Source organism: Pleuronectes platessa, chromosome 4, assembly GCF_947347685.1.
Source record: "Pleuronectes platessa chromosome 4, fPlePla1.1, whole genome shotgun sequence".
Classification (NCBI taxonomy): Eukaryota; Metazoa; Chordata; class Actinopteri; order Pleuronectiformes; family Pleuronectidae; genus Pleuronectes; species Pleuronectes platessa.
Window position 1 is genome coordinate 3,386,319 of NC_070629.1, and position 72,089 is coordinate 3,458,407.

The 72,089-nt window shown below is 40.1% G+C and overlaps 2 protein-coding genes across 4 annotated transcripts; both read right to left on the reverse strand.

Annotated features, from left to right (window-relative positions):
* Positions 1–17,837: 17,837 nt before the first annotated feature.
* Positions 17,838–44,572, reverse strand: LOC128439055 (protein crumbs homolog 1). Its single transcript, XM_053421878.1, has 13 exons — positions 44,339–44,572; positions 37,253–37,948; positions 36,606–36,801; positions 34,207–34,346; positions 33,293–33,478; positions 33,090–33,203; positions 28,785–29,738; positions 27,423–27,961; positions 26,295–26,460; positions 24,427–25,288; positions 23,563–23,679; positions 23,224–23,350; positions 17,838–22,419 (listed from the first exon to the last, which is right to left on the reverse strand). Exons 1-13 carry the CDS (start codon positions 44,406–44,408, stop codon positions 22,198–22,200), a joined length of 4,389 nt encoding a protein of 1,462 aa, XP_053277853.1. The 5' UTR covers positions 44,409–44,572; the 3' UTR covers positions 17,838–22,197.
* A 10,499-nt stretch (positions 44,573–55,071) lies between these two features.
* LOC128438837 (folylpolyglutamate synthase, mitochondrial) lies at positions 55,072–68,238 on the reverse strand. 3 transcript variants are annotated; one of them, XM_053421571.1, is made up of 15 exons: positions 67,996–68,238; positions 67,724–67,828; positions 67,276–67,329; positions 67,135–67,199; positions 66,307–66,421; positions 64,362–64,439; positions 64,127–64,188; positions 63,898–64,000; positions 63,279–63,356; positions 62,773–62,929; positions 61,169–61,249; positions 60,147–60,294; positions 58,434–58,509; positions 58,299–58,362; positions 55,072–56,497 (listed from the first exon to the last, which is right to left on the reverse strand). In XM_053421571.1, the coding sequence occupies exons 1-15, from the start codon at positions 68,038–68,040 to the stop codon at positions 56,295–56,297; spliced, it is 1,434 nt and encodes a 477-aa protein (XP_053277546.1). In that variant the 5' UTR covers positions 68,041–68,238; the 3' UTR covers positions 55,072–56,294. The 3 variants fall into 3 exon arrangements, with proteins under 3 accessions (XP_053277546.1, XP_053277543.1, XP_053277547.1); XM_053421568.1 differs by having other exon boundaries at positions 55,072–56,526; XM_053421572.1 differs by having other exon boundaries at positions 56,383–58,004.
* Positions 68,239–72,089: the final 3,851 nt, after the last annotated feature.

Consider the following 72,089-nt stretch of genomic DNA (forward strand, 5'->3'; position numbering starts at 1 on the left):
AGAAGTCATGTTTTATGTGGTAAGTCTATTTCTGCTGCTGACCACTACATTATCAGACATTATATGAAATTCCCTAAATACCAAAGAGTGTGATTGTATCTCTGTTTTATTCTAAAATCAGTATCAGGACCTCTGCATCTAGCAGACAAAACACAATTGATGTTCAATGTTTGTTGGTTGATAAAACCAGTGATTACCAACCATCAGAAACATGTGTGTTGAATTTCCAGAATTAGTACTTCTGGCTTGGAAAGTTTTTTCATTGCAGACTTGCTTGTGAAGGATCAAGTCTTTATCACAGCTCACCGGTCATGGTCACTGGGACCAGGGGCCTCACATAATGCTTTGTTTATGATACACCCTGCAAGCGAAGCTCCTTGTTGTGGTGTGAAGACAAGTGGCTGGAGAATGTGTAGGCAAGCAGAGGAAATCAGAGGGAGTCAGCAGTAACAAGTTTTTCCAAATTCGACTTAAAATAGTGAAAAGTGTGTGAGCAGTTTTATTTCGGCTCATTGATTTAAAGCTGTGTAAGTAAGATGTAAAAAGTAACTATGTGTATAACATATGTTCTATGTGTAAGATTTCATTTTATGATTTCATCTAATACGTCTCGAACAGACAATTCCAATTATCTATAATACGCAAAGTAGGCTACAACGTTTATCGTGCTTATCAAAACTTGTTAAGATGCTAACATGCTAAATAAAATGAAACAATATACCCTGTAAAGCATTTTAGCATGGATTACAATAAAACACTGCTTTGCCTATAAGTACCCTACAGTACCACAGAGCTGCTAATCTGTCTGTCAATAGTGATATTCCAAACCAGTCTGAAAACTGGTCTGTCAATGTCAAAATTATTCTTCAACAATGAAATGCATAAAGGACGCGGGGAGCTGCTCAAAGTTGTAATCTGCAGAGCCTCTCATAAATTTTGACTGAAAACCCTGCCAATGCTAAACTTGCATGGATTGATCGTTTTGTTTACTATATTTCACCTCGTAAAATTATTTTAGATCATATTTTTACACCCTGTGGGTGTATCGTGAACAACATCGCAAGCAGTGAAAATATACAAATATTAGTGTAGCTTTAATTCCTCAAGTAACTGTTCACACTGTATATTTCCATTGAACATGGCAGCTACCGAGTGTTGTAACTGAAAGTGTGTTTAAATAAAGAACAGTACATGAGGAAATGTTCCATATGGTGAATAACAGCTAATGGAAAAGGGAAAGTCAGGCTTGATTGACAGGCTGATCTGCAGTGGCCCTTACATCTTCAGCTTCATTAAACAAGCTTTCATTTCTCTCTCCTTTCCTTTTTAGACAGACTCACTTCCTCAGAAACACTGATTTGAAACCATTGCAAATTGAAACTTTCACTTTTGACAAACTGTGTACAGTACAGTGTACTGTGTGCTACTGAATAGCTGTTTTATGTGCTTTTTTTTAAACTACATCTGCAGAGCATTGTGACCTTACCATACCACAGATCACAGTCAGTTTCTCAGTGACTGTGATCGGCTCAGTCTCATACCGCTCAAACGTGCGGTATGGTGTCCCCCAGGGTTCAATCCATGGTCCCATTCTATTTTCCCTCTATATACTCCCCTTTGGCAAAATCATCCACAAACATAATGTCCCCTTCACTGCTTTGCTGATGACACAGAGGTCTACATTACAAAGAGTACTAATGACCAATCAAACATTCCAACCCTCTTGAAGTGCCTTGCTGAAACAAAACACTGGATAGCAAACAACTTTCTTCAACTAAACCTCTCCAACCTCTCTAAATACATTGTAATTGTGTTTGATCCCACGTCCAGCACCGATGACATCACAGCAAACCTTGGTGAACTAGCACCATTTAATAATTCCTGAGGTAGAAATCTGGGTGTGGTCTTTGAACCTGAGAACATGGACTGCAAGTGAGGAAAGAGGATGTGCACTTGATGTTGAAGGAGATGGATCCCTGAGGAGTGTCATTAAGGCAAGCAGGATGTCATATCCAAAGAGTTACTTCTCAAAAGGACCAAACTCAATCCGGCACCTGGACTTATTGACCCTATCCACACTGTCCATGTTTTCTGTATCAAGTATACATCCACCGGTACCCGTGAAACTGCACAGAGTACTGCTGCGGTCAAGCCAGCCTCCACTGTGAAACAAGTGGTCAAGCTAGCCTCCATTCATTTTGCGGTGCACATTTTCTGCAAGCATTATGTTATGAGTATAATCAATTTCAACATGATTTAATCAATCGCATAACCAATGCCTCTAAAATGGCCTCATACGACTCATCTGTTTTGCGTTGTTTGTAGGAAAGTTTAATTCACTAAAATGTCATCGAGTTTTTAAATAGTTTTAGTTTGGAGCTTCCAATCAGCAATCAGAAACCAGCAAACAAAAACATATCACTTTTAGCAGCAGAGAAGTATCTTGTTTTCATGACATCCCTCCACTGGTGGAGCTGTAATTAGACCAACATCCTATGAGGAGAACTCCCACACAAATGCACAAATGCCCATTTCTCCACTTGAGGGTAATTTCAAGGCTGCAAGCACTGCTGATGGGTCACTCTGACTAGTCTCTCTGAAATAGTATTCCTATTGTACAAAAGATGTCATCTCACTAAATATATTAATTTTATCTGACAGAGGAAAGAAATGTGAAACTTTAAATGTCTCAGTAATGCCAACACTTGACTCAGTTGTAGGTACTTCCAGTAGGTACTTCCAGTCCCACATTTTTTTTATGTTTTCAGATTAATTGATTGATTCCTTGTCACACTTTTATAGAATAGCTCTAATTTCAATCAGAAATTAAATCAAAGAATATGCTTACGTGCTTCTTCTCCTTTTATGCACCTTTATCCAGTGAAGCTCCGTTCACATTGGCCCTGTTAATCCCTTCATTAACTTAGGCCTCAGGTGATACCCTCACAAGTGGACAGCTCTAAGTATATCAGTTCACATCTGACAGTAGAATGCATCTGCATATTTCTCTCGAGTGACCACTTATGATCGGAGCTCCTGCTCGCCTCTTCCTCTCTTTCTCTCTCTCTCTCACACGCACACTCTCTCACGCACACACATTGACTATGGATCCATCTTTGTCAAAATGCGTACAGATAACAAGTAACTGTGTTAAAATGCCTATCAAAGCAGAGGTAACGGCAAAGAAAACAATGGAGTTGGACAAGTTGGACTGTCCCAGACAAATACCCTGTCCCATTTCACCCCTAAGCACTACCACTTGGCCCTAACCCTTGGTTTTGTGAGTGTTTTCCCATTTCGACTTGTGATGTATGGGTAGTGGCCATCAAGCCCTTCAAACAACCCTTCAAATGTCGATTATTTTGGAACCCCCTAAAAATGAATGAGTAGACGGATATTCCTGAATGCTTTACGGTCGGACAAAGCAAATCAATATGGCGACCCCTGCGGGTAAAATGCTGGTAAATCTTGCATAAAAACATAACTTTCTATTTTTATTCAGCAGAATATCTTATTTTAATCCAGTAGCAAATGAAAAACATAATTGAATCACTGTGACAAGCGTTTTAGGAAAATCACCTCGTCAAAGCAACCATGTTAACAATCTGATCGAGAATAAAAAGTAACGTACATTACTTCTGAGTCCCAAAGTTTGATAAAAATGTCTTTGTTTATTATATCAACGTTTTCATTACGGGAATGAACTACCGTTATGTTAAAATAACATAAAAACGTTGACTTACTGTGTTTTGATCAAACGATCAATCTGTTCCGTCCTGCAGTTGTCAGATGTGTCATTATTATGATGTTGGTGGATAACGGTTGTTAGAAACGTTAGTATTGTTTGTTGTTTATGATATGGTATAGACTTAAGGGCAGATTTTTTAGCCCCCTCCCTTATGGCTCAGTTTGAGGGGGACACTCCAAGCGAAGGGCACTTCATAACTAGGGGTCGGGCCAAGGGAGATGAAGTGGGACAGGGCCACTGTTTTAAGTCTCAAACCACATTGAACTCAGGACAGAGTAAATTCTATTATTTTTAACTCGTGGTTGGCAAATAGTTGGTTTCAAAACTGAGTGTCACAATGAAGTGTCTCTAAATCAAATCTCTAAGTGTAAATAACATTAACTATTTAATTAGTAATCTCAATCAATCAATCAATCAAATTTTATTTGTATAGCCCATATTCACTAATTACAATTCGTCTCATAGGGCTTTAACATGGTGAGACATCCTCTGTCCTTAACCCTCAGCAAGAGTAAGGAAAACTACTAAAAACCCTTTTAACAGGGTAAAAATACGTAGAAACCTCAGAGAGAGCCACATGTGAGGGATCCCTCTCCCAGGACGGACAGACGTGCAATAGATGTCAGGTGCAGGAAAAAATCATCAAGATTAAAGTTTTTTAGCAGCATTGATGAGGGTAAACATTTTGAAGGATAACTTCAATACGATATGTCAAGTAGTCAAGCTGCAATCATAGTCCATGGTCAGCATCCAGCAAGATAATGATCCATCATCCTGGTCGGATCCACTATAGTCCACAGTCATTGTCCACTGCCGCTTATTAAGATCCATCATCAAGCGCCACCTCGGCCGTGGTCCACCACCATTATCTCACTCCAACGCGACAAAGGATCCGTCATTCCCACTACGATGAGCCAGCACGATATAGAATCCGCCATACTGGATCCACCATTGCGACCTCTGATGCACGATCCACAAATTGTAATCCATGGTGCGGCCACAGCGGGCCCGGATCTGCGGGCGATAAAGCAAGGGACTCGGGGGAAGGGGTCAAGTCAGTAACATGTATCAGGATCGTTGCACAATCGGATACACACAGAGTGAAGCAGAGAAGTAGAGCCTCCTTGACTCACGACAACCACTCTCAACTGTGAGTGACCTTGAGTGCCATGAATGGCACATATAAATAAAACGTATTATTATTGCTATTGTAGGAGTCGAGGGAATCACGGAGTCCGGAGATCTTCTTGTTTTGTGCGCCTCTCGGCTTGCGTTTATTTTGACCAAACAATTCACTCACAGATAACTCCCGGGCGCCACCAAAACATCCGCTTTTAACCACACCCAGTGCACTTGTTACCTTGGTAACCCCACAGCTCCTTACCGGGTGTGTAAGTGTGCAAACCACATTAGTGTAAACCGTCTTTGTTGAATTCTGCATTATCACCGGTCCCCTACACTATTATTATTATCTTCTTTGGAGACTCAAGACAGTCCAATGCCAAACCAACTTCTCTCCAGCATTCAAGGCCTAATTTTCAAGTCAGCCCAACGGCAATCTCTGTTCATTGGTGGACCACTCTTCAATCAGAGTGCAGGGAGGCTCTTATATGACACTCCAAATCCACAGTCCTATGAAAGTTAATATGGGGGTAACACTTGTATAGTTGACAAATTATAGATGAGAGAGATAATGTCTAACACTACAAGTGTTGAGAAAAACTAACTCTGGTTAGTGAAGTAGTGTTGAATTTGAACTCCAAAAACAGTCAATAATTACACTTAAGTGAGGTACGGTACTAACTCTCCAAACAGTTTTAAATTAACACTTTTTGGTGTGGACCCATATAGACACTTCAAAAGAGATCAAATCAACTCTGACTGAGTTAATTTGGGTACGCTGATTTTGCTCCGGTGGAGAAACTGCAGACGTGTAAGGAAGACTGGAAGCTGTAGCTGAAAAATGAGCTTCTGTTAAGTACTGAATATTTACTCTGAATACTCTCTCTTCGATTGTTACATGTTTTCACATTGTCATCACAAAGACAATTACACAATTAAATCCATTTAAAAAATCTAAATCTAGAAACACAACAATGTCATTGTAAGTGTACTAAAAGTGAAGGGGTCTGAATGCTGCAGCCTCTTTGTGAGCGTAGCGCTGACGTCCCTGCCCTCACCACTGTCTCCCCCTCCCTCACTGGCTCTGAGCCACTTGGCTGCACTGTCAGCTCCACTTGGCTAATTAGCTCTGTTGTTCTCCTCCTCCCCAGATTCCCTCTGTTTCAAGTACAGACAAACAGCACCAGGCTTTCATGTTCACTTTCTCATCTCCTCCACAATGTGCAGCTGTGAACAAAGCCTGAGTGAATCTCACCCCCTGCACCCCAGCTAAAATTGTTGACCCGTCTGCTGGGTGTGTACGGTCCACCAGAGAGAAACTTGTCATTAGCATCTGAGTAGACGGAACACATTTCACTACAGTAGAGACTGGTTATGTTGACTTTAGCTTAATAAAAGATTAAACTGGAAACTAATTGGTCACTTTGTAAATCACCTCAAAAAAAGTTACAACTATGCACTAAGTGCTGCCAACTGTAAAAGTATTAAAACAACCCACTGCTGTGTGTGTATCTCCTGCTAATCCACCTGTTAATGTGTATAGATCAACAAAGGTATTGAGCATCAACCACATGGATCAGTGTGAAGTCATCAACTCTGTAAAATCCAAGCCATTATGATGCCACCACCGGGTATCATAGTTATAATGTATCATGGACGAAGAAGTTTAACATGTTTTATCACATTTGTAAAAAACAAATAATTTAGGATATAACGGACGTCTTAGTTATACTTCATCAATCAATCAATCAATCAAGTGTTTATTGTCACATGCACCATGTGACAATAAACACTTTGAAATCCAACTGTTCTTTGGAGTCTGTTATATACTTTCAATATATTTATACTGTATACTATTCAATGTATAAATTCCCCTCTGACATGTAGAGGGGTAAAAGTAAAATGTATATAAAATGAAAATATTGGATTAAATTAAAGATGGAATTGTTCTTGTATATAAGGTATTTCAGTAAATGTTTTCTTTAAGGTTTATTCCTCATCGCTGAATGACAATATAACAGTACATTAACACCAGGACAATGATGACATTTTATTTTATATTGTGCTTTTTCTTTGTGTCAAAATCTTGCATAATAACGGTCATTGAAGTATTTTTGTGCATAAGCAAAACAAGCAAATACTGCACCAGGCCCAGTTCAGGCCTGATGCACTGATTTTAACTTTCAAAAGTGTTAAATGCTTATGTCGGGCTGTGTGTTTTCTTTGGTACAACATTTCATTCAGGCCTCAGAAAAACCATTCTCACAATGATGTGAGAATTGTGCCATTTCTGTAACTACTGTAAACTTTCTAATACTTCTATACGTTCCAGTTAGAATACTTCCTTCGAAGTCTGCATAGCTTTCTCAAAAATCAACCTATGAGTGGGATTTTGTTTATGTCATGAAAGGTTAATTTTGGTTCATTTCAGACTTCTTTTTTTCTTTATTTCTGTGAGTTATGATACCAATGCATTTACTTAATCAGTTAAACAAATTTTGGAACATGACAATATAACATCAACACAAGTTACACAAGTCAAAACAAAATTAAATATCAGACAATGGGTTTAAAATTAGTGCAAGTTGTACTAAACCAGATTTATCCCTCAATGTCAACATCTTTTTTATATTGAAAATGAGTGAAGTGCTTGTTTAACTTAATTTGTTTATTTACTTGACTGGGACATTACTCATGAACCCATAACAGCATAACAAAATACTTAAATTTTCATCTTAGTTTTTACAATGCAGCCTGAAATAAAATGAGATGACCTATCTTATATGATTACAAATATATGGATAATTGATGGGCATAATATAAACCATCCAAACTAACTGTTTCAATGATTCAAACACACTACACCTGATAAAACAAGCAAATAACCCATGATACAAATTTGACAATACAATGCAATTCTCAGATACAATTCAAAAAACCGTAGGTGTGCACGTAAACTAAATCACATAAGAGAAAGTGAAGAAAAATAACACTTTATTACAAGTTTGGTTTAAGCTTGCATTTGAAGGTTAAATGTTAGATAATTACTATTATTTCTTAAACCAGAGATGTTTGGGGACATTTGAGGTGGAAGGCAGCTGTACATGGAAACATGTCTGTTTACATCGGGAGTCCTGTTTGGGGTTTAGGCAGCAACTTGCTTGTGGTCTATCTTCAGGAAAAATGGTGGATCTGGTTTATCTTCTTTTTCCAAAAAGTCTGACTGTACTTGTATTTTTGGCACATTATCAGATGAACCTGTAGGGGTGTTACGCAAATTAAATGCTTCAATTCAAGCAAATGTAGGACTTTCACAAGTGGGTCAACTGGATTCTCTATGACATAATGTTTTGTTTAGAGTGGTCTGTATTACCACTACTGGAAAGTAGTATAATAAGAACAGCAGCATGTCCGTGGTGTCCACATTTGTCTGCAGGAGTACAGTATAATCGAGTGTTTGTGTGTGTGTGTGTGTGTGTGTGTGTGTGTGTGTGTGTGTGTGTGTATGTGTGTGAACCAGAAGAAACTGTGCATGCGTGTAGTTTAGTATGTGCATGCTTGCATACATGCATGTCTGAGCATCTTGTGAGTTGTGTGAGTATGTGTGGTGAGTGGATGTGGATGTGGATGTGGTGTGCATATCTATTCCTGGGCCAGGGGATCCTCTCCTGCAGGTCTAATTACTTTAATGAGCGATGTCTCCCTCTCTATCAGCCCTACCCAAGGGTGCACATTAACATTCCCCCCACATAGTCATACACACCAACACACACAATTAAACACAAATTCATCAGCAGAGTAAATACTCTTTCTTGCCTCTGTGTGAAACTTACTCCGGGCTCAAAACTCTAACTTCCGTGAGAATGCATTCCCCGCTCACCCCCACCTGTGCGGCGAGCGGTTCAGTCCAGACTCGACTTGACTCCTGTGGTACTTAAAGTCTGTCTGCCTTCATTTCCATTAGACATTTAAAGGTGAGAAGACACCAGGCTTTTTTTTTACAGATCAGACAATATGCAATTGAGTCATTATTCGGCTGTGCTGTATGACTCTCACCCACTCATCCAATTTAGAATTCAAGAAAGTGGCTGACAGCTGGATATCTAATGATGTTTCTGTTGTGACCCGCAACTATTACGTGTGTATTTGTGGGTTTTCATGTGTGTGTGTGTGTGTGTGTGTGTGTGTGTGTGTGTGTGTGTGTGTTGTGTGACTGTGTATTAAGCTTCAGAGAGCAGTCTAGCGTTGCCGAGAGACAGTGCAGGCACCACTAAGGGCCACAGCTTTATTCATGAGAGGGAAATGGAAGCTGGGAGGGTTAGTTATTTAAACTGATCTGATCAGCAAAGCCCAAGGATGTGAGATAAACACTCTGGAACTTGGACGCTCTCCCTCTGCTTGTCAGTCTCCAGCCAAAGTCGGAGCTGCAGCTTGTGTCTGCCCTCTAGTGGCCATAATTGGAAAATGCAACACGGAGAAGCGCTGCGGCCTCGAAATAAAAACCATTGCTCCATTTCCCAGAACAAATGTTGGTGCTTTCAATACAAAGTCCCTGTTGAAGTCCCTTTTGGAATCAGCTTGATCATGTAAAATAATCATGGTATGGATGAAGCGATTTCTTTCAAATTTATTACCATATTTAGTTTTGTCTCAACAACTTTTACTGTTAAATCATGCACAATTTATTACAAAAAAAATTTAAAAAGTCAACAATGAATCTAATGGTCAGTATAATCGCAGACAAAACAGTCCTATATAACAGGGGAAATGTTCCTGTGAAAAAGCAGAAAGAAAAGATGGTTGGCTTATGACAGCAAACAATGTAAAACAAAATGAAAGGGAAGTGAACATTTTGGTTTTCGGACCGCTGTCGAGCAAACTTGCAGAAGTTTTAACTCTCGAGTTTGAATCTAAAAACTCAAAAAATCTGTTTAGTCATGGTTAGCACAATATTGTGAAAACAGCTGTATGGTGTTCTCTTTGTCTCCTTATGAACTCTGTCTAGAGGAAATATCCCTGATGATCAGGTTTATATCAGCCTGGGTTCATTATTGACTACAGTTGAATTGCAGAAAAACAGAGAAGAAAGTTTGAGGGGATAAAGACATTAACTGGGAGGGTCAAGTTAAGATGCTATTGGTTGTAATATGGGAAGTATCAAGAATCAATGGAAGTGCAAAAAAAATGGGCACTATGCATTAATAGATTAATGTGATAACAGTAAAAAAGTGTCAATACATCAGTCACATTTTATTTTGATTAATTTCTGCCCATTAAATCATTGTGAAATCCTCTGCCCTTAACACTCAACACAGGTTAGAGAAAATGCCCACGAAAAAAAGACATAGCAAATTCAGTAATTACATTACAGCCTGTAATCCAGCACCACCCGCTCACTACGTTTGATATTTGGGGGGGATGGCTTGTTTGCCGTTTTAATGGGAGTTTGATGAAGGGTTGATGCATGAATGACTGCTACTTTTTCTGGCACAGGGATTCTAAAAAACTAGAAGATACTCAGTGGAGCCCATACCTCTGCCAAGGCCCAAGTTATTTCAACCTTTACCAAATCGCACAAACTTGGTCAGACATCAGTCTCCTGAATATTGTTTTCATCATGATACATACAATATTCCCAGGAATAAATGCCCACACAACACTGGTATCAGCTGGTAAATTTACTGGGATGGTAGGGGAGAGCGGGATAATGTGAGACACTCCCTGTATCTAGGCAATGGAACACATTTTAGGTCATGTGACCATTATGTTTTCAAGCCCCTCCCATTCCCCCCTTGCCATGAAGGGAAGGTTGGTGCTGGTGCTGTGGAAAGTATGTTTTTTCATAAAAATGTGTTTTTTGCATGTAAAAGTAAATTTTCTTGCTTTGAACTTAATCAACTGTTGTGTCAAAACAAATTGATTAAGGTAGAAAAACTTATATCATAAAAGTTGATGAACTTCCAACATATAAAACCATGTGATGGATGCTAGCTGAAGATTAGCCTGAATTGCTAGGAGATGTTGTTTTTTCTAAAATGGTGGCTGTGGGGTAAAGTGAGACAAATGCTGTGGGGTAAAGTGAGACATGAAGCACAAGTTAAGTTTAGTCTTAAACATATTTAAGTGTAATATTACATTACATATGTTTTATTTTTAATGTCATAAACATTGTAGAAAAGCCATCATGCCAAGAAACTACACCAGGAAGACAACCTGGGGCCAAACACCCCTCCCAGGGATGGAGAGTGTAGCCGCTGAGGTCATGCAAGGAAATATTGACAAGACAACCCTCAAAAGATTCATAAAGAAAAAAGAGAAAGGGGAAGTAAAATCAGTAGCCTGGGGTGCAGTAGCTGAGGCAAAGAGAATATTCACAGATGAGATGGAGGAGGAGCTTGCCAAACACTTGAAACCAGTAGCTGACCAGTTCTATGGCCTTGCTCCAGTTAAGTGCCGTGAACTGGCATTTGAATACGCAGAGAAAAACAATATCCCTGTCCCTGCCAACTTTACCCCTAAGCCGGGGTAAAGTGAGACACAAGACCACTTTTTAAAAAACAATCGTATTTTCACTGCCCTTTGTCCTGAAGACATTCTGATCATTGCCATTGCTATGAAACATCCTGAATTAATGGGAAATGTGTTAATTTTACTGATATTTCATTTTAGATCGCCTAGAGGGGAGCAAATGTACAAAATGTCTCACATTATCCCGCTCTCCCCTAGTCATGGTGACTGCTTATTGTTTTTATAATATGAAATCTTTACAGAAGAGGTTGGCTGACTAAGTGGGATTTCAAAATATGTTAATACAATATTTCTTAATCCAAAACACAGTCAGAGTGGAGACTAGTTACACTATTGTCACAGTTCAGTTTTTCTTGATGTAAACATTATTAGTAATTTGCTTTGGCGATTCTGCATGCAAATAATTTTAATCTCTGATGAAGAGGTATCCTCTTACTGATCAGCATCAGGACCGAAAATTATTCTAAAATGATTCAGCCCAGTAACAACATCTGCAACACACAGTAAACAAGTTAAGCTCGCAGTGCTTGAAGCTAGTGAACGCTAAGTGTAACTTTGTGCCATGGATTCCTTTTTATTTTTCTTCTTTAATGAGATTTCTGCAGCAGTAAAGAAAGCCCTTTATAGCCCTAAAAATGAATTAGCCAACAGACAGTAAGAGCAATAACAGATAGCAGAATATCAAGTGTTCCCTGGCTTCATCAGGCAGAGTTGAGACAGGAGAGTTTACAGAGAAAGCCCACCTGGCTAAATGAATAGGCAATGTTGTCAGGGTTTAGAAGAGCCAGTCAGCTGTGAGGCTGCCGTATAATACAGCGTCTGTCAGCGCTGACAAGTCTCAAAAACTCACACCTCTAATCTCAACCCCCCTTGTGCTCCCCCTCAACCACAGCGCACAGAAAAAATGACAACCTGCGCAAATATTAAACATCTTCCAAGGCTATTGCAACATCTTCTTTTCTGGAAGACTGTTTAAGCCCCCTCCCCCTCTGCAGCTCGTTCCCTCTCTCTCCCTATCTCTCTCCCATCTTGTCTTGTCCTTGTCTCCTCAGAAGCCCTGGCAGTCGGATCATCTCTGTCTCTTAGTGTCAATTAAAAGTGAAATATCTGCATTTGTCAACATATCATTTGTGCTGGGTTCGTGATGCACTGCTGATTTGTAGGCCGCTTCCTGAAACTGGGGAGGCAATGCCGAGGCGGCAGTCTCCCTCATTAGACCTGGAGCTGGCACCATGATGGCTGACAACACCGGGAGGCTCCCCCTCCCCCTGCCGACATGATACTAACCCAGGAACAGGCCTCGTCTGTCAGTTCTGTCACTTGCCAGCCAGCCATCCAGTCAGGGAGAGCACAGGGCAGATGGGTGGAGAAGGAGATGTGCAAAGGGTGGTGGGAGGGTGCACCGTATGCTCTCTGGGCAAAGGAGGGAGAGACTATAATGAAGTTTATTTGTATGGCACAATGTCAATACATATCATAGTGTCTGACGGAAATGTGGCCTAAGGCTGATATTTTAGTGAGGTAACAGCAAGTTATTCTTATTATGATTTCAAATCCTAGGTACTGCTTTAAATTCCAAGTTATACAGAGGTAACCTCATCTCATGAAATATATCAAATTTATAACAATAAAGAGACAATTAAGGTATGTAAATAGATGGTAAACACCATCTTTAATAATAATACTAAATCAAAGTCTGTAGCCCTACCAGTAACTACTAAATGCTGCAACTTACACTACAGAATATATAGAAATGTGCTTTTCTTTGGGAGAAAATATGTGTAGCTTGTCCTGAACAAGCTGTAAGAGGTCAGGCAATTGGCCATTGGCCACTTTGCTGATGTATTTAGAAAGCTATTCAGATTTGTCAATGTTGACAATTACTTATATTATTACTTATATGCAAACAAAAGTTAGTCATGGATTTTCACAGGGCTCTGTACTGGGAATGATACGCTTCCCTTTCTATATGCTTCCCGTAGGCACCATCATCACATATTGTTCCAATGTTATGAAGATAACACGCAACTCTACTTAGCTATGAAGTCTGATGAATCAAATCAGTTGAGCTGTTTAAGAACACTAACGTACGATTAGTAACATCATCACTAACGTCGGGTACATTTTACCCGATATAATATACCCGATAACCAATACTTCTCATCAAAATATATTCATGTACAACAATACATGGCGATTTGAAGTACTCTTTTATTTTCCCTGATAGAATATCTCATAAATCTCCCACGCCTCTCAGACAGCAGCAACCCAATGAAAATCCCTTGACCACACTCACTCGGGTAAAAATCACCCGGGGTTGACACATGCACAACACAGCTGGAGTTTCTCTACACAGACTCATCCACAACAGCAACAAATCCTCTGCATGCTTCAGGCGATAGGTGGAGCAGCAAACAGAGGCTGGAAGGGACGTTTTAACTGTGGAGATCATGTGATTTTCTTGACAACACACATAAACAGTCTTCAGCTCTACTCACCACAAACTCTCTTTTTGTCACCGCTTTTTCAACCGGAGATATTTGTTTTCTTTTTTTCAAATTTCATGTTTAATTTAGCATCTGTCGTGTGTTACATCCCTCCAAACTTGCTGGCAGTGAATCCGGCCAGGGATCCCCTGCTATGTTCTCACATCGGATTCCCCTGGATTTCTACAGACTTTATATGAGGGGGCCAGGCAGGGAAAGTCTGCAGAATCTAAAAAGCGTCTCACTCAGACATTTGTGTTAAAACATGCACCTCCTCCGGAGAAAATGGAACTGCGGAGTTCAGTGCATGTGTGGAAGCAGCTTTAGATTAACTTCAGAGATGCCTTGACTTGGATGTCCTATAATTTTTTTAATTATATGACCAGATAGTTACCTTGCCCCTTAGGTCTACCGAAAGGAATCTTGGAGTCGATAAAGTGCAGAGGTGCACGATAGATCTCTAGGATGTGCTGGGATGCATCATCTGTGATGTTCTTGGGGTCATTGGGGGTTTGGGGTCCTTCAACATTGGACCCCCTCACCCAGGTGACCATACCGGGGTTGATCAAGTCCCTGATCGCATACCATCAGCAACCATCCACAGGCTCGCCCTCTCTATCCAAATCCGCCAAGTGGCTTTCTCTGCAGCTTCAGTGATGGTACGTATGGCCCTCCTCTTTGCAGCTCCAGTCACTCCAAGCCCTGCCAGAGCTTTGCAGTTTGAACGCCCAGAAAAACCCCGGCAGCCTACTTCATTCGGCTCAGAGAGACCCCGCCAGCCTTGGCTTCTGCACTGCAGGAATATGTTGGATTCTGAAAATATATTTAATTTTTTTTATTTTAAATTCAGCCCTGTCTTATTGTAATTTTATATTAATAAACTGCAACAGTAAATACATTTTGTATGAAACATTATCTTTGTGATATCATCAAATGCAACAGAGCTGCTGGGTGTTTGTTGGGATGAATGGAAGGGTTACAATGTGTACAACTGTCACATGAAAGACCAGCATGAACCCGAAGTCTTTGGCAACTATGTCTGTGGGGGTGGCTGGGAGAGCACCTTCACCTGCACCAGAGGATCCGTCAGTGCAGAGCTGTTAGCTGTTCAAAAGCCAGCAGCGGAGATGCTTGGAGAGACACATGCAGGGAGACACACGAGACACATGTGCGAAGCGCACAGGGACAGGGGAGACAGAGACGGAGTTGCTAAGCTGGACACCATCAGGAATTGCTGGCACTTAAGTTTGGTTTGGACTTCATTTTTTCTCACGTGTGATAAGCAATAAAAGAAATGCCAAAAGTGAATGGTTCGTCTCTGGATGCTCCGAGTATCTTGCCTGAGCACTTGTGCTACAGAAAGAGAACTGGTCCTGCTGCTAAATATTGGTCAGAGGCCACCTGATTTATTTGCCGAGATTTTTCTTCTTCTGTTCTGCCATCTTCTCTTAATTTCATTGATGGTTCTTTTTGTTTTACCCAGAGTATTAATTTTCTCACAGATACTCTCCCATATCACGTTTCTTTGCTGTAGCTCAACAGCATGTTTGTTTATCTCTTCCACTCAGACCTCCAATTCCATGGCATTCAATTTCGCTTTGCGCTTGCAGGTCACTCTGCACTCTTTTAGTAGATCTCCTGCAATACATCCACAATCCAAACGTGCAATCTATTTTAATGCACACAAAATTTAGCACTCTTTATTTGGGATCTTAGTAGATCAGGCCCTATCTGAAAATGTTTTTGAATTACATTTACTTCAAGCTGTATTTGCTCTTGCTGCTTAGTTTATAAATATTATTCCAGATAAACAAGGTTGATAATTAGTGCACCCAAGTGATCAAGAAGAAGAGCGACTCTTCCTGAATAGGAACCATGGCATTGCATACCATAGCCGATTTGACTTTTTACCTCAAATGAGAAACATACAAAGTCGAATTTCGAGTCTCTTGCCCATCAGACACAAATGATGCCTCATTCGCGTAAATTGCTCGAGCACTGACCATTAAATTCAACTGACTCAGATCCTGGCATCAACCCGAGCTAACAGGTGTCCTAACCAACCACTCGTCAGCCTCCGGTAGCCCTCGAAAGAAAGTCATGTGGATGCCACTCCTGCATGGAGAAGAAATTGGCCATGTTGCATACGGGTCTTGTAGAGGCAAACACAATGATAGTAACTTCTCCAGTGTTTCCACAACATGTACATTGCAACAGTTTAGTTTGTTTGTTTGTTGTTTTTGGTAGGGCAGTGGTTTTTCTCTCTGCTTTTCCAGAGAGCAAATATTTGCAGGTTGCCTATTTTTACGTTATTTATGCAAACAAACACAAATGATCCCAAGGCAGTAAGAGTTTTTTAGTTCGGTATGAATACAGCATTAGACTAGGAATCTATATGGGTACGATTTTATTTGAGACCTTTATTTGGATGACGTATTTTTCATAGATATTTCAGGGCATTTCAACTTTACTAAAGGCCACAGGTCTTTATGACCTGACTGCTTCATTTTTAAGGACACAGCTAGAATTATCAGACTCTATATCCTTTGACACAATTCCTGAGCCTCTCCTAACTTGCTTTGCTGTAGCAAAACAATCTCAGTGTTTCATGGCAGCATTCCTGGCTCCCCCACTCACAGGGAGGAGGAGGACGGAGAGGAGAACGCTTTTCCTCCTTTGCCTGACATCATTAGGAAGGGAAGCACTGACCAAGTCAGAAGCCACCATGGGTGGGAGTCACTCAGAGACACAAAGGAATGCACCATTATAGCTTCAAAGAGAGGGATGAGGAGGGTTGGGGGTTAAAAGTTCAGCTAATCTATTTTTTTTTGTTTTCTTGTCTTTGAAGGGGGATATGTTTCTGCAGCAATGGTGAAGCAACATAATTTAGTTTGGCAAGTGTGTTCGCCAAAATTCTATTGAATTATTTCCTCCATCCTCTCTGTGTGGTGAAAGAAAAGGAGCTGTTGGACACAGCGTCTTTAAAGGACAAATTGTTCATCTAATTGACCATCTGATCCCAGATATAATACGTATTTGTCAGTCACATTGTTGGTATTTACAAACTGGTCAGGATGTTTGACGTAGCCGCCGTATTTATAAAACTAAGACAAATGTGTAATTAAAGTAACATCTGTAACACTTGTCTTTCATTGATTTTTATCTTTTTAAGATGTTCCTAACCCTTTTATGAAAAAAGATCCTCATTTAAATGTTTAGATGTTATTTTATTTGACCGTTTGGAATCTGGAATCATAACATAGGTTTGAAAATTTGAATTATCGCCAGGCGATAGAGGCAGTATCAGTTGATACATTTTCTTTCCAGATTCATATGAGGTCACTGTAACCTTTGACCCCTGATATCTAATAACTGGTGTCGTGGACCACGCAGTCTAGGCACAACGAAAACGTTGGGTTTAGTTTCCCAAAATTGTAAACAATATATGTACATCACGGTAGTTATGTATTAGATATGTGAAATTAATACTTCAGATGTGTGGCTCTGTCCTTCACAACTGGTAAAAATGTGAAGACATTTATGAAAGGCAGAATGAAGGTTCAAGTGACCAAAATCTGATTAATTAATCCATGAGTCGAACTGAACGTTTTCAAGAAAAGGATTCTCTTCAGGTGTTCTAAGATAATGTGTTCACAAGGCAAATAATGACGTCATCCTTGATTCCAAATAAATATTTGTGCTAGAGGTAATATCCTTCCCGATGGGTGTTCTTGAAATATAAGGTTCAGAATCAACAATCAATCTAATCTTTGAGTCCGAGTAGAGGTTTCTACCAAATTTGAAGAAATTGAAAAAAAAAACTGACTGTTTTGAGGAAGTGAAAATATCAATCTTTTGTATTTTATTTTTTCTAAAATACTTACAACAGGTTTATTATCTATTAATTTGAATTTCCAATTAAAGCATCATTTCCCACATTAAACACATTAAAGAGAAATTATCCACTTTTAATGAGAAGTATACATCTTATTTTACAGACGAATAAAAAATTCCTGGTCATATATACAGGCTCCTCAGAACAAATGAAGAATTCTATTCCAAAATGAGACATCAAGTTTAAAAAAATGTGGAAAATAGCTGTAAATACTGCTAATAACTTTCAGCTCCAAAAAGTTGTTAAATATAAGACACTATGATTCATATATGAATGTTAGTGTGTTACAGAATAAAAGTCGTAGCTCTAGTATCACTTACAATGTGGAATTAGAAAACTCCAGCAATGATTACTCTGAGGTTTAATGGAATACTTTGGACTAGAACTCCTCATGTACTGATCAGTGCAGTTTGCTGTACATGGTACAGCTTCAGTAAAAAAAACTCCAGTGTAAAATCACTACATCACACATAGCCGGGATACATCAGTTGTATAGTTACAGTATCATGTAACACTGTATGCCTGTTTAACACCATCATGAGTTGAGTACAATTTGGATATTTGAGCAGAATAACACTTTTTACAATGCGATTTATATCAGTGGCCTACAGCACCGTCAACACAAAGACTAGAATCAGTCTGATATTGGGTTCTGCAGATGCAGGTGAACGTGAAGGCCGATACTGTCTCATCATGTACACACCTGCATGGAGACTGACGCATATTATCTCTCACTGTCCCTTGACCTTTTGGAATTACATGCATAGTGAACTAAAGCGTGGTGGCCATCTCTTTAACAGGACTTCCCTCAGTTATATTAACACTGCTCTGAGTTACATTGTGTTAAAACTCCAATTAAAGCAACAGTATTTATTTATTTTTTACCTTAATAGCGTTAAATGCATTTCGGAATCAGACTAGAAATGCTGAACTGCAGATAATTTCATAGCAAAACTTTAAAATACCCAAAAAATTATTACAGATGAAGTTTGTTTATTTGTTACAGGGACAGCACCTCTGGTTCAGGAAGCTGGAGACCATAAAGAAAATACACCAGCCAACCATGATTTAGTTCAGTTAGCAGGACGCAGTCGAAGCTGCGGTCATGCACAAGAAAACCACTTAGCTGCTCGGGCTAAGAATTAGGAGACCACAAATTCTCAGCAAAGATGACATTGTTTTTCTTGATTCCACTTGTGTGTAGTTGTTATTTATTTGCAGTTCTCTAATCAATAGCAAGCTAGTTACATTATAACCCTACCTTTTAGCAGATGGCTGCAAACCTTTATTTGAATATTGTGAAAGATGTGAGGAGTTTAATTTACGGTAGCCTAGCTTCATTCACATATCAAAGACATGTTTCCTTGCTGATGGAACTATCATGGAAATAGACATTACCCTTTATCAAACCAGCAGGTAAACATGGAGGACATTTTTGAGTTTCCATTGACTGTGGGAAGCAGGAGACATTAGAAAGCGTTTCTCTAATATGACAAATAGTCCTGTTCCTCTGCCACCAGAAAATAAATACAATTCACATTGACTTTTTCAGAGTTTACAATAAACGATTAAGAATCCACTTATATAATGGTGCATTTACATTCCATTCTCAGATCTTTTAAAAACATTTATAACGTACAGCCATGCTGCCTTCTGTAATAGGTAAAACTGAAACTGGGTGTGGGAGTGGATCATGGCCTGTAGTAGATTTGGCATCATTTATATGATTTCAAACTCTATACACCTTCATGGCTAGAGGTATGGACACTGTAACATTCCAACCATATCTAACTCCTGAATATCACATTCCAAAACCAATGCGTGATTTGCTCCTAGCCAAGAGAGCCTTTTAGTTAAGTCTCACTTATGTTGGCTGATAAGGTCTGGCTCACAGTCATCCAGTCACATGTAGGGCTCAAGACTCTGTGTCGGTCAGTCTTCTTCTTCCACACCAAACAGTGGAAACCAATTCTTTAAGGACCTGCCGTGGAATAATCTTTCTCCATTGGAACTGAGAGGCCTCTGCAATAAAACAGCTTAAAAAAAGTACACTGCAGTTTGTGGACAGTGTTGTCTGCATTATTTTGCCCTTATACGGAGTCTAATCTTTGCCACATGCAACATCAGGACAGTAGCACTTTCCAGCAGAGGAAATAAAGTCAATACAAACGTTGGGTAATAAATAAGTCAATGGTGCAAACCCCACAGTAAATATGACAGATCATGATCGATATTCTAATTCATGTTCAGGTGTCATTTGTTTGTGACTTTCCTTTAACAAAATGTTTCTCAACTTTTACCATGAACATTCAACTGGTACAATGTATCCGTCTGACTTCATGTCACATCAACATCTTAACTGTAAAAGCTTTCAGGTTAGCTGGTACAGTAGCAGTTAGCAGCCCTGGTGAGTTCAAAGTGGAAGGCAGGTGATTGGTGGGATTTTCTGGACTAACAGTTGCATAAGACTTGAAGGGCTAACTTTGAGAATTCATAGACTAAACAAATGAAGAAATTATTTAAGTTACTATTGAGGTCAAAGGCAGTCGGATCAGTATCAGTACATTGGTTCAACGCTAGAAAGTAGGTAGCAGTTCCATGAGAATGTAGATTTTACTTGAGTCGTTTCCAAGTGTGAGATGAGGAGATGAATATCATCTCAAGTCTGTGTGTTAAGAAGAGAGCTAGAGTCAGTATAAGGTTAGCCATACTTAGCATAAAGAATGGGAGCAGGGGGAACTACTACCCAAGTTCATATTTAAGAAAATATGTCTGCAAGCACCTGTTTACAAGGTATACCTAATCTGTTTAATCATCAGATATGTAAAGAAAATAAATCCTCTGGTTTTAAGGAGTGTCACACCACACAGAATCAAATGTGGTGTGTCAACCTCGCTGTGCAGTGAGCACAGTTACTGGATCAATCTGTGTGTCATGAAACAGTTCCTTACGAGGAGCTTTTAATTTGAACTTTCTGTTTGTGTGGATTGCAGATCTAGGTGAGCTATGGTACATGTACTTTTTCATTCTTAACAGTGGCAGGTAAGGTGATCCTCTAAGATAGCCTAACTAAACTTACACGTCTTATCTCACACCTAGAGTAAATTCCAAAAATATTGGAGAATTCTTTAAAAATTACTTGAGGTCTTCATTTCTTACATTTGAAACTTGAAATGATTCATGCCCATAAATACTGATGTGACCACCTTTCACAACAACAATATTTCTACAATTAAATACTGTTTCCATTGAAGATAATAAACATAATAAAATACAGTGGCTTGAACTTGAGCTACTCATTCTACACAACACAAGACAAAGACGCTCACAGCATACTTTCACACTAACAAACATGGGTACAGTGGTTAACCTGTTAGCCATACAGTGCACACAGACAATATAATACAACAATTATTAACACAACAGTTCTTGATGCCTGCAGAATCAGCAGTGATGTCCATCTGCACATTCAGGAAGGTCCATTACTTTTTGCATTTGTTCATTCACAGTGACGACTGCAGCAGCTCAGACAAGGAGGGACAGAGGCTTGGAGGAGTGAAAGCTTCCCATGGAAGAATCAGTGATCGAGACAACAGTGTACATTTCAAACACTTACGATCCAGCAAAGAAAAACACTGTTTTCAGAAAAAAGAGTGGCGAAGCCAACATGGCATCAGAGTAGAACAAATGCAGTGTAAACATGACCAGGGGGATCTGACAAGATAGAGCCAGAATTTAAATAGATTCCTTAACATGAACTACTTGTATATGGAGGTAATACTATTACAAGAAGTGAGTTTGTGAAGAAATCCTCTCCTGATAATAATTTGCAATAGATTTTCGTGCAGTTTAAAATGTTATTGACGGAATTGTTTCAGGTGTATTTTCCGCACTCTACACATTCCTCTCTCCCCTGTCATGTAAAACAGAGTCAGATGTGGAATCTGCAGAGGAAGGTTTTCAGCTCCAAAAAGGTTTTGCTTTGCATGAACAGTTTCAGTGATTTTCCGTCTGAGTGAATACATTGCTCAGTACCCACAGGTTTCGGGCTTTCCTTTAGTTCATATGATCCTCATTGGCCTTTGGTCCCTTGCAAACCAAGTTTGAGTTTTTATCACAGTTACAAGGGGAGATCCAGGGCCATTGCATGCTTTGACCACACTCCCAGTAACAGGACAGCTTCAGATGTGAGGCGACTGTCCATCTCTCACATCTGGTCTTTATTTGTTCACCTCTCAGGCTTCAAAATCAGTAGTTTTCCCAGGCAGATTATCAGTCATTGATTTATCCTCTATCTTTTTCTTGTATAGGGCAGGAGAGCTCAGCAGTGTCACAATGCAAGACACATGTTCTCTAGGCCCTGTACATAGATAGAGTACATCCACTGGATGTGAAGTTGTGAGGCAGAGCTGTAGGACTCAGATGAGCCGCTCCTCTGGAGGAACTTTGAGGACGCTGCCCATCTCCAGCCTGGCACCAGCTACTTCCTGTGAGCTCGGGCTGTATGTGCCCTCCGACTGACGCTTCTTCCGGGCCGTCATAATGAGGAAAAATACCACAAGGATGGCCACTAACATACATAGCGTGATCAGAGGGATGGTCACAGCAAGCCAGGGAACTCGTTCCATATACTCCTCTTTCTGCAAAACCACAAGCCATAAAGTAAAGTGTCAAAATAATCAAGTCTGAATTGTAAATGGGTTTTCCGTCCAAATGAAGCGCAACAGAACATTATTCCTATAGGTGATTTATCTCGTCAGGCTTTGAGAGAATGTAGGAAGCATTTAAACTTATCAAAGATTTTTGAAAAATTAAAAAGTTTTTAAAAAGAGGAAATGTGTCAAACTTAAAAGCTAATATAAATGCTAACTATTCGGCTGAACAACATACTCTAGATTCCTCAAGAACATCATATTTGTAAATTCAAAGCACTTTCACTTTATTTAATATATTTTGCATCTGAATGTGCATATTTTTCAAATTGTTCACATTTTGTTTAACATAGATATTGTTAGGTTCATTTGTTGGCTATTCTGTTGAACACTCTACATTTGAAGTTATTCATACTTGTCAATCCTGTTGTCCATTTTCTAGATCTCTACGCTCTTGTTTAAAAACACTGGATGCTGGGAAACCTGATCGCTGAATCTTCAAAGCACATACCACATGGGCATACACGCTACATGCCAAAATAAATATACTTTAGAATCACTGGACCAGGGCAATACATTATAAGATTAACATAAATGTATTCGCTTTGCCTTTGTTTAGAACAACACTTTATCATGTATGTCTGTGTAACAATTTTTTTCCAGATTATGGAACCTGTGCCAGCGACAAGAGGCCTGAATCGGAGCCATGCATCTCAAACCTTCTGCTCAGATCCAGGCTCTAATTGAGCACGTGATGTGAAAGTTAATTACCTCAGTGTCAGAGTGACTTACATTGCTCTCACACCGTGTGCCGCTGAAGCCTAGCACACACACACACTGGAAGTGGTTGAGTCTGTCCAGACAGGTGGCACCGTTGAGACAAGGGTTGGACTCACACTCGTCTATTTCTGTCTCGCACCTGAAACACATCAGCAGGGTTTTAACACAATGCTGACTGACAGAGCAGCTGCTCACGCTCACACACACACAGACACACACACACACACCTACACACACACACACAAACACAGCCTCATTCTTTCTTGACCTTTACACTTTGGATGTGGTTCAGATAGACTTTCTCCTCAGCTGCAGGAGTGTACTGAGGATTGTGCAGTGTGCTGCTCTCACCTGGCTCCAGTGTATCCAGGCTTGCAGGTGCAGTTTCCGCCAGAGCTGCCTCCTATACAAACCCCTCCATTAAGACAGTCTGTGTATGCATCACATGCCATTGGGGGGAAACGCCACCTAATGGATACACAAACATACTCCCTTTTACAATATGCACTCTGTTGACAGTTCATTAGGTAGCTAAAACGAATGCAGTCTTATAAAACACTCCTGTAATAAGAACCTGCTTAGTGAAGACTGTAATTTTAACATTGTGTTGTTACTGTCTCTGGGAAGTGTTGACTCAACTAAATCATTGGTGTTATACTGTATAAGAGTTTTTATCATTTTGCTCCCACACCTTTCTGAATAATGCAGAGTTGTTCCAAAGCAACATAAACTACAGCCTCCAAAATAAGGATAATGATTATCAGTACATCTCTCAAACAAAGTGAACATTACAACCATTTTATGAAGGAGGATTCATTGTACAATGAAGCTCAATTGTAAAGTAAAAAAATAAAGTAAACAAAAAGTTTAGTTTTGTAAATTGTTTGTTAGCTCTTAGGTCAGACATGGCAATACTTTGACATGTAAATCAGAGGGTAGTTCAATTAATATCTCCAATATTACTACTCTACAAGTTCATACTAAAACTATTTTGCTTTTAGAGTATCCCTGTGACTGCAGAATAATGTAACAATGGAATTACTTGGAGGAAAACACTCATGCATGCTAGCAAAAGGGAGGGTTAAGGGCTTAAGAAGGTAAAGGCAATGATTGATGGGAAACAGAACTGAGAGGAAAATAAAGGTTTTCAGACTTTTAAACAAACATTAAACGTCTAAAAGTTTCAACAGAGAAAATATTAAGGTGTGTACTCACTGGCAGCGCTTGCCGACATAGCCAGGAGGACAAAAACACGTGTGAGTTCCCACTGTTTCCCCGCAGGTTCCTCCATTCATACAACTGAACTCCAGACAGTTATCCACCTCCTCCTGACAGTATTTTCCTGTGTATCCAGGCTCACAGTCACACTGGTAGTCAGCCAGGAGGTCTTTGCATGTACCATAGACACAGGGACCTGAAGAGCATTCGTTTATCTCTATCTCGCAAAGCTCCCCCTCCCATCCAGCTCTGCAGCTGCAGTTGAACTCAAAAAATTGGTCCTGGCACTCACCCTGGTTGAGGCAGGGTTGGGAATCACAAATTGGTGCACCTTGGCATCCTATGATTGGCTCATGGCCTCCCAGTCTGGAGAAGCGGCTCACCTGAGGGGCGTCTGGTACATTAATGAGCGGCAGATAGACTCCACCCACTCTCACCTCCCCTAAGCATCCAGTGTATTTCTCTGCCAGCCAGATTTCAGTATCGTTGAGGAAGTTGAGGGTACCACCAACACCAAAGCTGGCCCCCACTCTTTGCCCATCCATGGTTAGGCGCCAGCGGGACATTGATTGTGTGGGGTCGACCATGGTCAGTTGGATACGGTGCCACACCCCATCTGCGATGACCCTGTCACTTGTGAATGCCAGAAGCTCTGTACTCTCCCCGCTGTCCAGCTTGACCAGCAGAGAGGAGTTGAGTAGACCCAGGCAGAAGACCTCGGCTCCGCTGGTGGTTCGCAACAAGATCCCGTTCTCGTCTCGCGTTCTTATGTCCATGGTGATGTTGGTTACAGGGCTCAGTAGGGAGCTGTTGGCAACATATCGGAGAGAGTTGTCCTGGAAAAGTGCTTCAGTTAAACCTGTTGGAGGAGAATACCATGTTAGCACCGTAGTGTTACATGTGTTCTATACTTCCTGCTGCGCTGGTGTTGTAAAGTGTAGGTCTTTCTCATACTATCCATCTATTAAAGTCGATCAAATTGATCAAATTGAATCCACTATTAAAGCTTCTCAAAACTGACATTTTTCTCATATAGTATCAGTATGATGATATTAATGCAATCGTTTGAATTGTATATTAAAGTATGCATCAAGCTTTGATTGGGTTTTTTTTAGCTGCTCCACCATGAAACGCAGACATTTCTTGTCAGTATGCTGTTTTACATTAAAGTCAAATCACTGTACTGATTTGAAGAAGTCTGGCTGACTGAGTTTAATTGGAAAGTCAGTCTTTCCAACTTAAGTTGTAAAGTTTTAAGGACATGAACATTTCCCATGCATAGGTCAAATTAATTTCTAAACTATAAAGTTGGAATCTGTCAAATTTAGCAAATTTAACCCTAACCCTAACCCGACCATTCTTTTTTGATTCTGACCAGGCATCGATGAAGAGCAAAATAGCACCATCAATCATCACAACTCTAAATGAAAACCATTCTCAAAAGACATACGTAGAGGCCCAAATATCCCACAATGCATCCCACAACATGGGTTTTTAAAATCCAAGATAGGGGCATTTGAGAAACAGTCTAAGGCAATGTTTAAAAAAAACCTTGCTTAATCTCGCCTAAAGTGTTCAAAAACTACAACTAGCACCATCAGGAGTTCAAATCTCACTGTAGCAAACTCATCATGATGCTTTTCATGATACTTGCAAACTGCAGGACATTTTTCACTTTGATCTTTGCAGGTATTTTCACTTGCGGTCAGGTTGTCAGGTTGTCTGTAGCATTTATTGAGAAATGGCCCTTCGGAAACTTAGTTGACCACTAAGATTAAAGCTAAACAAATAAACTTGACCTGGCCTGACTTGACTTGCCCTGCCTTGATGAATGCAGTGATAATCACTACCAAAGGATTACTTACACTCATAACCATCCTGTAGGTCCACACAGTCCACTCCATCAAAACAAGGGTTGTCGACGCACCATAGACGTGTCTCACACAGCCGGCCGGAGTAGTTAATGGAACAGTCACAAATGAAGTCATTCCAGGTGATGTGACACTGTCCACCATTAGAACAGGGCTCATCCTGTGCAAACACAAACGCAGGGGGATGGATTACAAGATCACTTGTAAAATCTCTCACCTGATGTGACCACAGGGGTTAAAACTGCAGAGAGGACTGAGTGATAACTTACACACCAGAGGCATTCAAAACCAGGTGTGTTAATAGGGTTTGGATGATAAAGTAGAGCCAAAAAATCAGTCAAACAGTGCAAGGAACTAAAACAATTAGCATGAGCTCCTTGTTAGAGCCTTGCATTGGTTAAACATGGGGATTTTCATTATAAATGCTAATTAGCCAGACCATTTTGTTGACATGTATCCATGCCATAGTGGCTGTAGTGATAATAATCTTTTGTGTTGATTGGTCATTGACTCAGATAGACATAAATTAAATTTGGCACGGATTTCTAAGGGTTATTGAAATTCCCTGTATTTACATCTACTGCCACCAGCAGCTAACATGGAACCAAATTCTCATTTGCCTGACTTGTACTTTTGCAGAAATGCTAACATATCATGTTGGCATCCAGTGGTTGTAGATTGAGTCTGACTTTGTTTACTTATGTTATTTCAAAAGAAGAAAGTTTGTTATGTCCTGATTGATCTAGACAACAACATGATCTGTTAAGTCAGACCTTGGTAAAAAACAGAAATCATACATACTACAAACTGCATGATTTCCAAGAGTAGTTAGAGTAGTTGTATTATTTGTGGAAGTATAGGTAGTCGTAGCAGGAGCAGAAATAAATTTGATATTAGAAATAGCACATGTAGTTGTGCTGAGCAGTAATTCTGGTGGGGTAAGTAGTTTTCTGGGTTACTGATCCCTGATGTTAGGAATTACTGTGTGACCCCTGTTTGATATAAAACATTACAAAACTTTCTGATAGTGAGGGCTGTCATATATGTATATAAACATATAGAATTGTTTGTCTGCTCTTTGGTTAAAGTTCTGATCAAGTATCTTCTGTATTTCCCTTTTACCTTGCATGTGTCATCACTTTTACATCCTCGCAGCACATTCTCTGTGCTTGCCTGGTAAACCTCCAGGCTGTCTGGATGATCCTCAATGGTCAGATACTTGTGGTCCAGCCGAATGTCCTGCAGGCAGCCCTTGAAGTTTCCACCCCAATTGTTTATGCTCTTGTCCAAAGGGAGCCCGCCAACATACGCTACATCTCCTGCCTCCACACTCACATTCCCTAAGGCACGATGATTCCCCGCTTTGGGGAAGACCACATGGCCATAGCGTACCTTGATAGTGACCAAATTATTGTTGCCATCAGTGACAAACTTTGCCTCTGACAGCAATGTGGTATAAGGACTGTAGATAGCAACAGTGCCTTCCTTCAGATAGATCGTCAGGTAGGACTTTCCTTCTCGGCTGAGCTGCAGGAGGAGGCCATTGTGTTTGAGGGAGCGCATTAAAAAGGAAATGGTGAAGTTGTCTCCATGGGTTTCTGAGATATTGAAGGTTGAGTAGCTGGTGATGTTCTCATGGCCGAAGGTCCATGCAGGGTACTCTAAGATGGGAGTTGGAAGCAGAAAGATGTCACACTTACATCTCACCGAAAAACACCGGTAAATACCTGCATCAGCAATATTTGACTTTTAAAGTTTTTTTATGATATCTACAGCCCTGATGATTTTCAGGAGGAGGATGTACCTCCAGGGGCTCTTACCTCAGCAGTGTAAATTCTTAACAGAAATAAAAGACACAGTGAAGGGTCTCACTTAAAAGATAAACTTGCTTAATGGGCAGTGTGGTCAACTGCTTTTGAAGCTAGACCTATACTGATAATGATTATGACCAACTCTGCTGTTCGCCTCAGATCTATTTTAGTTCAGCTTATTTCAAATAATTGTTTTGTTTTGACAGCCTTCAACATAACTATCATGATTCAAGTCTCGCTCTCTCTGTTATGTTTTTAACAACAGCAGGCAGATGTTATCAGTCAGACGTCTGGCCGCTATCTGCTCAGCAGCAAAAATCTTGGACAAAGACAAAGTTAGCAACTGGCTGGTTATCACTGTGGAGCATTTAGCAGCTAAAGAAAGGTCTCACGAGTTGTTGCCATCCAAACCAGACTACGTGGAACTTTGTATCATGTAGATAGGGGTTGGCAATAGATTGAAATAATTATTTATGCTGCTGTTTGTTTGCTGGATGAGTACATTTTTAACATCAGAAACTTTATGAAGTGATAATATGTCATATAAAGCCAAAGTAGCCATGAAATGAATTAATGACTGCATTATTTAGACCATATTATCATAACTTTTTCAGTAACCCACTAGTAAAGTTGCAGTAAAAGTATTATTTTGCAAACTTGTTACTACTCTCACCTTCCTCACAGCTTTCTCCGTAGTAGGGCCGGTGACACTGACATCTGGCACGAACCCACATGTCCACACACTGCCCATGTTCCATGCATGGGTCTTCATGACACCAGTCTTTTTTGGTGCATCCCAATTCCAGGCCTTGGTTCTCCTCTCTGATGAGGTCCTGAGGCAGAAGCAGCTTATGGTCAACATGAAGGTCTTCCATACAGCCAATGAACCCCCTCCCACTGGAAGTATGGCGTAAGTATTCCTGTGGTGCCCCTCCTACATACAGCTGCTGAAAGGAGCTGGGCTGGAGGAAGATCAGATGGTTGTGGCCCTCATTCTTCACCTGGCACCCTTCCTCACAGCCAAGTCCTTTCACAGTCAGGACCAGCCTCTCATCCATGGTCACAGAGACCTGGTACCATTCCCCATCATTGACAGGGCCAGGGTAAATGGCCTGCATTACCTTCCCTGACTTGACCCTAGCCTGGAGGGAGCCACTAATAATTTCCAATGATAAAAAGCGCTCCTTAATGCCCCGGTAGTACAGCACCATGTCAGGCAGAGTACTCTTGAATCTGAGCTGCATGTGGATCCCATGGTCATTGCCATGAACCTCACGCCTAGTCTTGTTTGCAGGAATAGGCAGCTGCATGTGAATGTAGCCCTCCGAGTTGAAGGAGAAGGTAGTTGAGGTGTTGCAGCGTTCTCCAGTCCAGCCGGATGGACACTTGCAGGTGTAGCTGTGCTCTCCATCATCTGTCAGCATCGGGTCACAACCTGCTTTGTGTTGACACTGGTGATGTTGGCAGCCGACCAGGCGGACGTCACAGTTTCGCCCACCCAAGGGTTCCTGGTCAGGCTCTGGCATCGGGCAGTGACACCTATAGGAGTTGGCAGCATCTTCACACGTGGCGCCATTCTGGCAGGGATTGCTATCACACTCGTTGATGTCGACCTCACAGTATACACCTGCAGCATGGAGAGACACTCACTTTTAACAACAGAGATGTACCTTTTCACTTAATTACACAACCTTCAAAACTCCAGTCACATTTAAAAACTTGAAATTCAATCAAGCAACAAGGGTACAGCACTAGGAGAGTGAGAGCTCGATGTGCACACATGTAGAGGAACAAACAGATGTGCTTGGGGAATAGCATCAATATTTCCATCAGTGTCATCAGCCGATGAGGAAATGACTGGAGGAAATAGATATTAATAGCAACAATTAGAGATGAACAGTCCTCCTTAATGCAATTAAGTATATATCATATTAATCCTATCAGCTAGACACTGAAATATTGCCCTATATGCTCCCCACACACACACACACACACACACACACACACACACACACATACACACACACACAGAAACACACAAAAACACACATGCAAACAGGTCTATCCTTCTGATTTCTATAGTCAAAGCCGTCTTATCACACCGCATCTAACATTAAGCCCTGGCAGCAGCAGTCAGCTTGCATTAACATAGTCCTTTAAAATACTCTACACTCAAGGAACCCTAAAGCTGTTCGTCCTCTCCCGTGCCAAGACTCCATGCTTCCTAGCACGCAACCTTCTTCTCTGTTAATGTAGTATTCAAAAGTGCTGTACCATACTGTACCTGTCAGCCCCCAGGGCCCACAGCAGCAGCACAACAGCAGCAGGAGCATCAACCTGCTGCCCCCCATGATCCACTGATGAGTCAACAGCCAACACATTCTTCACACTGCTGGGTGGCAGAAATGACACAACCAAGTCCTCTTTCTCTCACACACAAACTCTACTTCTCTCTCTCTAGCTTACAAAGCAGAAGTGTCACTCCTCCTCTCTGTACCAGGCAGAAAGGCAGGAGTGATTAAACTGCAGCCCTGCCCAGTTTTTCTTTTCCTCCCTTTCGTTCTGCCTCCTCCATCCCCCTTGAATCCCTCCCTCCCTCACACCCACTTCTCCTCTCCTGTCTGCAGCCCAGCCCAAGGAGAGTGGTAAGCTTCCAGGCTCCAGCTGGCTCCTGTCAGTGTTTGACAAGAGGAATGCAGTGCTGCGTTCCCCTCTGTGCTCCATGTGCTGGCCTGTGGATGCCCACTAGTGGCAGGAGGTGCTGATAAAACCACCCCACAGGTGCTGCTGCAGATTCAGGGTTAGACCTGAGCATGGCTGCATCAATACATGGAGCTAATATTGATAATTTTTATTTATTGGCAATAGCAATGAAATACTATTGAAAGACCATTGCAAGCAATGTATTTAGATTCAGCTCTAGTATATGCTTTGGTATAGAGACAAATAAAGAGGATTGTAGCATTTCCTAAATGTATATTGAAATTTTGAGGGAGAAACCTGATTTTTTTTTTTTTTCGAATTCCATGTTAACAAAAATCAAACCTTATCAAAATTACAAATCAAGATTAAATAATAAAGGGAATCCCTATTCCCTATTTCCCTTTTTTTCAGTGTTTTTGTTGTTACTTCACATTTAGTTTTCAGGATTTCGCATGAAATTTATTTGTAAAAAAAATCTTTTATTAATACTTTTACACAAATCTCATTATTTGCTTTAATTTCATACTTCTTTATTTATCCTTTCATATTTATCCATTATTTCTACCTTCATTCACATAATGCAAGATTCACCTCAGAAACAAACTTCTTCCATATTGGTATTATGCGTACAATATTCCTTCACAGTATGTGGTGATATGAATATTTTTTAATTTAGCCTTTTAAAAAAAGGCATTAGCAGTATCAGAGAATGTAAATTAGCATAATAAAGAGAGAAACAGAAAACAGGGACATAAACCTTTTTAATAATCAGATATCTTCTTCTGTCATCTTTGATTGACAGAATTAGCTGTTACCATGAGCTTTGCCTGTTACTGACAATGTGATCTGCAAACCTAATGAGGCTACAATGTGGTATGAGTTGTTCACTCATCCCACAGATTTGTTAATATGACTGAACTAATGACTGTAACCATATCCAAGTTATTTTCAATACGAAATGTCCTATTTCAGCTCCAACCATTATAAAACTGTTAACATGGCCATGGCACAATGAAGAGGGCACACACGGTCGTCTCTAGTGGATCAACAGCCAGTGTCGACCACTTCATACACGTGGAAGGTCAACCTGTTGCACATGTGCGGTACAGAGTTAACAGGATTATAATTTTGTGCCTAAGGATATTCTCTCTATTTTTGCTGCTGTGTCAAACAGTGATTAGTTTATAATGTAACATACCAATGTAATGAAATGCAGATCATTTCGAAAAATGGCCTTGTGCTGTTCATAATGTTTTACATCATCTTTGTCGTATTTCATCGGGCATTAATTAGTCTGTTAAGCAGCTTTTTGTAATCCCCGCAACCCCGGGGCAATTTACTAAGGAGACCCCAGTTTAATGCCCAAAATGGACACCTGACATATGGCACTTTTATTGGCTTTGTTGTTTTCCACTGTGCTCATCCATACCATATGCCCCATCATCCCCCCCATCCTATAGTCTGCTGTGGCCTAAACATTGTGCAGCCATAATACTGTTAGCAGATTCGCTTCCTGGTGTGTTGACAAAAGCTTTTGGTTCAATTCCTCACTTCTAAGTTCAGATCCTGCACTTCAAGGTCAGAGTTTGATGCTGTTCCTTCTGTTTTGAGTGATGCAGAGACAAATCTCCTCTAATGAGGAATAAATACCTCTGCTGGCCATGGGGAATGATCAGCAGGAGGAGGATTAACCCATTATTGTCTGGGCAAGGGGGGGGGGGGATAAAGAGGGACAAGGAGTTTAATTTAGCTTATTTGCCTTGCATTATATTGTTTTTTTCGATCCATTGTTCTACAAGTTACTAAAGTAAATAATAGTTTAAAAAACAAATCACAATTTAGGAAAAATTCACAATTTTGAAAGCCTGCTATATTTTCAAGTCTTGAGGTGTTTGGCCAACAGTCCTGTCAGTCATTATAAAATGATAGAACAGTTATGTGTTAGATTTGCCATTAAAACAATTTAATAAAAAGGTTAGAGTAATTTTGTGAAGATTCGTTAAAATAACACAATTGACTTGATGTCACTTTTAACACCTCACAGTCTTGTCAACATTAAGGGCCCATGCCGGTGTCAATGGGAGACACTCCTATGCGTTATATTAGAAGTTAAAGACAAACAACCATGGTCATTTAAGTAGCTACACATTTACAATCATTGGTATCATGGCTGAACACTGACAGGGACAAGGCTGCTTGTTGGGGAAGAGCATCTTAATGAAGATGTTTTGTTAGGAGATAAATAATAGGACAGCAGATAAGTGGTCCCTCCTACCTGTGAAGCCGTCTGGACACACACATTGATAAGAGTTGACCAGATCCTGGCATTGTCCTCCATGGTGACATGGAGCAGACTCACACTCGTCCACGTTGACTGAGCAGTTGTCTCCTGTGAGAGGAAGAAACCGATCAGATTCGGAACCTTTAACGAGGCAACATATAAATAAACTAAAAGGTTCCTGCTGTGAGCTAGCTTACCGGTGAACCCTGGCAAACAGTGGCAGATGAAGCCAGCTGCCTCTTCATATGTGAAGGTGGCTGTGCTGAGTTCAGGCAGCATTCCATAGTTCCTGGCATCTGATCGCTGAAAACACTCTCCATCATTCTCACAGGGATGCTGTTCACACTCGTCTGTATCCAGCTGGCAGTTCTCTCCCTCGTAACCTGGACACACACACACACAAGCATGCACAAAAACATGTTAGGATTTGGGATAGGTTTTGAGTTGATATACTTAGATTGAATTATTTCTATATAATTGTTTCTAAAAAGACGGATAGATTAAGATGCACACTTATGAAGAGGGAGCCTGAAAGACAATAGCTGAAGTCAGACACGTGGATTGTGCAATGATGTGCTTAATAGTGCTCTTCCAGCATAAAATACATATGATATGTGAGTATTGTTTTAAATGATGTTCTTTATAAAATATTTAAATCTCCGTTTTTTTCTACATAGTACTTTTAGGACATGAAGAAACAAAAATTAACAAGATGCCTGCCGAAGTCTGCATCTCTCTCTGCTGAAATGTGCTCATGCATCACTTTTCATAATTCATCACAACCCTGGAGGATTTAAAGACTGCCACACTGCTGCTTTTATTTAGCTGCACCATATATGACAGAAGGGGCAAAGCCCTGATCTTTAGCCCCCCTTCGTTTTCTAAACTCTAGGCTCAGATTAACTCTATTGATTTATGTGTGTGAATACCCCAGCCTCCAGGGTACGTGCATTGTGTGCATAAGGTTGTACATTTTAAACATTTAGATATGCATTTGTAAATCGATTGAATATCACAGAGTTGGGTCCTAGGGTTTATGTGTTATTAAAGAGTTATTGTGTGTTATGAAAAAGTTGTTTGGTATCAGGCCTAGTCTTGAACTACAGCCTACCTGGCCAGCAAAGGCACTTGTACTGGTTGATTCCCTCCAAGCAGGTGGCTCCATGTTTGCAGGGGTCAGAAGCACATTCAGGAATATCGTCTTCACAGTAGTCGCCTACAAAGCCCGTCCCCTCACAGTCACATTCATAGCTAGGAAAAACACAGAGATACAAATAAGCCGGTCTGATAATGTGATAGTCGGACCAACACACTATATCAAGATTTTCTATTTGATTTTTTTATCAAGTATCTTTTCTCCTTCTCATTCTCCTTCTCATTTGAAAATGATTACAAAATGGCACAAAGCACCCTATTAAATCAAAACATTCTGAATCAGTGGCTCAAGTTGAGGGGGGGAATGCGTTACCTAATAGTTAACTAAGATTCAAGGCTGAATATTGGACACTATGGTAGCAATCTAAAATGACATAGCACATGATACATTTCCCATTATTTGTCAAGATTCTTGAAAGTAAGTTATCACCTGAAAATCACATGAGCAAGAGTAACTGGAGTGTTTCCTGGTGGAAATCCGGTTATATCTGTCATGTATAAACCATAAGCAGGTGAAATACTAAAGAAAACACTAAAATATAGACACAATGCAGATACTTCGATACAGAGAACAAGAGGTCATTGTGATTAATTCATTACTGACTGATATTTTTCTTGATTATTATTTATTTTTCTATCCACACAATTATCCTACAGTCAAAGTTAACATCCTCAAGTGTCTTTCTCAGTTAACTGAACCTTATCCTAACCCTAACCCTAACCCTAAAGCCTCAAATCCTCTCATATAAAATGGTTTAACCAGAAAGCACAGTGGCTTCAGAAAGTTAGATTGAACTAACATCCTTCCTTCAAGCATCTCCCTCACTCCCTGCTAGTCCGATCAGTTCTACTACTGTACCAGGTATTGTCAGCACCTCCAGCGCTTTGATGACTCATCACAATGGCTCACAGATAATTGGATTCCTTCTCATCCCTGGTCAACTTTAATGTCTGCCGCGAAACCTCGAGCCGACACAACACACTGCTGGATGACACATCGGTCTCACCAGGTTTAACATGAGAGGCAAGTATTGAGTGGTAGATTGGGATAAATAAACTAGTATTTACCATTCTGTTGTATTAGTTGTACATGTGATAACTAAGGAATGTGTCATCTCTTAAGATGAGTCAAACTCATTGGACTGAGCTTGATAAAGGTTCCGGGCTATCAGGACTAAAACCTTGCGCCATCTGAACAGTTTTTTCCCTATGGCAGTGGGGCTCACAAACAAGCCCCCTGCATCACACTGACTCTGCCCCCCCCCCCCCCCCCTCGCACATAATTTATGATTATATATTATTGCCTATCACCAATCTCTGCACCTTAGCACCGCACGTGCCCATAACTCTCTTACTGTATATATTGTTGTTCTATATTGTTGTGTTTATATTGTTGTTTTATGTACAGTGCACCAAACACACCAAGGCAATTTCCTGTATGTGCAACTATACATGGCAAATAAAATAATTCTGATTCTGATTCATTCATTATTTCTTTTTGTACTTACCTTCATATCATGTCATAAAAAAATGAGTATTACATTAAGAGACATGTACTGATACAATAAGTTTTTAAAATATCATATTCGATTAAATTCAGTTTAATTTGTACATTGCCAAATCATTACATTAATCATCTGAAGGCACTGTACATAGTAAGGAAGACCTTATAAATTATAGGGATGAATGAGAAGTTTAATTTATCCTTGAACCTCCTGTTTATTTCCTTCATACCTTATCTCAAACCACTCTGTATATATATATATATATATATATATATATATATATATATATATATATATATATATGTTATATATATATATGTTTTGATGTCCTGTAGTATATGGGCAGTGACAGTATTCATGCCAATGACAGCAACAGGATTGACGGGATTATATTAAAGATTTGTTCTGCCTAACAGAAAGTAATTCCATTTCAGTTCAGAATGAAAACTGCCATTTGCACATTTTTCCTAATTAAAATGTGTATTCTTATAATTTTCAAAGTTTTAAAAGTTTCATACCAAAGGACCACTGTCAGTTGAAATTAAATAAAAATCCTTCTGAATGTAACATTTTATGTTGAAATGTTTTGTTGGTATAACAAAAATCTTGTTGATTAAACTTGAAGAATAAGTTGATGGGACTTTTTAGTCAACATCACCTTTGTCACAACTATTTATTCTAAGTTTATGTAACACAGATGTATGTAGTAACAGGTGAAGTTTGAAGAGCTCATTTTCAAAATTATACTTAATAAATTGCATTGTCCTTCATAACCCCAAATCAGTCTCACTACAATCAGATTGTATGTGTGGGAGCATTCTCAAAATGTAAACATGTGCGTGAGTAATACCTGTTGACCCTATCTATGCACTTGCCCTCATTCAGACAGGGCACGCTGGCACATTCATCAACATTGACCTCGCAGTCTTGTCCCTGGAAGCCGGCCGTGCACTCACACCTGTATATGGCAATGTAGTCCCAACAGGTGCCGCCGTTCTGGCAAGGGTGCACCTCACACTCATCGATCTCCATGTCGCAGTTAAACCCTGGTGGGAACAGAGGAAGAATGGCAGTGGGCCAAGGCATGAGGTTGGCAACACACCTAATTATCTTAGCATGAGTGCAGGTACAGAATAACACTGTAGCTGCCAAGAGCTCAGCTACAGACAGACAACAGCTACACTAATGCTACTTAAACAGAGCCATGCAACCTCCTTCAAAGTCTATAGCAGTATATTATATGTGCCTCATGTTGCTCCCATTATGATTAAAACTCTCCCACACGCTCTCTGGGGTGGAGCAGTTTGAAAGCATCACTCTTTGAGTTTTGAATGTGTTCCGCTAAGTTCTAGAAACTACATATTGGCTTTTATTACAGCAGAGGTAAATGAGCTAGTAGCTATATTTAAGTAATATATATACATGACAGTCAGCTGTACTGTAAGACTGTTGACATTGTCAACCTTATAATCTTAAATAAAGGTGTCAGTGTCTTACCTTTGAAGCCTGGGACACAGTCACATGTGTAGTGATCCACTTCATCCAGACATGTGCCGTTGTTCTGGCAGGGGTGGGAGGCACACTCGTTAATGTCCAAATCACAGTGGTAGCCCTGAAATCCAGGGACACAGAAACACTGGTAGGCATTGACCCCATCTTTACAAATGGCTCCGTTCTGACAGGGCTCTGACTGACATTCATCAGTGTCCTCCTCACAGCTCGTCCCCTGGTACCCGGCAGCACACAGGCACTGGGGCCCGGTGTCAAGGATGTCTACACAGTTACCACCATTCTGGCATGTTTCCTCTGAACAAGTGGTCACATTAACCTGGCAGTCATCACCTCCAAATCCATGGGGACAGTAGCAGGAATATCCGTTGATTCCGTTGACACAGTAGGACTTGACACCATTGCAAGGATTGCTGTAACATTCGTCTACATCCTGGGTGCAGTTTAGCCCTGTGAATCCATCTGGACAGAGGCAGCTGAACTCGTCAGTCCCGAGGGTGCTGGTACAGTTGGTACAAGGTGCAGTAATACAGGGATCATACAGCTCCTCACAGTTTTTGCCCATGAACCATACTGGTCCTTTGGGGCATAGACACACATAGTCATCCAGGTGCTCAAGACATGTGGCACCATTGTTGCAGGGAGATGAGAGACAGTTGTCTGCTGCCACTGTGCACAGAAGACCTGTAATGGGAAGGGAAGCTGCTATTAATGGTGCAATATGCCACGTTTTCCTATAAACATTTAGTTTTTACAAGCATGAATCTGTAAGGATCTCAATATTTTACCTATAGTCTCTGTCTGACAGAACTCTTAACAATAAAGATAGAAGCAGTTTGAGCCAGATAAGGCCTTCACACAAATGATTTATAAATAACCCTTGCTGCATAGTGTAATGTAATGAATCTATTAATTGTTCTAAATTGTAACTTCTGATATTAAAGCATAATTCTCTTGGACCATCTGGGGCAAACTCAGGTTGATATTGTTTGGTTAAGTTGTTTTGAATGTCTGTACAAACGGAAGCTACAGCCGATATAGCAGGAACACAATAATATATTTTCTCCAACAACAACAGTTTGGCCCTCATGGCATCAGCTGTGTCAAGGCCTTGGGAGTGTCTCCTGTTATCTTCCTTATTCCAATGCCAAGAGGTTGGACTCCGCGTGCGCACTTTCGAGGAGGAAGATTCTACCTACTGTTATAAGATATACAGATACCAGCTGTTTGATGCGTTCTGATGGGTCTTGTGTTCTGATGCGACTCGAGGCTTCCCCAGGGCTGCTAGAGTTCTGGGGTAGTGTGTTGGAGGCCCATTGCTTTGCTGATCTTTTCATACCCTGTCATTGCTTTCCGAGTTCAGCTCATCTTCTCATATTTAGGATAAACCAACACGCCTGACAATTCCCAAACTAGAATGGAGTGCAATTGTTTCCCATTGCCAATGCTAATTAAATACAAACTAGTCTCTTAAACATATGAAAGTGCGCATTTTGCCCAGAAAACAAAGTCTCTTGTCTGACCAAAAGTACATCTTGATTCCTTAGTTCCTCTGGTTTCCAGTAGAAGTCAACTCTGTGATGTTGGGAATTCTGGTAAATTAAGTTGTAAGTCTTTCAAATGTTCTTTCCTCATGCCAAACAAACAATCAGGTGCAGATACATGTGCAAGTTGTACTGTGTTCATCTTGTGATTGCATGCTGTAATGCATATTAACTTGAGTTTGAGCAGGATGAACCATTTTTTTTGCTGTCTATTCGTATGAGTCTTCAGTCAAATTTAGATTTTGTCACAGTATGACAATGGATACAATTGTTTTTGAGTTATCTGACATGAAGGAAAAAGACATCACAAAACCCTGTGAAAACATATCTCTGCATGTGCTATTTGAACACCAATCCACTGTGTGCTAATTTTCCAAAAAACAGACAAATCTATTTTCATGCACCCAGAAATAAATATAACGAAACATATTTCAAAGAATTAATAAAAGAGCCTGAAATACATATTATGAGTTAAAGGGAAAATGTATGGCTAACTCAGTACACTGTACCTCTGTAAGATTGGCTATTAGGGCTTATAGAGTGGGCTACCTACAACTCAAAGGCTATAGGTGCTTCAGGAGATGAAGCCCCTCTTTCCCCTGGACTTAAGAACACAGCAGATGGTGTTAGAAGTAAACGTATTATATGACTGAGCAAGCTGCTGTCAGGGTTGTCAGTGAACGTTTAACTCACTACTGTTTAAAAGGCCGCACAAGTTGAATGGACGTGGAAATTAAAGTACTTAAAAATGCAATGGCTTTGTTATGTTCACTATTATTTTTCACTCATTCTTTGGTTTAGGGTTTGTTGAGGGTTACGATAAGAGACAGTACATATGTTTTTCAAGATCGGATGGGTGAAGGGGTCAGAGGTCAGAGTATTTTCACCCAGAAGATCAGGGTCAGTATTGAGTAACTTCTTATTGTACTTTTTTCTTTATAATCACTTTCAGAGGGAAGAAAAATACTTGTTAGTGTAATACTTTGCACTAACAATGTGTTCCCACTGCATCCATTCATAACAATCCCAGTTCCTTTCACACGCATCTGTTGTCACACCTTTTACCTGATCCTTCCTTTTCAGTCTCACTTCTCCTCCCACCACTACCACCGTACCTGCTACATCCTGAGAGGTACTGTGTTGTTTCTGACTCCTCTGTTTATATTTAAATGCTGAGTTAACGGCATAGTGTTTATAACCGAAGCTGACAGGTACACTGATGTGCAATGAAGTAGTCTGTCATTCTTTCTAACCTTTGTGTGCCTTTCTGTTGCCGTTGTTTTGTCATTACAAATTTAAGTTGTATTAAAATCCACTATGGAAAATAAATTATTTACCAAATAAGATTCATGTTAAAATCATGTATTGAACTCTGAGCATGGCTTTATCATCAAATTGGTAAAATTTTCAAAATGACAATGCTCACAATGCAGCTAAGAGTCCAGATCTTAGTTTAATATTAGTATAAACCAAAGTACTGGAGAAATCTGACATTTAGATTCATCCTCCAAACGACATTAATAGGACAAATCCAAACAACAGTTGATGAGATATCTAGGTGTTGTCAAAAATGATAAAGCAACCAATAAACATATTTGCCTTTGACTCATCTTTTCCTGAGCAGGAACAAGTAGGAGCACATTTAAATGCAAAATGTGTATAACTCATTTATATATTCTTTGATTATTAATTATAATCAAAGAGTATTTGATTATTCCAAAGGTACACTTAACTAGTATCTATATCAACCTAAAAAGACAGACGAGAATAATCTCAATGGGTGTTTTTTCTTAGAACCCTGAAGTTAGAATAGGAAGTAAAGCAGATAAGATAAATAATACATAAGTTGTTAATTTGTTGATAAATGTGGTGTGTTTTGCATCTGCAGCTGTGATCTCTTTTTCATAGTCATTTCCTCTGTCTTACATCAACTTCATATGAATCACTCTATGTTTTATCTCCCTCTGTTGGCTCTAACTTGTACTGACATTTTTCTGAATGTTTTGTTTATCTATTTGTAAAAGTCTCCCTCTTTGTCTTGTCGAAGATAACCTAGATCCTCTCCAGGCCTGGTCTGTCCAGCTAAACGCCGCACTTTAAACCTCTACTAACGGTAATCTCATGGGTCCTGCAGGCTGACAGGGGCAGCAAGGGTCTCCTCACTCTTCACCCCTCTGTCCAAACCCAATCAACCCCTCACACATTCCAGGGAGCTGATAACCGCTCCTCCAACACAAAGCCCAACCCCCTGCTTCAGAGCACTTCATAGATCATGGTTATTACTGGACAGGGCCGATCCCTGCAGTGACTGGTACCAGCATTTGAGGCCAAGAAAATAACACTGAGCAGATCTGACTGATCAAACCAATGACACTATCCAGAGACTTCAGCATCTCTTCAAGAGCGGGTTAGTTCAATTAGACATATTACTGCGCCCTCTGATTGAGAAGTCAGATTTTATTTGAATCTGTATTAACAGGATTTCCAAAGACTACATCGAACACAAGTCTTAAGACCCAATCAACCTATATGGATGTGAAGCAGGAATTCCCGCCATTCGTTCATCTACACTCAGTGAGCGCTTTATAGAGAACACCTGTAGGCTACACTACTTATTAACACATTACCTGATCAGCAGCTCAGTGTACAGCATCCTGCAGATACAGGTCAGGAGCTTCAGTTAATGTTCACATCAAGCATCAATATGATGAAAACATGTGAACTCAGTGACTTTCACTCTGACGCTATTGTTGTTTTATTCAGAAATTGTTTACCTGCTGAGATTTTCACGCACAACAGTCTCTAGAGTTTTTACTCAGAATGGAGCAAAAAAACATAAACCATCCAGTGAGAAGCAGTTCAGTGTTGATGAGAGAAGTCAGAGGAGAATGGTCAGAATGGTTGGAGTAAAAAAAAAAGGCTGCAGTTGATCAGATAATTACTCTTTAAAACTGTGTTGAGCAGAAAAACATGTCAGAGTGAAGGTGTCCAACCTTGAAATTAAGGTTAGGATGGTATATAACAGCAGAGAACAGGTCAGGTTCACTCCTGTCAGCCAGGAACAGACACATTTTCTGAGGTTGCAGATGGAGGAGTCACAATCTGAAGTCAACGGCATGAATTCGTGACAACATGCCTTGAGTCAAAAGTCTAGCCTGCTGCTGGTGGTGTGATGATGCAGTGGATTTTTTTCTGGAATACTTTGGGCTTAGAGAAAAATTATGACATAAAATATTTTATAAAAAGTAAAAACATGTTTCACATGAGTGTTGTGATAAATGAGATGTCAACTCCCATAAACTGCAAATCAATGAGAAATGCCCATGCTTCCTATTCAAGATGTTTTATTTTAATCAACAACAATGATCTTCAATTTAGCTCAGTCCCACAAGCACTGTCCTGCATGCCTCGAATCACCAGAGCAACAAGTGCGTATGGATCTGCTGAGGTTAATAGTCGGGAACACTATTTCCTCCTATTTAAATAATATTTGATAAAAAGTATTTACTGTACCCTACTGGCCTGTGGCTGAGGGGTAAACATGATGGAAAGATGGAGTAAGTCTTATCATTTTGTTGCACTCTTTGCAGGTGCAAAAGGCAGTCTGGGGGGGGCTATTTGTGACTATTTGCTCATAGTCACGGCAACAGCAACACAAAGTCAGTAGAGAAACACACTGCAGGGTAGAGGAAGAAGCGACGCTGTGAGTCATAGAGGAAGGGAAGCCCCTGGCTAACGCACAAGTTGAGCTCAGAGGAATTTTATTGATTCACCACAAGAGACTGGCAGCTCTGCCTGTGCTCCAAAGGCTCCACAGCAGTGGGTTGCTTTGGGTTGGAGAAAAAAGCACAAAACTCCCTTGAATCAGTAAAAGTCTGAGACACACATCTTTTTGTCTCCTGCTGCAAAGGCTGCGTTACTTCTAACACGTTGTCTGTGTCTAGTTTGCGGGCAAACTTGACAAAACACGTGTTTTACGGTCAAACCACTTCTATCTTTTACTTTGACGTATTGTAAGGCAAATCATTAGAGTTAACAGTTCAAATCGCTGTTGTTTCTGGGACATGTATTCAGAATAATGAGTCATAGCAAAATAATTATCAGTTGACTGATCCATACAACGTAGGGTTAGTAATCAACCCAGTGAGTTCTTTTTTCATTGAAGAGTAAAATACCTCACTAATGAGCTGAGACCATTTCGACCCCAGCTTTCTCTGTCGCTTAACAACTATTAGAGCAAATTCTCCTTGATTTAGTCACAGTTTTCCACTGGAGGCCTGAAAGCACTTGACTCGTCTGTGTGTATCATCTGCAGATGGCATTTCTGATGGGGAGGTTTCTTTGGTGTTTTCCTCTTTTGTTAAAACTGCTGTTGTTCAGACTTGATGTGAACAAAGATAACAAATAAATAAAAATAATCTGTATTTGTCGGACCCTTTTCCTTCATTTCAGAATCCCTGTCACTCATCTTCATCAACACATGCACTCTGCTTCCCATTCCTGTTTTCAGCTGCAGCCTTTTTCTTTAAATCCTTAAGTGCTCAGATTGCCAGGTCTCTTGCCACGCTCCTTAATACCCATCTCCCCCTCCTTTCAAACATGAGACAAAAAAGCTGTGCAGCAGAGCAGCCGAACGCTCAGCTCGTTACCATAGTGACCTTTAACAATGCCACCCTCCAGCCAATCCGCGGTGCCGGCCCACCACCTTTTAAATGAGGTTCAGACGCTTAACATAAATGAAGGTCGCGGGAAAAATGGGTCAACAGAGTTTCATGAGGTACTGGGGGTCGTGCAACCCCCACAGCTCAGACACACCCTACGAATGGGGCTGCACTGGCTGCACATTCAGCACACATGAGGGAGCTGTGAGGAAACAAACCGATTAGAGCCTGTTAACTTGGTTTAGCGAGTTGTAAACACAAACATTTAGACATGTGCTGTGCTTGAGATAAGACCTACCTACCCAGAAATCCTTAGGATTGCAATCATTTGATTCTAAGTTACTGATACCTAATTACAATTATTGCAAAAATAATGATACTGAAGCTTCCCTTTAAAGATGGTGTTCTTGCTTTTCAGTCAATAGCATTTGCTTTTGTTTAAATAAATAAAATGCATCCTCTGGTTCTATCTTTTACCGATAAGTTCAGAGGATGTTTTATGGAAAGGACTTTTAAAATCACAAGGGGAATAAACTATTTCAGTGTTCATTTACATTTTGCCTTTCTATTATTCTCCACACGTGCTACTTGCAAATTTCTAACCTCCTATTCATTGACTTAAAAACCATTTGAAAGAATGGACTGAAAATAAGATTAAAAGAAAGACTCATCAAACTGTGTAGTGGTTCTCAACACACAGTATAAACAAAGTCTGTACACATAAACATGCAGGGCTGCACACATGCACTTTAAGATTGTTGATGACGTTTGAATGTGTCCCTACTTTGATGTACAAAGTTTTGTATTAAGAGAAGCTGTTTCCATCTTAAGAGCTACAGTGAACTGCTCCACCGAAGAGGATGACTTACCCAGTTTGAACATCATCACAGTGATCAGCAACGTCCTCTGATGGCGGGACCAAACTCTTCCCAACTCCATAGTAAAGCAGTTTGTTTCCAGTCAGTACAGAACAACACTATCAATCCACAGGTTCTCCATCCAGCACACTGCAGCTCTCCATCCAGGCAGCTTCACCTTAGCTGCTCAGAGTGAGTGGTAGCACCTCCATGACGGACCACTGGGACCCTGTGTATGATTGTGAATGTGTGTTTTGGAGAGTGAGTGAGTCTCTCTGGGGACCAAGCTTGGCTGGAGTAAAGCACAGTAATCACCCCAGCAGAGGGTGAGGGAAGGAAAACATGGGATGGATGACTGGATTAGACTGATTCATCCACTGGTTTGATTGTATGGCATCTTTCTCACTCACTATTTCTTTTTTATTTTATAGCTTGTAATTACTTGAGCATTGCTAGAAGAGAGCCTGTGACTCAAGCATTTCACTGCCAGCGACTGCTTAATGCTATTGTTGTGCATTTGATAATAAAATCTTGAATATTAAGAACTGAACACACTGTTCACAGATTTCCACACATTTCTCAGAGCAGACACACATCATCTTTATGCTGTTTTTAAAACTAGTTTTATTTTTTATATTCACTACTTGAGCTTCATACCATCATTGTATTTATTTTATTGTTAGACACATTTTTGTTTACTTTATTTGTATTATTTTTCTACTTACTTTTAAACTCAATTTATACCAATTTATCCGTTTTAATACTTAATACCGTTTTAATTGTCTGTGTTGCTTGTACATTTCTTGTATTTTTTTTATGTTTTATTTGTTTTAAAATTACAGGGACAATGGTCATTAATAATCGTTTTTGTAAATGTGCCAGTTTAGTCATTTTGGCTAATTTCATGTAATTTTGATATAAGTAAAATATCTCAGGCATGGAGTACCTAAATAAATCTTGATTTTGGTTATTGAACTTTAAGAAAATAAGAAAAGCTTCCACAGCAAATGAGCAACTCTGTGATTCTTCACAGCAGGGAACATGTAACAAGCCTCGTCATGACTTCTCAGTAACGTTGCCTCTGAAGCGAGGAGGTAGGAGCCAATCCTGGAGTCCAGTCTAAGATTAGTATGAGTGTATGAATTGTTTATCCCCAGTCCCTTCCACCCCCACCGTTGGGGAAAGATGTGGAGGGAGCTTATCCAGCTATGGTTGGTGGAGGCCTCTGTGGCAGCTAGACTAATGCCTCACTCGCCCCAACTCCCACTCCCACTACCATTCCCACTCCCACTCACTACCCCCAACCCCAAACCTCAGTCCAACCCCAAACTCATGTCCTGAGCACAGCATAAGGCTTAACTGCAACCTGCTGCGATCAACAACAAAAAGTTTAATTAAAAACTTGCTCTGCTGAGGAGGGAGCAGACACGTTCAGGAGAGACAGGCCCTCTCACTTCAGCGCCTCAGCAACCAACATGCTAATGTGTAAAGTGGTGATTCACTGCAGCTCCACAGCTCCACATTCCTCAGTGACGGGCTGCTGCCTTCATTAAAGCTGCCACACAATAGAGAAATAGACAGCCGGCTCACACAGGGCCTCAGTCCTGTCTGCCACACAAAGATCTGCCCCAAGTTTGTATGTATGTCAGGGAATATGAGGGGCCACATTTGGTTAATATTCACTGTAGTTTCAATCTTATTTTAGATTTGTGACTCACACTTCACACTCATCAGGCGCACATGACACCACAAAATGTTTACAGAGGGGAAGGGATCAGTCCTCTTCATAACCACCTCCAATTTGTTAGAGAGACTCTCAAGCGACCACTGTGATATGCAAAGTGAGGGTCACATGACTGACAGTATTGCTTGCTAAAAGGGAGTCGACAAGTAGTAGAAAAATGGTGGTATGTAACATTCACTCAATTCCATTTATTTCTTTTTCAATATTACTCCACATATATATACTGCATTGATTACTGGATTATATTGTTTTTCATATATATACACTATATATACATATTTCAAAGTAATCCAAATTGAAGGGAATTAGTTTACTGATCCAATCAGATCTGGCAGGGAACATAAGACCCCGCCTCCTTCGATAAGAGCAAAGTGCATCTGCAGCAGCAGCATCACTGGTGCAGAAACACAGAAGAGGCCACGACTGAAACGCAATCGTACTGATGTAGTAACCTGTTGCATTAGGGCACAGAACACTTAAATATACTTTAAGAAGGCTATATTTAAAATCATTATTCTCAGGTTAAAGATTAATGTGGTACTTTTAGTTTAGCACATTTATCTATTATTTGTACTTTACTTATAAGTGGGGTTAGCATAAATAAATTGATTTACACATTCTGCCAAAATCTGCTAATCTGTCAATTCTGTGTGAGCCCTGAGAGCTAACTGCTGAAGCACCACAGAATAGGCAGCTAACGTGAAGAAGAAAACTAAATAATTAAAGAAAGACCTGCATTGGTAAGCAGTATTTGTATAGCCCATATTCACAAATCACAATTTGTCTCATAGGGCTTTAACATAGCATCCTCTGCCCTTGACCCTGAACAAGAGTAAGGAAAAACTACAAAAAAAAAACTTCCATCAGCCCTTTAAGTGGCACATTCTATAATATTTAGTCATCAATTTTATGTTATAACCACAAAGTCCGACAATCCATCTAGAGAGGTGACTCCACACCAAATACTGTCCTTACCTCATTTCAGACCCTACAGACCAACATTGTTTACAGTTTATTGAGGTGAAAACTGTCCTCGCTCTGTGTGTGGGCAGGATGATTTATTGTTGGGAACAACACACAGACAACACAGCCAGGAACCATCCATCTCAACACTGGAATAGTAACAGTTAAACAATTGATTGGAAACCAAATAGTAATTGCAACAAAATGAATGTTTTCTCTCTTAAAGTCAGTCAATGTCTTTTTGAACAAACAAGTTATGGACATGGGGGGGGGGACACATGTGACCCTAGTGAACCAGTGGGTCCCAGTCCCATACTAATTACTAAGTCTAATACTCAACCAAACCGATTTGGGAGTCAATCTGTACTATCCACAAAAACGAGAGAGAGAGAAAGAGAGAGAGAGAGAGCGAGAGAGAGAGAGAGAGAGAGAGAGAGAGAGAGAGAGAGACTTACTTACTGATATTGGGGCGGTGAATGGTCAGGTGAATGTCAAAACATCTCAGAAAGTTATTTGTATACTCCCACCCACCTCCCACCGGCTGACCTGTATGATGCATTATGAGCTTGAGCGAAAGGTTGTTGACCTGGCATTGGCAGCACTTGCACGTCCACTTGCGATCAGATCTTGCGAGACAGATGTTCATAGCAGGACTGAACAGGGTGAACCCTGCCTCCCGTCCCCAACCCTCAAGCATAAGCAGGGCTAGATGGAGTTTTATTTTAATGTTGATGTTTGTTTCTATTATTAATGCAACTGCATTAAGAATTAAGAACTGATAATGTGAATAATGTGTCTGCAAGGTACATGATGATAAACTAGGTTTGCTTCACCTAACCAGTCAGGTAACCATGCAAACATGGTGTATTCTCTCAATCTAGTTTCCTCCAGAGCACAGACAAACCATGACAGGGGGTCATCTTCTCTGGAAACAAATACTGTTCAGATTAACTCATAGCAACACAATCTGTCCCTCTGAGTGAGTATTTGCAGCTTATACATGGCACCATATGGGGCAGTGGTCTGTGGGGAAACAAACATGCTTACAATACACAATTCAATCACAAGCAATGATAGATTTCATTCCTGAAAAATGACAGCTATTAGATGTTAACTTATATTCTCCTTTTACATCTGCACAGTATGGTATTAGAGGGAGACTTATTATAAGTGCAGCAGGAAGATTCACAGATCAACAAACATCTAAGAGTGTGTTTACAGTAAGAGCAGGAACATGGACTTTTGAATTCTGACCGGTGAGTGAATCTGCACAGTCTTTCTCTGTGTTTTTTCTGAAAAGTAATTAATCACAATTTTTGAGATGCGTTTTTAAACTATTAAACACTGAATCACTGCATGCTACATTCTACTGTATACACTGAGACTTTCTCTTTGTGGACCATGAAAGGAGTTGCTCCACACTTTGAAGTTGTAAGTGAAAGTCAGGGTTCAGGAAATTTGCAAATGTGTGTGTATGTGTGTGTGTGTGTGTGTGTGTGTGTGTGTGTGTGTGTGTGTGTGTGTGTGTGTGTGTGTGTGTGTGTGAACATACTATTCCGTTTAAGAATGATTAAGTCCATACACAGACCATGTGTGTTTTAAATTATACTGAAAGACGTTTACACGTACTTTTAATCCCTCAGATGTAAGATGCACTCGCTGCTGTTCAAGTCTCCGCTGGTACAAAGCAGTTAAAGAAGAAACACTGTTGGTGGTATTTAACAAGGTGTGAGAAGAGCAGCAGCTGGCTGCTAATGGGCCGTCTGTACTAATTCTGCTGTTGAAGAGAAAGTGAAATTTACAACAGTCAATCACTGCCCACTGATGTGAATGTATTAGCAGTCTGACCACTAGTAGGCCTTTTCTGTTTTCTTTGTAACAACTACCAGATAACATTTCCCACCTTCTCTGGTGAAAGGGGGGGACAGGGCTGTTTATAATTTATGTCTCCTTATAAAGTTCCAGACGGGAGATTTGCTGTGGGCACTCCATCTCACCCACTCCCTCTCCCACTCTCCCCTGCACACAATCGCTCCACGTCTCAACAATGGCATTTCAAAAGACCTCCAATTGCCTTGCGAGCCTTAACCTCACCCCCTCCTTCTCCTTTAAAAAAAAACTGGCAACAAAGAATGCTGCAGTCTGCAGTGCTCAGATGGGGAGGCATTCAAACTCCATTTAACACAGAACAAACGAGCATAACAACTAAGCTAAACTGAAGGTTACTAAGCTAAACTAAATGCAGATATGAAAAATGTAAAAACAGATCAGGTGGCCCTAATGACTGATAATGGAAGAGGACATGTATTGTCAATGGAATTAAAAGGGTGATTTTCTGCTTGAAGTTTACTCTTCTTGCTGTCGTCTGTAAAAACATTTGTATCTGTCGAATGTGGCTCTAGAGGAGCTTTTTTCATGAATGAGACAATAACCTGATGATGTCACCAGAGTTATGTTGGCTGTGCTTAGAGAATACAGATTATTATGATATACACTTTTTTTACAAGCTGGGGAGGTGCAGTTGAAAGACAAGGACATCAACCAACCTGAGAGTACTAATAAAAGATCATGCTTTATCGCATAATGGGAAGGATTCAATTTTGTAACATGAGTCATTTAACTATAGGCTGTATACAAAGATAATGGGACTCCTCCCCAAAAGTGAAGCTAAAGGGGCCCGATTCCCCCCTTGGTGGCTGGGTTCAGAATATGTCATAATTCACACCCCCTCCATGTTAGCATATTAGACAACCGTTATGCGTCTTTCTATAGTTGTAGTGAAGGCGGAGAGAGAATATTAGTAGGGATATTACATAAGTCGTTTTCAGACATGACCTACGGGATAAAAACGAGAGAATTGGCTACAGAGTTTGCAGAGAGTTTTACTTTCACACATGTGCAACCAAAGCGGGAGGTTCTCTGCACAGACACATTCACAACAGCAAGAAATCCTCTGCATTATTCAGTGGAGTAGTGGAGCTTATGGGTGCAGCAGGCGGAGGCAGGAGGTGACAAATTAACTTTGCTGGGTAGATCATGGGATTTGTTAGCAGCACCCCAACACCGTCAACAGCTCTTATCGCCACAAAATCTCTCGACATCTTCGTAGAAGGCTTCCACTCCCCCACTCCCTCACGGTGAATCCAGCTGTCTGAAAGCAGCAATACAGTCAAACATTAATTTGAATCTAATCACAAGGTCACCTCTACAGCAAGAGTTTCACTTTAAAAGCCGTTGATAAAAAACATGAATAAGCATGAATGTGTAGCAAAGTTCCTCTGACGAATAGCAAAGGTAGGCAAATTGTGGTCCACAAACCAAAGTATTTGGTTCCCTGAGAAAACTTGAAGTCATCCCTTTCATTTTTATATTATTACATTCACATGACTCCTCTTGACAACATACATAGCTCATGTTATTTGCAATATATATAACCAAAATTAAGTCTGTTAACCTAGGTAAATACCATAAGTGAATGGTCTAATTTGACCTACTTCAAAAATAGATTTGTGCCAACAACAATGCTTTCATTAAGCCACGAACCACATTTTATCGTGTGTGGAAAACCTCTTGAATACATCTTTAATCTAGTTTTACAATTAGTCTTTGCCAAGTGAGAAATAGCATAAGCTGCTGTAACTCTGTTAAACCTCACATATGGAAATCATGATATTTGCTGCCACTGTTTGATAGCAAGATTGTTTTTAAAGTTGTAAAGAAATAAAGTCCATCAAAAATAATTTGACAATCAACAGTCCTGGATAAAATGGCCTTAAATTTCAGACAATCTCCTCCAAAAACCCATATTAATGGGTCATTGAAAATACCTGGAGTTTTAGACCCAAATGTGGAAAGCCTGTATTTTAGAGAACGTGTGGACTCCCTTAATGACATGGTGAAGGCTGAGTGATCCTCTTACTTCTCTAATCTAATACCCTCCAGCAAGAAATATCCTTAAGTCTCGTTATGCATAGGCTATCAACTATGCTGTCTTCTTTGACAGTGGCTGCCAGTGGCGGCAGGTCAATACGAGACAAAAAAGCCTGTACAAAAATGCTAAACATAACTTAATTCTATAATAATATCTCGTACGATGCTCCTGGTTGACTGTGATCGCCTGTGAGCATTCAATATGAGTTTGTTTCAAATTTTATGCGGTTAATTTATGTCTCAATACATATACTTCCAGGTCCGGGGCGCCGGCCAAATGTTTGTGAATGTTGATCCTGAAAGTTTTGGCAACCACAGGACCTGAGGCTGCTCTTTAATTGGTTGTTCCAGATTTTCCATGGGACGCAGATCTCTGTGCCCCAGACACTCCCACTTTTATTTACAGCCGATAGGTATTAATTAAGAATGTTTAATCTACTGTGATTGGTCGACCCTCGAGGCCGTATCAGGTAGGTCCAATGTCACTGAGTTACGTCAGCTGCGAGCTGACCGGTTTCAGGGGAATTGCGGCAAATCTGGTAATTTCTTTGCAAAAACACCCCAACATGCAAAAAAGAGGTTAGAGGTCCGGAACCACCTGATTTACAGATTCAGCAGCAAGGATGAGGATGAGCTTCAACCCTGGGCTTCTCCAGCTGTTGTTATGAGAAACAGAGTTGACTAACTGGATGTGGAGAAAGTAATGTCTTCTATTGAGCTGCTGTTTGTTGTTTTGCGTGACCTAAAACATTTCTCTGAAAAATGCAAATTGAATGAAAGTTGCAACAGTCATAATGAAGCTACATTTTAGAAGCAGTGTGTTGTGTTGTTCTTGTAGAGTCTTGCTTCAGTTTGTTCCCCCCCACCCCCTTAAAAATGTTAACACCAGCCACCCCTTCCCTGAACACCCCTGACTCGATTCTAAAAAAAACTGTGATACCTTTCTTAAATATTCTAAAGATGGCAAACCTCTCACCATCAACCAGTCCAGTGTTTCCCAAAAAATGTCTGTCTTGAGCTTCTTTTGTTCTCTGTAAACAGACGCTATTGCAGCCCTTTAAGGACATCTGAAACTGTCACAAGCTGTTGTCAGACATGAACTCCGGAGAATATTTATACAATGGGGTCCGGACTTACAAGAGTTTGCCTTTCACACATAAATAACGCAGCAGGAGATTCACCACAGAAATCTCTGGAGCGTTTAAGTGAGGGGTGGCACAGCAGGCAGAATGTAACATATTGATTCCACATTAGAGAACAGCTTCAGTTTTTGTTTACAGCACATCAATACCGGAATCGGCACTTATAACCAAAAGTTCTCTTGACATCTTTGTTGGTGTCTTCTATGTCTATGGCACTGCTACTTCATCATGAGATATTTGTTTTCTTTTGTTCTTGTTTTTTTGTTTCTTTTGTTGCATTTTTCCTGTATTAGAAACATCATCAACATGCAATCAGGCTCCCAGTGGATCCTCCAAAATATATCTTGCTTTGTTCTCACCTGGACTCATGTGGACATAATCCATAATCCAGGGGCTGGCAAGAGATGGTCCGGAGCCTTGCACTCATTTGACTTCTCAGGGTTAGGTTCGATTTAACTGTACTGGCCTTCCATGATTAATATTGTAAACCGCTCTCTTTCAACAGAGTGCAATAAGCTAGCTGCTTAGCCTTTCTGATGCTGCATTGGAGTGTTTTTCCCCTTATCCCACAAATAGGACTTTGTCAGTCTCAGTTGGTTTGCCATGCGGTGTCCCCCAGGGGTCAATGTTCGGACCCATTAGGATAAATTTTTAAGCTGATGACATCCAGTAACATTTTTCATTTAATTTAATTTCTGAAAAACCGTAACTTAATTAGGGATTTGATGATATGTAGATATATGCAAATAAAGCTGTAGTGAAAATAATTTTCCCTGATAACCTTCAATCAGCCATAATGCAAAACTTCTGTGGACCTATTTATTTCCTTCATCTTCTCTGTCCAGTCTACACAATCCATGAGTTTTGAGGCTCAAAATAAAAGCATAGACTCCATTGTGTGTCTTTCACCTCAGAAACAGCTTAATGTAGGTGTTACATGCTATTATCGCATCAATACTGAACAACTGTAAGTCCTCTCTTATAAATCAGCCTTACTATGTTTACAAACCAATTAAAACAATGCTACTGGGCTTTTAACATTGATTCAACTGATGGTGAAATAATACACCTATTACCCCTATAACGTCTCTGCACTGGTTTTTAGTTCATTTTAGAATAAATCTTGGTGATCACTTAGTGAAACTTGTTCACCCCGAGTTCAACTTCTCTGTCCTCTGCCTGGGATTTTCTAAATCCACCTCATACACATGTTAGGACAATAGAGAGTTGGACAATTTGACTGCCCCAAGGCATTGAGACAGTATGTAGTTAAGAAAATACCAAAGACATAACTTTCTTTTTGTAATTTTGGAACACTAAACAGTTTTGAATCAAAATAACAAATAGGCATTACAAACATGTACCCCCCCCCCCCCCCCCCCCCCCCCCCCCCACACACACACACACATTTTCACCAGGCACACACCAATTAACAACCCTGAAAAAAAGCGGCTAAATCTACTTTATTTTTTATTTTTTCATATTTAGATAAAAGACATTGGTGGTCATCCAGACTTGATAATTCATAAGAAGTGTGGTTCAATTTGGCAAAGATCAAAGGTTTTCCATCATCATTATGAACTCTATGTACAAAATTCAATGGAATTTGATCAATATTTCTTAAGATTTAGACATGTAACAATCTTTCAGTCTGTTGAAGTTTTGTAGTTCTTTTCTGCAAATAAATTAATGATGAACTGCACCCATGTTTTGTCTTCCTCTCCGGGAGAATTAATGCAGAGTGGGAGCCCCAGTAAGAGGATTCTGGCCTGTCCAAGCATCTTAAAGAGCCGCAGTATTAGATACGTGACCAAATCCCTGAGGTTTCTCACTGAGGGAGAAATGTTGTTTCCTGACACTAACTCGCCAAAACAGATCTGTGTTGTGATTTCACTAATTGCTCCCGTTGTCTCTAATACCTGATTAGCACAATAAAGTGATTTACATGCCAACTGGGGTCTTACTCACTACTATGTCTGTACATGGGTCTGTTATTCTCTTTTGGCTCTTATTAAGGATGTGATCCATGCTCTCCTGGAGTCTACATCGTACTATACAATATATTTCATTTTCAATAAACTAGGTGGATGTGTGCCTAAATCTTCAAGTTTAATATGAGGTCTGCTGTACAGAAAAACAGCTGACCTCTAATGATATTTTCCCTGTATGGTACAAAGAGATTGTTAGGACTCAATCTGTTGTCCTGTCCACTTGCCCCATGTGTGCAGTAATCTTGATGAGGGGCTAATAAGCTAGAGAGACAGCAGATCCGAGTAGTGCCTACTTCACCCCACCCCCACTGGGCCCCTCGACCTTCTAAAACATCCCCCATTAACCCTTCGTCACCCAAACCTGGACTGAAGTATGGCCGCTCAAATACTCAAGTAATGAAAAGGGATTGGAACAAAGCTAGGAGGGATCAAAGCAAACTTCCTCTAGTAATATTTGGAAAGTAAATATAAAAACATTGAATTCCACTGAGCTTTTAAGATTGTGTCTGCCCGTCAGCTTAGCTCTGACATTCCTACCAGGAATTCACAGCAGGGGATTCAGGACAGGCCAGACAGACATGTATGTCTATTCTCTGAATGGTGTGTCATTTTACAAGACTTGCATTTTTTATATATAACATTGATGAAGTATCACATTCATTTAATAACAAGTTTGTAAAACTTTACTAAAAGATACACTCTCATTTTCAGAATAGAGGCACACGTACTTCTTATTATAGGCCTTTTTACAAACACTTTCAAGGAGCTCTAATTAGTCAGTGAAATCAGTTTGCCTTACTTGAACTAAAATAATTTAAAAATCACAGCTATACTTTAATCCAATTAAAAGTTGAGTGTGAGTGAGTCTTAAGAAGTTCAGAGGGTTTGTGGAACCGAGTAGTTGCTGGTTTGCCTGATATGTATTCCAGGCTTAGCATTGGTCATCATCAGTGTTTTCATATGAAAAAATAAGAATGCACATCAGTTTCTTTAATGTGTAACACCACATATTACATCTCTAAGACAATGTTCAGATATCTGAATTATACCAACTGTGTCACATGTGACTTCAGTATACACATACACACAAAACAAACTATGATCCATTTCCAGTGATGGTGCATTTGTTTCATGGGCCTTGCTGCAGGTAGGATCCGGATGTGGGCTCTGGCCACTGTTGTGACAATCATGTGCTTTGGTCGACTACACTCTGAATCCATTGCTAATACATGCAGTGCATTTCCAAAACATATTTACTTCCACAATTTATTTGTATATGGAGACAGACTTGAATATGCACTCACAGGATGACTTTATTCCATGATGAATTTTTAAAAGAATTTAATTAAAATCTTTGTCAGTATAATTGAAATAGATCCTCAGTTTTATATTAAACCATCCATACAAACAGAGATACAGCTTTCAAGTAGTGGCTGTGCCCTGTAAAGACCCAGCCAGTATAAAGGTGGAGGCTGGAGGTCCAGGAGGGGAGTGTGAGATGATCTTACCTGGAACAGAGTCAAGCAAGTGGAAACTGCAAGGGACCAATAGGTAGCCCAAGGTTTAACTTTTATTTATTTTTGCAGTTTTTGTTACCAGTATTATTTTTGTATTTTTTCCTTCTGTCTATATATTTTTTTAAATCAGGCTTGCACTGTAAATATTGTTACACAAGTTTGTGCCATAACCGTATGGTCCAACCTTAAAGTGGCCAATACTTTGTATAAATTAACAAATCACATATTGTAAATGCTCAACATACTTTTGGCTTTATTACCTGATGTCACAGTGGGACCTTGTAAAACCCCCTGGCTAAAATATCATGTAGGAGTTGTTACCATAATGAAGGTGATCTTCGGAATCTCTAGAAACAGTCCTGGGATTGTTTGAGGCCAAAACACTATTTATAAAACTAGAATATCAATAAACGGTTGGGTAGAACAGATTTTGTCTGAAAATTAGAAAATTATAGAAATACTGTTGCAGAGTGACAGATATGTAACTGTTGAACGTAAACCATTAGTGAAGAGTGTTTATCAAAGGGACTATGTTCCTGAGTCAGCAGTGATGCAATTATGGTTCAGATCAGTCATGAGTCCAATGTAGGCTCCAGATGTTTGAGCACTCCTCCCACCAGGTACAGACTTCCAGTCACCAGTACAGACACGGTGCCCGTCTCTCTCAGCCTTTCAGAGAACTCAGTGGGGCCCACTGATCCAGCAGGTTTCAACACTGGCTGTTCTCCCTGGTTTATCCATCGGAGGGCGCTTAGGATGCAGGGGAACACCAGGCTGTGACTCACAGGGTTGGTCACAAGGTGGCGCTGGTGATGATGGATGGTTTCTGCTGCGTTCAGGCTCTGCCAGCTGCTCTGGATTTCTCTGCAATGAGCCAGCGGGCGCTGCACACACATACTGATGCTGTGATGAGCTGCAGAGAGCAGCAGCATGACAGAAGCAGGAGTACATGTAAAAACAAAAGTAAATCCCACTAACAAGGAACTATAATAAACCCTGCTGACTCATTTTAACAATATCCACCATACTGTATTTGCCATCCACTGTCAGTAATGTATTATTGACTTTCCTAAGACCTGTTTTAGCATGTCAAGGACATATGTAGATATATTGTCGAAAGTTTTAAATCAATGCCCCACCCCTATCCCTCACCCCCAACCCAATGTTAGTGAAAAAAAACTTACTGAAGAAAAGAGAATTATGGAGAGGTGATCCATAGACAAACCAGATACGTAAGAATCACACTTTATATTAACATAAACCAATTAAAAAGAGATGTGGATCGCTTTAAAGCGCTTTAAATTGCCTTGCTTGTATTTAAAATCTTTAAACATCCCTGAAGTGCTGCATTAATGAAGAAGATATTTATATGCCATTAAATGGGAATAGAAGCTATGCATTTCGGTAGAACTCCAGTCTTTTCAAGACATGACCCATCACTGTAACGATCTGGCACTTTAGTCTATGTTTAAGCTTAATTGTAAAAGCGTTTTCTGTTTTAGTAAATCTCTGTTGTGGGTGTTTCTGTCTTCACTTCATTTGATTGATTGACTTCCTGTCTCTTATTGTCAGCCCAGTCCTCATGTGTTACGTCTGTGTTCAATTGCCCCTGCCTTCCCTGTGTGTATTTAAGCCTCTGTCCTTCCCTTTGTCCTCTGTCGGATTGTCTGTTTTTCCTGCTGTGTTTCTTGGTGCTGTTCTTTCCTGTGTTCCTGCCCTGTCCTGATCTCCTGAGCCTCGTGTAAGCTTCCTTGTGTTTTGGTCCTCCTGTTCTTGTCTTTCCAGTTTGTCAACTCCTTTAATGTTTCTTTTGTGTTTGTCTAGTTAAAGGCTCTTTTTATATTAAATACTCTTTTTGTTAACTACCTCTATTCCTGGGTCCATCTAATTCCACCAATCCTGACAAGCACCGCAGAATAGCCTATGTTCAATGCAGTAGTTGTGTGACTCCAGTTATTTGGGCATTATTTACACTTGTAATTATCGTACATAGAAGACAGACCAGGTTTATGAAGTGCTTTTCAGAAAGAATGTGTAATTACTACCATATAAACCCATACTGAGCAAAGCATATGAAGACTGTAATTCATGTACAACAACTTCCTTACTTACTATTAAGTATTTAGAAGGTTATTCGGTTGATAGACCAAATGTGGTTAATGGTCTAGTAGAATATGCAGAATTTATCATTGACTTGAGGCTCAGTCGTCTCCTTGAATTCAGTCAGCATTAAATGTGCACCCACTCATAGATATCAGTCCCCTCAATGTGCCAAATTTTTTCTGAATCAAGAGCTCATGAGAAATTGATGACAATTTTACAAAGCTATATATCTTGCAAATTATTTACTTATCTTTCTTTATTGCTAAAGTTCCATCTGCTCCCTCCATTCTGTGTTAACAGATGCAAAAATCACATAAGATTGACCAAATTAAATTTTTTGGCTCTGTAATATTTCTTGAAATATTCTTTATCTTTCAAACCTTTGAATTATCTCTCTCATTGGAGTTCTCTCACATCTGATTGGATGTCTAAGAACTGATTCAGACAAAATCTCTCCCAGATCACACAGTGTGAACAAATCTGTATTTGAGAGCCAAATGCCTCACTTTGTTCAGCAAGCCCCAGAGTTCCACCTAAATGCCAGCAGGATGAAATCAAGTTAAAGGATCACATGCATCTCACCTGTGTTGTCAGCAGGTGTTTCAGAGACGTTGGGACAGAAGAGTGCGTAATCAAACTGGCAGGTCTGCAAATCACACAGAGTCACTTAGAGTCAAGTAGGTGATGTAGGAGTGTTGTTGATTGTGTTCGACTCACCAGCAACACTTTGAGTAAAGCAGCAGAGTCCCTCTCTCCTGTTGTATTAAAGAGCAGGATTTTAAGTGCACGACTCCTGTAAGACAGAAATGGTCTGTATTTATAAAACACTTTTTAGTCTTGATGATCACTCAAAGCACTTTACAGTAGAGTGTATTGCTATTCACACACACATTAATACAGTGCATCTCTGGGCAGCACTGAGGGGCAATTTGGGGTTCAGTATCTTGCCCAATGACACTTCAGATGCTGATGGGGAAGACTGGGATCAAACCACCTTCTGCTAAGAGGACATACACTCTAGTCCCTCAGCCAAAGCCATCCCAGAAGAAGATCTATAGTTCTGAAAGTCAGTCCTCTAAAACAACAACAAAAACATCAAGAAACACATGGTTCTTCTCGCCATTGTTATCCAGATAGTTTTGGTTTAATGGATCCATCCAATGAGAAATCAAATTCCTTTTTGTGGTTGTCTCTTTCCAGAAACAGTTTATCATTTCCTGCTGATCATCCACACACATTGAAACAGCTTTCTTCAGGACTCTTTCTTTAGTGGAAAGTAGTTCCTGTAAAAACAGTTGACAGTCTGTGTTTGCAGGAATTGGGGCAGTGGTTGTAGAAACACTTTCTATGTTCATGTATCTCTATGAGCACAACAAAGTATACTCCCTACATCTTGGAGAAAGATAGGTCAGCTGCAGCAAGAAACAGACAAGGTAAACTAAGAGAATACATACTGTGTACTTCAGTGAACCAACTGTCAAAACACACATCACATTTCCTTAGATCCAGCAAATCAATTATTTGATATAATTCAAACATTTCACTTTTTAGTGAGTATCTGATGCGTTAATGTGCATTCCACAACTACACACAGTGATGGGATGTAATAACTGTGTATCAATATATAGATAAATATAAAACGAATATATATTAACTCTATATTACATTTCATTTAGCTGACGCTTTTATCCAAAGCGACTTACAATAAGTGCATTCAACCATGAGGGTACAAATCCAGAACAACAAGAAAGTATGCCATTTTAGTGCTACTAAATTATTAGTTTAAACTTTAATTCAAAGTGTAGTCGGAAGAGGTGTGTTTTTAGTTTGCAGCTGAAGATGTATTGACTTCCTGCTGTCCTGATGTCATTGGGGAGCTCGTACCACCATTTACGAGTCAGGAGAGCAAGCAGTCGTGATTTTGTTTAGTGTTTAGCTCGCAGTGAGGGAGCAACAAGCCGATTGGCAGAGATAGAGAGCGAAATGAACGGACTGGGGTGTAACGTTTGACCATGTCCTGGATGTAGACTGGACCCAATCCAGTCACAGCACGGAACGCAAGTACTAATGTTTTGAAACGGATACCGGCAGCCACTGGTTACCAGTGAAGGGAGTGGAGGAGCGGAGTAGTATGAATGAAAGACTATATATCACCATAACACTTTAATTACGTTGGTTTAAACGGTCATATCTATTAAGCATACCTAGGGATCTGAGGACCACACATACATTTCACATTGTGGGTTTTGATGACAAGTGGTTTCACTGAAAAAGTGGGGCAGGTTTTGAAGCAATATTAGGTATTAAGAACCCATAGTTAGAATTGGAATTTCAATGCCTGAACATTAAAGGCCTTGTATTTGTCATCATTCACTGGTCTCCAACTTGTGTCTGTGGAGTCAAACTGCAGTGTTGTTAGTTTCCTCTTACTGAGTCTGGTCCCTCTGCATCATCTCCTGTCTGAACCAGTAGACACAGGCCTGCATACTGGCTGTGGTATGTGCTCCATCCAGGTAATATGTGACAGAGCCACACTTCAGCGTCTGGTTTCGTCCCAACCACTCTGTTTGCTGTAGACCTGATGGAGGAGAGGGAGGGAGAGGGTAAGGTTAGTTAATTTATACATCACCTTTTCAAGGCAGAACAAAAGATCTAAGGAAAATGTACAGAAGAAACGCACAAAGACAACAAATTTACATTAGGTACATTTGAGCTAAATAGAGGAGGGCAGATTTAACAGCTGGGTATTTGGTGCAAAGGATATATTATAGATATATTATACATGGACGTCTGGATCTTACGTTGTTAATAAGCTTAACAAACCAAATGTTCGCAGTTCGAACCAAGAACCATTGATGTATAATCCCTAGTGGCAGCAATTTCAGAGGAACAAAAAGAAAGCGAACTAACTATATTTAATGATACAGTAGTATTAGTTAATTGAGTGAGTCAGGTTTAAAACTAATTAAGAAGTTGATGGGGTGGAAGTGGGTGAAAAGGGGGGCTGAAATCTTGCATAATCAATGTTTATGTAATTTATAGATTTCGATGATGCAGAGTTTTCACCAACATAGTGGCAGAAAGTTGGACTATGGGCAGAAAATCCAACAGTGGTCTCTGGTTCGACTCCACGGAGTGACAACAAAAAACATACCTGGATGAAAACACCTCGATCTGTTCCCCACTGTCAAAGTGCCTACCCCACCCCACTGTCTAAGTGCCCCTGAGCAGGGCACCTTACTCCCCCAACACCTGCTCCCCGGGCGCCGTGCATGGCTGCCCACTGCTCTGTGTGTTCTCCTGTGTTCACCAGATGGGTCATAGCAGAGAACAAATTTCCCCCCTTGCATATCGTGTGTGTGTGCATGTGTGTGGGACCAATAAATGTATCCTATCCTATTGTATCTTAGTGCAGATACCCGTTTATTTCTGTCTTTACTTTTGGAACTTGCCTTTTAGCATGGCTGTGCTGGGCTGGAACACGGCAGCTTGAGAGCTTAGTCTGCAGCCTGCAGGAACTAAGCTGAGACCACCTGCAAGTATTCACAAGTGTGAGGATTCAGCATTTTCCACACATTTAACATGCAATATCTGCACAGCAAACAAGGAAGAAATCAAATAAAACCCACAACCCTTTTGGTGAGGGGTTGGCTCATAAGCTTACATCACACAGACGGCAGGATACGTCGCCTCAGGTAAAGTAATAAGTGGAAAAAGTTCATTTTCACAAGAAGACACCTGCTTGTTAGCTCATCTACAGTAACTATGAGGAATCTCTGCTGTCCCGCTCATCTGATTGTCTTCAAACTTGTGGTCTATGTGTGAAAGCAAATGTGAGAGCCTGTAGACCAGGAGCCTGTAGACCAGGAGCCGGCACCCTTTACCCCCATTTAGCCCCTTCTCCCAACTACTTCATGTTCATTTGTTCTATTTTTTACTGGGATTATTAAGGTGACAACCTTACGATTATGTGTTTAGTTATTAATCGATGGTGTTAGATAATGTTTGTGTGTCGCATCGCTAATTTTAACACTGAGTCTTGCATGTGAGCATCGAGTCTTGTGTTGTACCGAGCCCGACATGTGGACAAGTCATTTTCATGATGTTTAAATGCAGCCTCATAAACTCTTGAATCAAACACATCTAAGTGACTTCATGTACTGATCAGGTCCTGATAATTAGTGATGAGTGTTTATTTGTTCAAGTGAGAGCAGAGAGGAGGAGGACACAGAAACTCCAACTCTTGTTTGCCGACCCCTTCTCTAGACTTTCTGTGGACTTTCTACGGTCAGCCCCAGTACAAAGACTGCAAAAAGTCTGAGGAGCCGATGTGAGATAACAGCAGGAGATCCTATATATTCCGGATTCACCGCAAGTAAGCAGGCGTGCTGATAACATTTCTAACACATGACAGGCACAGCAATGAAATAAAAGCAAAACAAATATCTCTGGATGAAAAAGTGGTGCCACACAGGTGAAAAACACAGTCGAAGATGGCAAGAGAGGTTTTGGTGATAAGGGGCCGACGCCTCAGTTGATGTGCTGTTAACAAAAACGTGTTATTTCCGCAGCAGAATTAATTCAATACTTCCTGCCTCTGCCTGCTGTGCCACCTCTCACCTTAATGCTCCAGAGTTCTCTATGCTGTTGTGAATGCTTCTAAGCAGATCATCTTCTGCTGTGTTGTTCATGTGTGAAAGGAGAAAAAAATGGAGAAAGTCCCAATGCCCCAACCTTGCTCCTGAGGTGATGTATAAAAATGACTATATAGAACAGAGCTACTACACTACTAAAATAAGTCTATTAGTATTTAAGTTTATGAGAAACCTTCTAACTTGATTTATAAAATCAGTAAATATTTTTCTAAAAGTTGATGAACTCATACGCCTGTTTAAAGTCTTCTGCAAAACAATTTGATGTCCATTAACTTTTTGCAGTTGTAACTTTTCATTTAAAATCAACAATCATTGTAGGATCACATTTGACCTTCTCATACAACTGCTGGTACAACATATTTCCCACAGTGCACTTGTTCCATTTTCACCTGATTGCCCACCTCTTTTTTCCTCGGCTTTGTGGCGCTGCAGCCAGCTGTAACTGAGCTGCAGGGCAAGGGATGCATTTGAGCGCTGGTGTTTCCCCGACAGTCCCAGGCTCATGGGCCCGACCGCAGCTTCATACTGATCCAGCTCAGGAGAGACGTACAGAGGACACTGTAGAGGGTCACAAACAAGTTCAGATGCCTTTGTCACATAAATGTGTGCTGTAAAGGCTAACATTTAAGTTATCTTTACAGAACTAAATCACAAAGTGAGTCACAACTAATGAACTAATTAGGCAAGGATAAGGGTTTTTATTTTATTATTAACATATAGGTCCCATGTGTCTCTATCCATTATTGTATTGTTTAAGGTTACATGTAAATTTGTGTGTCCACACAAACACATTTTCCTTTAAAACTTCTTCAATCTTCGTCAAGGTGAGTAATCTCTGTCCATATTAGTGTGGACGTGGCCCTGCTCCCATATAAGTGAGGGTTAAACACAGTGTCTGTCTTCTCACCCCGATGTCTTCAGCTCTGCGCTGCAGGATTGTCAGGGGACTGAGCTGTTGTCGAACAGTGAAAGCTGGTACACCTGGCTGAGGACAGAGGCAGCCATCACAACATAAACTACATCAGTCTGCCCTCATTTTTTCTGCAGTAAGTTGAAGATCTTTCTAATTGCTTTAATTATGGAGCTCAACACAGAGGATCTGTCCTCACAACCATCATATCTGTACCTGATATCAGATCAGCTAAAAACAAAGTGCTTTGCACCTCATTACAAGATCATAATCATCACCATGTACTCCATGGAAATGTAGTTAGTGCCATATTTATTTTACTGCCTCACCTTGTGGATCAAATTCCCTACAGAGGGTTTTCAAAATTAAAAGTCGGATATTACCAGCTGATTTATACATTTACATTTTCAAATCTATTATGTGGAGTTTGTAAATGTGTATAAGGCTTTGTGTATTTTTTTTTTGACTATTTTCTTTCTCTGTGGTATAAACTTGTAAAAGAGATGCTGGGCTCCATTTAATCACTGAATGAAATAAATATGATATCACAGTGTTAACATTTGTCTTATAATCATTTGATCTGTTTGTAACACTTAGTTAAGGAACTTTGTTGTACCTTAAATATCCCAGCCTTCTGCCAAGCAATCTTTTCCATTGTTTCTCCAAGCAGACTACAGTGATCAAAACCAAGAGATGTGATCCCACACACCCATGGCTTCCTATGGACCAATCACAATGATCAACTACTGCAGCATAAATGGAAAACATTTAGTTTAATTTTATTAAGCAAGGCAGATTATACATCTAATATATATATAAAACCATTCCATTATCCAAAACATTACCTAATTATATTTGTGCAGTCATACTGCCCTCCAATCCCCACTTCAATCACTGCTAAATCCACCTGTGCTCAGAGAAAAGCCACAAAGATCAGTGTCAGGCTTTTTCAGGGTCTGTGTGTGTGTGTGTGTGTGTGTGTGTCTGTGTGTCTGTGTTTGTGGGTGTGTGGGTGTGTGTGTGTTGGGGTACAGGGGTATGTAATGGTTCACTGTGGTGGGCTGCCGTGTGCAGCTTTACCCTCTCCTGCAGGAAGACGTGAAAGGCCAGTAGCGTCAGGAACTGGAAATAGAAGGGCATGGTGCCTCCATGAGCATCCTGTGGATTCATGGAGGTTTGTTGGAGCAGCTCAGTTAGTTTTAACATGAGACACATCTAAACACATGACACACAGTAGCAGCCTGACATATCACATCTGCTCAACCCTAACCCTAACCTTGTCATGTCTGTAGTCCGATGCACAGATGGCTTTGTATGATGTCATTTGTGACTTTTTTGTGGTCATGTTGGTTGGGATAGACTGCCTGAAGCGTGGCGTAAGCGCAGTGCCAATCCTTAAATAACAGCTGGCTCCCATCCACTCCCATGTTAAACCTTTGTGCTGGTCACACCGGACGCTGAAGCGCCGCGGCTGCCTTGCGCCGTGCAGCAATCGTTTCGGTGTCGAGTCTATTTTTCCGCTTGACGCCAGCGTATTGCAGGAAACAGGAAACACACTGAAAAATGATTTTAAACGATATTGATGACATATTTTATATGATATAAATGATCAAATATGCATCCCATACTTTGTATTCACCTTCTGTTTTCTTTTACCAACCACATTATTATGTGTCCCCCTCTGCCAATCCACTACAGCCACACAAGCAGTCATAAAGATAAAAAGAGAGAGAGGGGGGGGGCTACGTATTCTCCACATAGGCTTGAATGGAGAATACGTAATTTACCCTCGACACCCGACATTTAACGGAGCAAACAGCGGAGAAGTTCTTCAACATGGATGACATTAAATTAATAATTGAAGTGGAGAAGTACAGTGAGTTGTATGATCCTCGGAACATGTTGTATAAAGACAACACAAAAAAAGAAAAAAGTTGGGACGCTGTTGCTTAATGTTGGAGCAACAAGTAAGTATATGCTTTTATACTACTGGATCAACGGGTGATAGTATTAGCACTGCCCGGCGCTTCAGCGTGACTTCCGCGTCCGGTGTGAACAGCCAAGCGCCGGTGCACTAGGGATTAGCGCTTATGCCACGCTTCGGCATCGCTTCTGCGTCCGGTGTGAACCCGGCGTAATACAGACAGGGGTGAAAACAATACACTACTTCCAGCTAAGCCAGCACACAGGATAGCACATATTTGCTTCCCACTTTTGGAGACAGCTCGTAATCAGTAATGTATTTATATAGAGCTTGACTAGTCTTGATAAACACTCAAAGCACTTTACAGTACAGTTTATTGGCAATCACACATTCAGACACACATTCATAAAGCACTCTATGGTAAGCAAATTTGTTTCCATGAGGGGCCACTTTGGCCTGCTGATGGGGAAGACGGGGATTAAACCACTGACCTTCTGGTTGGAGGACGACCGCTCTTCCCAGTTAAGTAAATAACTGGTAATGCAAACGTTGGCTAAGTAAATCCACAATTGCTCAGGACATATAATGGCAGGTACAATGGATGACAACATGCTCATAGATACATGCAGTTTATGTAAATCCAGTTTATAGGATTGATGAGTACAGGTTTCTGTATTAATGGTGATGAGTAGTACACAACACAGTTACCTGGCTGCCAATAATGAAGATAAATACAAATACATAAGTGTAAAATATGTGATTTATGATCATTTATTTTAATGAATTTATAACTCGTCAGTAAAGTATTTGCAGACCTGCTAGGATGGTAACCCCTCCGTTGATTTTAAATGTCATTCAAAAGTCCTCCAGGCAAACGAGAAGTTTAAAGTTGAAGTTGATCTGATGGTATCAGACTGTGTACTAGGGAACTGAACAATAATGTGAAAGCTGGTGAAGTGGTGGTGGTTGTTGTAAAAAACCTAAGTCTGGACTGATGCTCATAGTAATTTATTTCCTATTAAAACCAGAGAACACCATAAACATATCCATGTATCCACTTTCATAAAAGCAATATGGACTAAAATCATGAAAGGTTCCTACCTTTGTGTCATCGAGTCGCTCATAAGCCTCCCAAAAGTACTTGGTAAAAAGATGCTTGCTGATTGGCCCTCCATTAATGCGTATTCTCTCTCTGACATGAACCAAGTGTGGAGAGCTAAAGGCAGGAAGGCACTGGTTATCTTCTCAGATAAAATAGTGAACTCCTCAGAAACGTCAACAATCCTTGAATTCATCCACTGGATTTTAAAAAGCTTTCCCGTAGACTTTTGAAAGTAGTGAGAGGTGTTACACACCAACAGGACAAAGATGAAAGCTAGACTGTATGTTAACTTATGATGTAAAAATGTGGTCGTTATTGTCATTGGACTGTACAGCATTGAGACTAATATGTGATAGGTATGAACAAACAGTAAAAGGTTCTGCTCTTACTTGGCTTACACCCCTCCATTGAACCATGATTCTGACCTATAGAGCTCATTCCTCCCTCCATGGTGATTATTTTAACGAGATAAATATGCATGTCACCATACCCAAAGCAAACTACAGATAAACTCCTGCTATCTCCCAGACAGGCAGACATGAAACAGCAACATCTGTTAACCATTAATTAGTTGGAGAGCAAACCAGCCAAAGTCCAGACTCCGAACACCACTGAGAGATAATAAAATATTGTAATACGTTGTTGTATTTAGTATGGTTTTGTTATAGCTGAGTATTTCTCTAATGTGCACTACTTATAAGAGATTCTTGTGAGCATCACCATTATCACTCGTGGCAGTTTGCAAAATTATTCTCTATAATATTTCATTCTTAAATAATAATAATAATTATTTAATTAGAACAATATCAAAATAATGTATAAAATACCTGTAAAATCCGGTGCGAAATCCATAATTCCTGATTATTCTTTCAGTAAAAGCACACGTTGATCCCTGGAAAAGGAAATATATATATAGTTGGTTTTGTTGTTTCACTGTTAAATTAGAAGATGGTTAAGCTGTCTGATACCTTTCCTTTGGTCCCGGTGACATGGATGATGTTGAGTTTGTCCAGTTCACCCACCTGAAAAAATGTCCAGCTATAGTGGTAAACATAGATCCTGAGTGTTTTGACTATATGACGTCTCTTATTTACGTGTCTTGGAATGCATCACCCGAGTAGTTATTATTCTTTATTCCTGCTGTTTTACATGAATGCGGACTATAACTGACTACACTGTTGTACTATATTGATTGTTTTACTTAACATTACTTTTTCTCAAAACTTCACTACAGCAGCCTCAATGCTATCAATGAGGATGCTATCCTCAACAGGTAAGACTCCACTTTAGAAACTATAAGAATAATACATCAGACTGGATGTGACCAGGTAAGTTGCTGAGGGCCCTTCTTCACAATTAGACCTTGAGATACTTGGATGATGATGGAATAAATGCTGGCGTAATGTTTGTACGTACAGTGATGCCAGTGCGATGGAGGAATCCCTGCATGGCCTGGAGCTGCAGGCCTGGTTTCTTCTGAGGTCCATTATTCTGCAGGCTGTTCAGGACACACACAGCTCTCTGAGAACACACACACACACACATACATACAAACAGTGACACTTAAAGGAAAAACAATTCACCCAATATCAAACCATGTTAAACCCAAAAATATTTTACTAACATCTCACCTGTTATGGTGCATATAAAGGAAGCTTGAATTTAATAAAATATTTAATGATACTCACCTGAAAGGTTTTGGTCCTGTTCATAACCACAGTTTGACTCACCATGGTAGTAAAGCCTTATCAATACATAAACAGTCTGTAACTACGACATGAAAGGTACAGCAATATAAATAAAGCCGGAATAAAGGCAATATAATCAGCATAATGTAGAACACAGCCGGTTATAGACTCTCTTGGACTGAGCATGGGAAAACTCCAACTGGTGTGATAATGTGCCTGCGTTTTTTTGTTTTGTTTTTTCAACAAGAGGCCACTGTTTGCACAAGGCAACAGTTTCTCCTAGTTTATAGCCTCATAAAAGCATGCTGGCAGAGGAAAGATATACAGAGAGAGAGGTGGCCATCAGAGTCAAATCAATGGTTTTAATTAACTAATACTCTATATTCTACTCTAATACTATATCTTTAGGTATGATTTTCATAAAAATCCTCAATCAGAACAACTGACGGGATTACATTGCTTTCAATGAAGTCAAGTTTTCAAAGTTCTTACCTCATATTCCATCATGAACTCTCTGCTGGCCTTGGATCAGATTTTTTGTTAGTAAATTAGCTTAATTTGACTTTTTAAGTCCCAGTGTCAGATGATTGGTATATTTTAGCTGAGTAAGAGAAAATGTATGGATTTTTGTAGATAACCTTACATCCTGACCTAGATTTTGGTTCTGTGATTATTGTTAGCTTTAATGGTCTTATAGGGGCAGGTCTGGTCCCCTTCCATACTTGAACTGCAGTGTCATATTCCTGGGCTAGAATAGGGCTGGTTACTCAAGAGATACCTAAGAGAAGAAAATACCTGTAGCAGAGCAAACTAAAGATTCATGTGAATATTCAGTATAGACAATTTGCAATCTTCAAATACTGGCAACACAGCAGAGAGAAGATTCAAGGTCCTGATAAGTTCTCTCTGATTGTCTATTAGACAGGCGATGAAAACCAGAGAATAACCCTGAACTTTCTGAAACTTCTTTCAACCGAGAGATCTGAATAAGGGAACCCTATCAGAAACTGTTAGGGAATTCCCAATTCAATGAGGGTAGGCTAGGTAAATCAGCAAACTAATTGTGTCTTTAGCTTTGTTGAGTTTAGGCAGAGCTGGGTTGAGGGTTATTCATGAGCTCATGAGAATCAGTTGACTGTTACGGTGATACTGCAATGTTGAATGATGGATTGTTGAATGTGAGATCCCATTGTGATGGATGTCTCTAGCCAAACATTTACCATCAAGGGCAGTCCCTTTGAGAGTTTAACAGTTGTTCAGGGTTAAATCTCACATTTTTTAACCAGTTCAGCTTCAAGACATGTCCTTTGCTCCAGTGTCATGGAAAGTCTAGATAAGGAATGGACAGGGTTTTCACTACTCAAATTATTACTTATGAGGTAGTTGGACAAGTCGATGCAACGGCCGGTTCAACACAATACAGACATTTTCCAGCACAGTTTCTTCTTTGTCTTTCCTCTGCTATAGGCTGAGTTTTTCCAAATTGCATTGTCTCCACCTCCTGGGAGCAAGGGAAACCTGCAACTGAATCCTGCACTGACATGGGCAATAGTCGTGGCAAAGGCTGAAATTGCCAGAAAGTCGTGTCAGCCTTTGACTGTAAGGTTTTCTATTTTCCCTTTCCAAGACGTCTAATGTCTTATCAAAAGGTGACAAGGGATTTCAGTTGAACCTGACAACTCCTCCTTTATCTGCTCATCTAGGCCCTTTGATAAAAATCCCATTTTAGAAAAATGTCATTCCATTTTGCATGAGAGGAAAAAGTCGAGTATCATAACCTCCTAGTGTTCTAGATTTTTTATTTAATTTCAGAAGCCACAACTCTCGAGGAATTTATGACCATCCTCCCACATAGCTGTATATATATCAATATATATTATGTATATATTGTATATTACGCATTATATCTTTACAGGAGAATAGTTCCTGTCTAATTCCTTTCAAACTCTCTTCTCTCTTTAAGCAGTACCCAGGTTAGGTTATATATAAAGGACCAACCTACAGTGCATTGTAGCGTCTACGCTTAGCGACTTTCATATCTAATTCAGATGTACCCAGAGAAAGAGGCACCAACTTCAACTCTCACCAACTGTAACTCTGTTGCATATTCCACCAGTGGCAACACATAAGGACACAATTTGATTTGGGAATGCATACTTTAGACTTAACTATCCAATAGGATGCGAACACCTACATGTAACCCTATGTACCTACATAGAGAGTGACAGCAATTATAACGCTTCATGGATGTGCTGTTAGAAAGGGTGACGCAAGTAGAGGGAGATATACTGGGATGCTGTGAGAGACATTTTGAGACATGGGGGTGACAATTGCTCACGTTACTCTGTTAGCGTTTGTATATTGTTCCACCTTCTGGTCTTCTTGATGCATCAAGTCTACATTAAAATCCTCTGATTAAGACATGAGCTGCTGACTGAGTTATCCATTCACCAGCTTCCAGAAAGCTTCCAGAAAACTTCCACAACAACACAAGAGTAGATGGTCAAATGTTGTTTTTTTCAAATATCATTTCGGGAGGCATAAATTACCATGCTAGAGCCTGTTCAAATGTAAGTTTATATATAGTGCTGTCAAACGATTCAAATATTTAATCGCAATTAATCGCATTTATGTCATAGTTAACTCAAAATAATTAATCGTGATTAATCGCAAATTTGTATCTATTCTAAATGTCCCTTCCTTTTTTTTCACTAGTTATATACCTTGATTAAACGAACGACGCCAAAGCAATTTCCTGTATGTGCAACCATACTTGGCAAATAAAAGAATTCTGATTCTGATTCTGATTCTGATTATTCAAAGAGAATGAGAGATGGCACTTGTTGACATTCAATCAAACTGAAGGACAAATTCACAGCATTTATAAATGTTGCTGTTAACTCCACAGGTTGTGGGGAGTATACAAGCTCTGTCTTGAACCTGTAGGTTATTATAGTGCAGCAGGTGAGTTAGTTTATTGACTGTTGAGGTAAAGGTCTTTAGCAGGAGGAGACTGAAGTGGTGTTCATGCCAGTCAGCATAATTGCCTTTAGAAAAACGAAGTGATGGGACAAGTTTCAACACTTCAAGGTCTTACTTTGAAAACTGTTCATTGATTATTATGGTTATATGATTCACACAAGCTCACTAGATAAGGAAGATTTACTCATCTCTCCCAGTACACATTTTACATAAGAAAAATGTTTTGCAACAACACTGAGTGCAGAAAACCAGGTGATCATCAACATAACATGATACCTACGTCATACTGCAGGGATATACATATTGGGTCTTCCTCTGTATGCGAGATAACAAAAACTAGAACTAGAAACTAGAAAAGATGGAAATAATGCAGCAAAGACAGAGTATTGTTTCTAGTGCTGTGACTATCCTGCTCTAAAAATGGGCCGAGCACAGAGCCCTGTGGAACAACCTGGTTAACTTTGGTGCGCATAGATGACTCATCATTAATTTGAACAAATTGGAATCAATCGGAAAAATACGATTTAAACCACTTCAGGGCGGTTCCTTTAATGCAATTCACTTTTCTAGTGTCTCTAATAAAATGTGATGGCCGATAGTGTTGAATGCAGCACTAAGATCTAACAGAGCAAGGACAGACCCAAATCCCTGATCTGAAGCTATTAATGGGTCAGTAAAATATATATATTATAGTGACTTTTACCTAGGCTGTCTCCATGCTGTGATGAGCTCTAAACCCAAACTAAAAGTCTTCATATACATTAGTTTCCTGGAGAAACTCACAGAGCTGATTGGCTTCAACCTTTTCAAACATTTTTGATCGGAAGGGGAGGTTGAATATCAGTCTGTAGTTGGCTAAAACATCCGGGTCCAGAGTGGGCTTTTTGAGAAGGGGTTTGATTACAGCTAGTTTAAAGGGGACATATTATGCCCATTTTACTACAGTTGATATGGTTCCTTGGGGTATTAATGAATTTTTGGTCAAAATACCACAAGGATCATTTAAAACAGCACCCTTTTTACCCTGTCTAAAACAGCCCTCCACAGATTGACCTGTTTTGAGTGCCCCGCCCCTCTCTCACCCCGCCCCCTTTCACCCCTCACCGTTCTCT

Bases quoted from the DNA above. Each gene is read 5' to 3' on its own strand.
- LOC128439055 (XM_053421878.1), bottom strand. From the start codon at position 44,408: ATGGAGTTGGGAAGAGTTTGGTCCCGCCATCAGAGGACGTTGCTGATC. The intron at 36,802-37,252 runs GTAAGACACTGA...TGTTCCCACCAG, and splicing joins CTGTGTCCCAGGCTTCAAAG to GGTTTAACTGCGACATGGAG. The intron at 22,420-23,223 runs GTAAGTCACTCT...GTGGTTTTGCAG, and splicing joins GCACACGGTGTGAGAGCAAT to AAAGAGGAGTATATGGAACG.
- LOC128438837 (XM_053421568.1), bottom strand. From the start codon at position 68,040: ATGGTGAGTCAAACTGTGGTTATGAACAGGACCAAAACCTTTCAG. The intron at 67,829-67,995 runs GTGAGTATCATT...GTGTGTTCTCAG, and splicing joins ACAGGACCAAAACCTTTCAG to AGAGCTGTGTGTGTCCTGAA. The intron at 56,527-58,298 runs GTGAGATGCATG...TGCTCTCTGCAG, and splicing joins AACACCTGCTGACAACACAG to CTCATCACAGCATCAGTATG.